This window comes from Phragmites australis, chromosome 8, assembly GCF_958298935.1.
Source record: "Phragmites australis chromosome 8, lpPhrAust1.1, whole genome shotgun sequence".
Classification (NCBI taxonomy): Eukaryota; Viridiplantae; Streptophyta; class Magnoliopsida; order Poales; family Poaceae; genus Phragmites; species Phragmites australis.
This window is the reverse complement of record NC_084928.1, coordinates 29,910,339-29,980,815: the sequence shown is the minus strand read 5'-3', so window position 1 is coordinate 29,980,815 and position 70,477 is coordinate 29,910,339. Positions and strand designations below refer to the sequence as shown.

Sequence of the window (70,477 nt, the reverse complement as noted above, 5' to 3'; positions counted from 1 at the left end):
CTCTAAAAATTCTAGACTTTTTTAGGTGTTTTATAATCTATGTGCAACCCATTTTAATTAGATTCATATAAAAAGCCTATGTAGAATTTAAACTAAAATTCTCAAAAAAGTTTGCTTTTTTAACTTCTAATAATTATTAGGGTCTCAAATAAATTCCCAAAAATAAGTGAAAATCACATATATTCTTCTTATGTGATGAACTAATTTCTAAAATTATTTCAAGCCCTATGTTATATGGTAGAAAAGTGAGTTCCTTTGTAATGCTCTATTTATATGCATTTTTATAATTTCATGTGATATTTTTCTTTTAATTCAATTTGAATTCAAATAAAATTCAAATATATATAAAATTTAGCCATTGGAAATATTTTTTATTTATAGGATACTAAATATAGGTGAGTAAAATTTAGAGAACAAGATTTAGAGGAACAAATCCAAAATTAGATAATATACGCGACCGTATTTATCAAAATAGACAACATGTCGTCGTATTTATAATTGTAGCATTCATATTCAACACCTTATTCACCAATAACTGACTTTTGGTGTATTCGGCATATGAGGTGCCGAATATGAGCGGGACCGGCTGCGAGCACTTTGATGCTGTCATTTTATATCGGGAAAGGCTGTGTCACGTAAAGTGGCGACGTAAACTAGAGAAAGAATATCAGTTGTGTCAGTCCATGCTATCAAGATAAGATGACTGTTGTCTCCAATATGGTGATTGAAAGTTTTGAGGATGAGTAGAAGCAAATCCACCATAATTTTCAGGATCCTCAACGTCCTCCGGAGATGGAGGTCTCGAAGGGAGGAGTTGTTGTGGCATGAAATCATTGTCCTCGTCATCATCTTAAGCTATCATAGTAGGAGCATATCCTATTTCTTTGTTGGTCGTACACCATGTTAATATGGTGCGTGAACGTCCTCTTGCGGTGTTTCTTAAACCTTCTCCTGTATTGCTGCTGGAACAAATATAATTTAACAACTTAATATAATTTGGCAATGCAATTTATTAACTTAATATAATTTAACAGGTTAAACAATCTACTTAGTCTGATTACTATTACTAATCTAAGTATTAATTACATACATAATCTAAGTACTCTAATTTATTAACTTAATATAATTTATCAAATCTAATTAAACATCTTAAACAATCTAATTACTCTAATTATTATTACTTATCTATATTAATTACCTATATAATCTAAGTACTTACTATAACTGATCTTCCCGCTATTGCTCCTTCTCTCCTCACGTTGTTGCTACTCCTCTCCTTGCGATGTTGCTCCTAGCCTCACGCTGTGCTATTGCTCCTCACCTCACACTTCGCTTCTCCCTCTGCTCCTCCTCCTCACTCCTCATTTTGTAGCGGGCTGTAGGTGTCACACTAAAAGCATCGACAGCTACAAAACGACGCACCGACGTGCAAAAGAAAGCAACATACACGCATACCGCCCATTCGCGCAGAAAGCAAAGCATCGAAGCGACGGTGACACAAAAGCAGGACGTGACCGCACGTCAGCCGGTAAAGGCCATATTCGGCACACGAGGTGCCGAATATGGCACTGTAGCCCATATTCGGCACCTCATATGCCGAATACACCTGATTTTCAGCATATGAGGTGCCAAATATGGCTGGACCCGTGTTTTTTGGGGTACAGTATACCAAAAGTCAGTTTTCGATAAATAAGGTGCCGAATACGAGTGCTGAAATTGTAAGTATGATGATATGTTATCTATTTCAGCAAATATGGTCACATATATTGTCTAATTTTGAATTTGTGCTAGATTTAGATAATCGGTTGAAGCGCGTAGAGAAATAAAAAGAGAATCTGTTGGAAGGGTTCTCTATATGATAATATAAAAATGAGATTTAGAAAGTCAGTTGAAGATGCTCTTACAATAGCTATCCCTGGTCTCTATCCTTAAACGCTTAACAATCGGAGACATATATATACACATGACTTTGTCCATGCTGCACACCGCAACCAGTAGAGATAAACAATATCCGTATTCAAGCTGGATAGCACATGCCACTAGGGATGTCAACAGGGCCTCGATCCCCGTCCCCGACGAGAAATTCCCCTATTAGGGTACGGGGATAGGGCCAATTTCCCCATGTGAAGAGTTTACTGGGAGAAAAGACCCCCCCATCGGGTATAGCGGGGACGGCGACGGTTCCCCCATCCCCTGTCCTCGTTTTCCCACTGGTCCCGAATATATGCGCTTTACATGTTTAGTCATCCACCCTCATTTAAAGCCTAGCCCATAGGTCTACCCCAAGTTAAACAACCTAAAAGTCCATCTGTTTGTGAGCTAAATATTTGAGCTCATCGGCCCACCACTCACTAACTCAGCGCGTTCCCAGCCAGTCCACACCGTACCCAACTGGCGTAACTCTCCATCAGCTCAATTTTTAGCGGGGACATGTTCCCCGTCAGGTCCTCATTCCCCATGTGGGGACAGGGATGGGCATAAAATAGTCCCCGCGAGCATGGACGAGGACGGGAACAGAGATTTTTCCTTCGTTCGGAGATGGAATGGAGAGCCATTCCCCGACTAGTAATTCCCCATTGACATCTCTACATGCCACACACTTCCTTTGTTTATCTAGTTCCGACATCCAAAGTTCCAACACCACTACACCTCTCTCTCTCTCTCTCTCTCTCTCTCTCTCTCTCTCTCTCTCTCTCTCTCTCTCTCGTTATTTCCAAAGAAATCCACAGCAGCTCGGGCATGAGAGAAAGGAATTTTTAAAAAATAATATTATTTTATTGGAAAATTATAAAAATAATAGCTAAATTCGAAACATTGTAAGAATAGGTACTTGTCCGCACATGGAATACCGACAAGGGACCTGTCGGTATTTCGGATGCCGACAGGCTACGTGGCACTAGGTCTGAGGGCCTGTTGGCACGCAGAATACAGACAAAAGGCATGTTGGCATTCCACGTGCCGACAGGCATCCGGGTAGACACTGATAAGGGGGACGCGGTAGCGGATAGCTGACAAGGCTATCGGCAATTGGAATGCCGACATGCCTGTCAGTATTTTTTTAATTAATTTTTATTAATAATTAGGAGAATATCATGTATTTAATGAGGCACTACCAGAACTCAATGTGGATCATATAAAAGAAGTTAAAAGAGTTGTCCAAACAACATCACAAAGTGGTTCATTTTTTGCTAATATTAATTTGATGTATTTTTTGTCGATATTTGTTTATTTGTTGATATAAAATTGTGTGAGTAATTTTTTTTAGTGACGTAGCGTTGGGAGGATACAAAATCTAAATTTTTGAAGAATAATAGTTGTGAAGCACAATTATCATAGTACCCGGCACGGAGGTTACATACGTTAGTGAACATTACATGAGACATGTGGTTTATCATCGCTGCACGAATGGATCATATCCATAAAGAAATGACCACAACAAATGTTAGCACGTACGATACGCCTAAAGACTAACCTAATAGCGTGTCGCTGGTAAACCTAGCATGCCTTAGGGAATAAAAATAGACCGGGTTACAATAGATGCTCTTTACTGAGTACACTTAGGATATATGGCCTTTTTCAGGGCATCCCCCCCCCACCGCCCCTTATCCGACTTAGCGCGACAGACCCTCTCTCGCTTTCTTTCTAAAAGTGAATATAGCCCTTATGTGTGGTTTTGGTAATTAATGATAATACCTATGGACTAACAACGTTATTGAGAATTGTTAGTAGGTTGTTTCATAGGTGATACATGTAGGAGTGATATGCATGAGCTCTAGGTGAATTGGGAGATTGAAAATGCATCAAGATGAATAAGCTCTAGGTGATGCTTTGGTAAGTGATGACAATATAAACTAACAATTGTGTTAAGAATTGTTATTAGGTTATTCCATAGGGGATAAATAGTGATGCTCATGAGGAGAAGTAGAAGCATAAGAAGATTGGCAATGAGTGTAAATGTTAAGTTACTTGTGTTGATCAAGTAACTGAATGTTTATAAACTAACCCATGTGCTTTGTACTTGAGACTGAGTTGAAGTTAGTTTCCATAAAAAGGCATAAGTTGAATTGAGATATTCTATATGCCAAGAGTGAAGAACAATAGTGGACTCCATATTTGATAAAGTGAATTCCTTGAATATGTCGAATACAAAGTGGTTTTCTATGGCAAGACAGTGAAGGGAAAGTAAGACTTGGCTACAATGGATCATCCATGGTGAAGGGCAAGCAAATGGCTTAGAGCCGAATGATCAAGGCAGTGGTGAAGAGTGAGTGAAGGTTTTGCACCAATGGACTGTGTGAGGCTATAGAAAGCTATGAATGATTCACATCAATCATTTGAAGAATCAAGAAGAGATGAAGTGAAGAATATATAAAAGTTGGCAACCCTCAAGGTTTGAATGAAAGAAGCGGTACTTGAAGGTATTCAAAGGCTCAAAGTGTTTCAAACGAGTTTTATCTTTGAATTCGAGTATAGGTATGCTGCACTATTAAGAGGGATGTAATGTAGAGCTAATTGTAGTGTCTCAGTGCTTAAAAGTTTCTAACTAAACCCAAGTGAGATTTCTTTTTAAAAATCCAGTGCGGAAAGTGTGGAAGTGTCTGAATTGGGTTTCAGAGTGTTTCTAGTTTGATCAAATATGTTTGGGATCATGAATTTGGTTGGGATATGTAGCTCTCTGAATAAGCTTTCCATAGAGTCCAAAATCGGACTTCAGGATTAAAAATTATCGCCATTTTTAGAGGACCAGCTGTACTGAACCTGGATACTCCAGGTTGACCCAGATACTCCGGGTTGTCCGGAGTCTCCGGGTGAGGTTCCGAGCCGAGTGGTCTATTAGGGCCTTTTTGGTTTACCCGGATACTCCGGATTGGCCGGAGACTCCGGGTTTAGCTCCGAGCTAGGTGGTCTGTTAGGGTCTAAATGTTTCACCCGGATACTTCGGGTTGATCTGGATACTCCAGGTTGGCCGGAGTCTCCGAGATGAGCTTCAGCCAGGGCTCTTAGTTATGCATTCTAGTGCTAACCTGGATACTCCGGGTTGACCCGGATACTCCTGTTCAGTATAAAAAGCTGTGTAAGGGCTAGTTTTTGGGGGTTGGGTATAAATACCCCCTCACCCCCATCCTTTGTTTATGCTACATGGGCAAGAAAGAGAACATATTTTAGAGCCAAAAGAACTCATTCCCACTCCATGTTAGTGTGACATTTGAGAAGAAAAGTGAGTTGGATTGAGAGATTGAAAGATTGAGTGCAAGTGAACTAAAATCCATTCTTGAGCACTCGAGTTCATCGACAAGAAGTTCATCATCGTGTTTGTTACTCTTGGAGCTTTGAGCTCCTAGGCGGCTAGGTGTCACCGACGAGCACCCAAGGTTGTGATGTGCCGTGAGAAGTTTGTGAAGGCTTTGATTTTGCATCCGCAAGGGAAGAAATCAAGAGTGGAAGCCAAGCTCAAGTGTGATCGATCTTGGAGAGAAAAAAGGTTGAGAGAGACTCGATTCATGTGTGATCAAGCCCCTCAACAGAGACATACGAACCTCTAGAAGAGGTGTCCGAACATCAAGAAACAAATCTTATGTCTCCTTTCTTATTTTCTTGTTCTTGTGTTCTTGCTCAATATTTATGCATATTGCTCGATCTACTTACTCGTGTTAAATTAATTGTAGGTTCTCCGTGGATCTACTTGAAATCATCACTTGGAACACACGACTTCACTTAGTTTGAGCTAGAACCCTTTAAGCATTGTTTAAATTCAGTTTCAAACTCTTTTTTTTATACAGAACCTGGATATTCTGGATTAATCTGTAGGTTCCGGATACTGTACAACCCAGAGTATCCGGATTGACCCAGATACTAGTATTTTTAGGATTTTCAGTTCGAGTTTTTCTTGTATATCTTTTGCTAGAATTGAATAATTCTTGCCACCCTAGGATTGTAACTTTCACACTTATTTAGGGTGATTGTGCACTAGTTGAGCCTAACATATTTAGTTTTTTCACTTGTGAAAATTCTGTTAGTTTATTTTCCGCTGCAAGTTTATATCAACGGTAAAATGGGATGATTTTTTGTAAAATCGCCTATTCACCCCCTCTAGGAGACATCATTGTTCTTTCACTTTTCCTCTCTGCTTCGCATGCTTGAGCCGCGGCACGCTCTTCCTTATGCTGCTTCATCCGTAGTTCCTCCTGATATTGCTCGTACTCGCGGCGTTCGTAAGCTTCCCTCCTCCATCACATCTCCATGTCCACCTACCACTTCTAGTGCTCATTTTGCTCCATATTGAGCTATTGCATGAAGTCACAGATAGGTGAAGGAGACTGGACAAAAGAAACAAGAGAGGAGATTAGTAAGAGAGTGCATGAAATCTTATGGAAAGGCTCACATGAGTGATCTTTGTCGCTATACCTGTGGGTACTCGTATGGTCCCTATCGAGGCTTGTCGTACTAGTAGTTGGCACACATGAAGAAGCGTAGAGCATAGGTGTGGGTGATATTCTGGAACTCACCAAACCTACAAGGGTCGTCACAGACACACATTGGCGGTTCAACACCCTGTGGGATGAAAATCCCCTAATATTTTTTGGGTGGGTTTGGTGGAACTGAGGAAGATATTGTATTTGAGAGGGCTAAGAAAGGAGTGGTCTATCTATGGATGATGGTGGGGTTATTTATAATGGCTGGGGGCTTGTGCATGGACTGAGTGCACGAGCTTGGATGGGGCTGGAGCATAGGATTCCCTATGAAAGCTGGAAAAGTTGTTGCATTGATGTTTAGCAGAGATTCCTAGTGAAAGCTATTACTTGGTGTGCTCATTTCATTCTACAACAGTTCAGAAAGGAGTTATTGTTGTCTTTGCATGGAAGGCAAGGTATCCTATGGAAGCATTGGACTTAGAAAAACGTATTGGTAGAATGATAAATCCTGGTCATTTCATTGATGAAAGTAAAGTACATCACATATAAGGGTCATCGTTAGTATTCATTGCCTGTCTGTGGCTACAGTACTTAAGGCAATATGCACTGACTCTTACCCTGGTCGTACACATTCTACGACAAGTTACAATGGCATGTAACTTGAACTCTCTCACCTCCGAGAAACACCATGTCTTCATAATTATCACTAACGACAGTGACCTATTCCCTTTCATTACCCAATTGTAAACCTTGGCGAGGTTAGTTGCTATTATTCCATAATGTGAACCATCAGTATCCGCAATGAGTGCCCATTTCTCTAATGGTTCATGTTTGATGCAGTCGAAGAAACACTTAACTCTCCTTCCACTTCCTTCTCCTGGTCACACTATGGCTCAAGTGGTAAAGGTTCTAGCCCTCGAGCTCCTCTTCCCTTGGTACAACTGGCTTCTTCAAAACTTTATCCATGTGCTTTCTAGTTGGTTTATCCAGCTCTTCCCATAATGCATCAAACTTTCTCCTTTGATTATGTTTGCATAGCTTCTTAAAAAGATCCATCGGCCTCTTGCTCCTGAATTGTTTGTAGAATTTTGCTCCGAGATGCCGCATGCACCAACGGCTATACAAATCTGGCCATGACAATACCTCGCCCGCACCATTCTGCAATGTGTTGATAGCGTTCAACAAGCATGCATGAGGATCATGGAGTACGCACATGTTAGGCTTATTACCAACAACACCTCTCTTAACCCACTACAAGAACCACAACCAACTATCCGTACATTTACGTTCGATGAATGCGAAAGCCAAAGGTACAATCTGGTTCTCACCATCTACCCTGATAGTTGTGAGTACCTGCCCCATGTATTTGCCTGTGAGGAATGTCCCGTCCACATACATTATCGGCCGGCAATGTCGGAATGCCTCAATCATACAGCCGACCGACCAGAACGCTTGATGAAGGACTCGATCTTCATCCTGATTGATAAAATCATGAATAGCAATGCAGGTGTCTAGGTTCTTGCCCTGAATAACCTCTAGTAGTGAAGGCAAGTTGTGGTATGATTGTGGTATGAGTCCTTATAAGTGCCAAACCTCTTCTCTAACACCTTCTGTTTTGCTCTCCATGCCATGTTATATGAAATCTCGTACTCAAATCTAGTGTTGATAGCATACATAACTCCAAAAGGAGACATACTAGTATTCTTCACTATCTCTGGGTACATCACATTTGCAACAAAATCAGCGCTCATGTTTCCGTGCACGCACAGAGGTCACCTCAAATTGCAAGTATGTGGCTCAACAATAGATGCTAACTATACCGTGCCACACCTTGACAATAATCCTTGAACTCTCCAAGTGCAACCTTCAGCTAAACATTTGACGTCGTAAGTTCAAGGATTAGATATTACCACATTGAACTCTCTCGCCTATGAAAAACACCATCTCTTCACTGCATGCTGCAGATGGACCTTGCCATGAAACATTTGGCCTTTGGTCACCACGATGGAATCATACTCTCATACTGACTCGTGTCCATCGTTCACCAAAAACTTCTCCATAGCAAACTCCGACCATTCTTCCGGGATTCCTGCACCAGAGTCCACAAATATGCGGAACTCGTTGTTATCTGTCTCATCTGGTCCACTAATGCCTTGTTTTGCTCTCCCTAATCAGCACGCATTGTGGCTTGATTTTCTTCCATGTCATTTCGTTCTTCTCTTTCAGTCTGTATTTCAACCAGTGCACCAGTCTATGTGGGTACCTCCGAAACTACACTCTCCTGCACCTCCTCATGGACAATATTTTCATCAACAACTTCTACAATGTTAGGTCCTGCTTCTGTGGACCTAACATCTCTCGCTTCTATAAGGATACAGTGGGAAAACCCCGTCTCAACCCCAGTGACACAAATTATTGTCATTGCTTTGAACATGTAACCTCCAAGAACTCCCACTACCAGCCGGTTTCTCGACATCTAGGAATCAGAACCTTCACCGTCAATCGCTGATGTGTCAGACTTAGTTGCAGCAGATTATACAGCCAACCTAACACTTAGGACCACCAAATCTTTCCTGGACTATGCAATTCTATATCCACATACCGAAAGTTACTCAGATCCACCCCACTGTCACAATGCATAACATATTCAGGGTTGTAAAAAATCCTAAACCCAACTACCGTCGACATTCCTGATTCCACAACCATACTATACTCCGTCAGGTTAAATAATTGTAATCAAATACAACAGTTACGGCCACAAATTCTATTCAACCTCATCACTTGTATTCTACATAATCATCAAAAATCATCACTAACATACTCTTTCCATTGACACTATATCATTCTAAATGTATTGCTGCCAAAAATAATTACTCCATTCATAACAATTCAACTTTAAACTACTAAAGTTTGAAAAATTACAAACTATGTATGTTCTATGCTAAATTATCTATTCTACAAATATCTAAACTTTTTTGTTATAAATTCTAAATGAATCGTATTTTCCTCCTTCCATTCTAAATACGAAACTACAAAAATCCACAACAATTCAAATATACAATTCCTACATCGACAAAAAATATGTACGTCGAATAATATCAAATTTTCAAATCATTTTAAGTAACATATTTTACACTATATTACCTAAATATTTGAACTTCTCCAACTACTCTACATTTCCTAACTAAATATACTATATTATCTATATATAGCTAATTTCCGAATCATATCTGGGGCTCGTTTGGTAGAGCTCTTTCTGATTCAAATTCTCTATAGGGAGTGATTCTCTAGAGGAAGTGATTCTGTGGCTGAAAGTGATTCTCTAAAATAAAATATATGGAGGAAATGATTCTTTGCTTGAAGTGAATCAGGGGAAGCTGTTTTTTTCAGCTCCCCAACTTTTAGTTTATTTCAGAGAATTACTCCTATGGATTCCACTCAGGAAGCTAAAAGCTGAAAGCTGCTATTTAGCAGAGCTTCCCCTGATTCCAGCCGGGAAGCTGCTTTGAGAGCTCTGCCAAACAGGCGACTACTCTACTCTAAATTTCATATCCTTATTCTCCTAAATTATATACTCTACTCGGCATTTCTCTAACTATTTCCCTACTACTTTTCTAAGTATTTCTAACATTAAATTATCCAAATATTCAAACTTTTCTAAATAATCTATATTACCGAACTACCTCAAACTAGTTTAACCTAAATTTTCAAACTATACTAAATTTTCTATCCAACTATTCTAATTTTTCTAACTAATGCAAATTTCTGAACTAGATATATTCTAAATTTCCTATCCTAACTTTTCTAATTTTCCTCTCTATTCTAGAATTTTCCTACTCTATTCTGACTATTGTATACTAATTTTTCCTACTCTATTGTAACTAATCCTATTTGTTTTCTAATTTTCTAAGTATCTTTAATTTTTCTAACTACATCTACTTTCTAAATACTCCTAAATTTCTAACTAATTCTAACTAATTCAAAAAAGGAAAAGAAAAAACCCTTACCGACTACCGCTGCTCCCCGCTGCTCGTTGCTTGAAGCTGCGTGGCGGCAGCCGCTGCTCTCGCCGACCGCCGTCACCCGCTGGACACCTCCGCTCGTTGCCGCCCAACCGCACGCTACCCCCACACCGCCCGCTCGTCACCATCGCCTGTTCGTTGCCACCCACAATGTGTACAGTCGCGCGTGGAAGAGGAATCGACGGCCGTGGATTATATATAGGCCTGTCGGCATGCGGAATGCCGCTAGACCTAACGTGGCACCTGTCGGCATTCCACATGCCGACAGGTCATGACGTGTTACCTGTCGGCACGCGGAATGTCAATAGACTGGTACGTTACACGAACATCCTACGTGACACACCCCTTTAGCTGGGCCACAACCTATCGGCATTCTACATATCGACAGGCCCCTGGGTCTAGTACTACGTAGGTTATCGACATACGGAATACCGATAGTTCTATTATCGGTATTCCACATACCGATATGTACATATCCTTTTAATTTTTTGAATTTAGCTATTTTTTTTAATATTCCAATAAAAGAATATTATTATAAAATTATGAGAGAAAGCATGTCTCAGGGAGGAGAGAAAGCATGTCGCCGCGAACAAGTTGCAACGGCCGACGACGAGGTTGACGTTGCTCAGGGAGGCGAGCAGGCACCAAGACATCCATGGAGACAAGCATGTGCACGGCGATGACGAGGCCGACCCGGCTCAGGAGGTGAGCGGGCACCAGACCATCTATGGAGACAAGCACGGCACCACGAGTCAGGCACGACGGCTGGTGCCGAGTTCAACACAGCGAGTCAGACGCGGCAGCTTTTCTGGCACTAGCTTCCGGTGCTGTATCGGTTGGCCTCCACGGCAATCGATTTCTCTGTCCAGTGGCCACTGCTTGGCTGCTGGCGATGTACGTGCTTTAATGCGCCAATAGGAGAGAGAGAACTTTTCTAAAAAGAAAGATGCAGATGTGAGACTTGTGAAAAGAATCAAGAAAAAAGTGGCAAGAAATTAAGGCTGGGATATTTGGAGATGAAGCAAAATACAAAATTTGGGAAGAAACTAAGAAAATATATTAACCTGAAACAAAACAAGAAAATGTTAGAAGAGATTGATGGGAGGAATATATTTTTTTTGGGAAAAAATTGAGGCATTAATTGGGTGCTGAGTAGATGAACAAGAAATAGGAATGAAAAGGGTCCCGTCTTTCTCGATCTGTTTTCTACATTCTTTCTAATCATTTTCGGATTTTCGGGATTGATGCGGAAACAAATGCAAACAGTTTTGCTGTTTTTCCAACCATATTGTCGATATCTCGTTTTTAGTTGGGAATTTTCTATCGGGATACTCTCTTTTTTCAACTAAGACCAAATTTCATAAATCACAATGTAGCTCACTAACTGGCCAGCCCAAACATAACCTCTATCCCAAACTTCACCTAAACCCAGTGGTCCAGTCTCAATCGGATATCGACATACCGATGTCGTCCAAGCTCATGCGCCTGCGTCGCCTTCAACCATAGTTTTTGTGCGACTGTGTGCTATATGGAGTACTTGAGTTATGATATTGTCGATGTAAAGAATAAGCGGGTCACCTGTCAGGAGGGCCCACACTGGTAGATGTCACCTGCAAGTTGATATTTTCAAAACCATGCCCCTGCTTGACCAGGCGGGACTCACGCGGCCAATCCCTTGGTAGCAGATGGAAACCCCATGATTAGCCCTTGCTGGTCGCAGGCAGGTATTCACCTAATCAGTCTAATCGCATTTAATATCATTCACTGATGTGTTTTCCTTCCCTAGGCACCCTTTCAGCAGGCGAAATCATGAGCCGGCGTAGAGATGGTGTGACCTATCCCGTAGCATTTAATTCTATGGGATGGCCTAGCAGGCGAGCGTGATGGCCTGGCAGGCGAGCATGATGAGCTTGTAGCGCGTGTGACAACATTTGATGGATTGGACAAGGCGTGCAGGACGATGAGGGAGGGGCGGGCATGCCCACCCCTGTAATGATGACCTAGGAGCAGCTATTTTCGTCAGGCATATGGCAGCCACCATATTTGGTACAGTCTGCTTGTATGTACATCGCACACCTCGCCTCCTGCTATATAAACGGGAGGATCGGGCTTGTAAAGGAGGACACTTTGTATAAGTTCATCCAACTCATAAGAAAATACACAGAACGCGGAGTTATTATTCTAAGGGAGGCCTGAACCTGGATAAAACTTGGTGTTCTTGAGTTCCTTCGATATACACACCCACCCACCAACAGCCACCGGAAACGTTGATCACGCACCCATCGTCCAGCATACCTCGGATATATTATCAGGGATTACCCCTCGACAGTTAGCGCGCTTGGTAGAGGGGTGCATTTTCACATTTTGATAAGTGTTGACAACTCGATTGGGCTACCCATGTCTGGATCCACGGTAACTGCTGAGTCTCGTTCCGAGGACCCTAGTTGCCATGAGGTATTTCGTAATGGGATACGACCCAGATGAGCCCGGTGTGCTCCAAGTTTGGGACACCAAATCGGAGTTCGAAGGCTCCGAGACTCAACATGAAGTTTTCATGGCAAACCATGCAGCAGGGGCAGTGGAGGCCCTCATGTCCTGAGCACCATTAATGAGCCCCAAGCCTTGTGCCTATAGGGAAACTGGCCTGGCACCAAACAAGGTGGCACTCCGATATAGCCCCCGTATAGGGCACGGTCCTTGGTGGCGTCGTCATCTAAGCTGTCACATCACACAATTGCTGGGGACTCCCCTCTTCACGATATGTCACCGCTCCGCGCTCAACAGCTCGACTATGATGTCATGATGTCCACGCAGAATCTGCAGACCGTGTGAATGCTTCTCAGCCACCCGCCAGTGGTCGTGTCGGAGGGTTTGCCAGTAGCACCATGGCTACGTGACCTCACCCTCTTGGTAGAGACCACCCGATGCCAAACTGTGGTGGAAAACACAACATTTGTTGCAAGGACTGGTGAAGCTCGTGATCTCCAACAATCGCAGCAGGCCAAGTGACAGGAAAGATCATGTGCTCCCTCCATGACACGAAGTACTCGAAGACCCCCACCGCGTGACGAAAGCTGACCCAATGACATGTGCAACTCTCTTCGCCAACGTGATATCCGCTGCTTGATCCAAGGCCAGAGGACTGGCCGGGAGCAGGAAAAGGGCAAGTAGCCCTACAACTCACCTCCCGATCTCAGGGAGGCATCGAACTCCTCCACCCAATCACCAGGGCTGTGAGACCATCATCTCTCTCCCCGAGCACACGCCGCCTCCCATCAGCAAGTGACTCCCTGTTACGAGACGAGGTGCAACACCTTGTCTGCGTAGCTGTGAGAGGTGCACTGGTCGGACAAGTTCCGACCGGTCCTAATAGAAAAATATGATAATCAACCAATACCGAGGAGTTCCTGCAGATTTAGACTACCATGGTATAGACCATGGCAGGCCACAGGAAAGTCATGTTCAACTATTTCCCAACCACCTTGGCCGGTTCATCATGGTCCTGGCTTATGAAGCTCCCCTGCGGGTCGGTTCACTCCTGGGAGGACTTGTGCGACCAGTTTATCGCCAACATCCAGGGGACCTATGCCCTACCATGGGTCGAGGATGACCTGTATCAGGTCAGGCAGTGGTAGGGTGAGTCGTTATGATACTACATTCGATGTTTCACCAAATGTCAGAATACCATTCCAAGGATCACGTGCAAATTCGTAGTCATAGCATTTTGGAGGGGGGGGGGGGTCAGAGACCAGAAAATGGTTGAAAAGCTATCCACTAAGGATGCCGGGAGTACCACTGAGCTCTTTGAGCTCACAAACAATTGTACTCAGGCTGTTGAGGCTCGAGAGCACCAGAGGCTATTGCCTGATCCACTGCACAGACGCCCACGACTCGACCGAATGCAAGGTCACGCAGGGCATCATCGACAAGGAGCTTGGGAAGCATAAATCTAGGCGTAACGATAATGGTGAGGATGAGGCCGACCCCGACCAGTCGGCGCTGGATTTCTAGCAGGCCGATCACATGGTCCACCATATCTTTGGGGGATGCAACATATTGCTCAAACAGGGAATACAAGTTGGTGGCCTGTGAGGTGTGAGTGACCACGCCGGGCCCGAGTCCACATTTGATGTGGTCGGAGGTACCCCTCACATTCAGCTAGGCAAACCACCCCACGTGTGTACGATGCCCTAGTTGCTATCCCATCATGATTGAACCCATGATACAGAACATCTGACTAGTTCACATATTGGTCGATGGAGGGAGTTCCACCAACCTCCTCTACGCCGACTCACTGGACGCCCTGCAGATTATGAGGAGCCCGTTGAAACCATCTCCTCCCATCTTTGGAATTACCCTAAGCTTCTCAGCTAAGCCATCGGGGCAAAATGAGCTGCCCATCACCTTCAGATCACCGAGTAACTTCAGGACTGAAAAGATCCTGGTCGATGTGGCGGACTTCAGGACCATTTACAATGGAATCCTAAGGCGACCAGCGATGGCCAAATTCATGGCCATCGCCCACTACGATGACCAAGCAATCGAGATCCCTAGCCCGGTGGGGGCCATCACCATTTTTGGCAATGCAAAGATGGCCCTGCACTGCGACAAGATGAGCCACGACATGGTTGAGTTGACTTCTGGGTCATAGCCCGAAACGTCAGGTCCAGTGGTCGCCCGGCGAAGGTTCATGTTGTCGCTAGTCCAGACCTTGGGAAGACTTTGCAGCGACGCGAACCATGACACCCTCACCCAGGAGGAGGCTTGGAGGTGAAAATTCTGAGAAAATGCTAAACATACCAGTCTGATCCAAGTCCTCTCCGACGAAGGGAGATCACACAATGGAGGGGCACCGCGCGGAGGGCCATCTTTCCAAGGGTTGCCGCCATTAGGAATTTGACCCGCGAGTCAATGGTCTTGGCAGGAAGATTTGAACAGTAAGGATACTTTAGGTGTCACGTGATCAACAACGAGAGCCAAGGAAACGGCGGTAGGGTTACCTATGAAATCATCTCAGCAAGGGGCACAACCGGTGCTTGATGAAATCACCGACAATGTCTGATCCTACCAGCCCAACCTCTCCAAGCTGCTTGACCCGTTTGGTGAGGGTCATCTGTTCTAGAGTTGTTGTGGGGCATTCCCCTAGTTCTCGGTGACCTGTGCCGATTTGCTTGGCATGCAGATGTTTTCCAAGGAGTCTTCTATCGTGAAGTAGAACCAATCCTCCCTCCAATCCGACCACAATGACTTGAGGCCCATCTCAAGGTAGGAGCCCGCGACGCCATTGCGGAGACAAACCCATAACTTTCGGTGGCCGGCTCGATCTGTAACCTGGCCGTAGAAAAACCTGAAGAGATCAAGGCACGAATTGACCCCGATGAAATTCTTGCACATGTGGTCAAAGATGCTCAGCACGTTAATGGAATTGAGGTTGTGGTGGAGGTGACAGATCTCGTAGTAGGAAATGACGTTGATGAAGAATTCAGAGAAGGGCAGCACGAGGTCGGCCAAGAAAAAGGAAACAAACATCACAATCTCGAGGGGCCGACACGATACCACGAGGACAGGCAGTGAGGGAGCTGGTGGTTATCGCGTATTTGCATCATCCTCACTGTGTTGCACCTGGATTTGGGAAAGTCTAGCTCGTTGCCGGCGCGCGGCACTATTGTAGGTGCAAGAACGGGGATGGAGAAGAAGATCTCTGAGCACAAAGGCTTAGAGGCTATGGGCGATTGTGAAAGGATTCATGGGGAACCTTTGGCTTTCCAATTGATAGGGCTGGCATGATATACCAACTGTCGCAGAGTCTAGCCGGTTCGAATTTTGAAAGGGTGCGAGTGGCGAACCAAACTTCCCTCGGGTCTAGTGATAATTAATGTTTCTCCCTCCCATGATTCTCTCCCACACATATTTTTCTCTCCCCCATGATTCATCTCTCTACAGACGTTTAAACCTCCACTCGGGATGAGATTTTCTGAGTCGACCACAAAAGCAGGACGCATCGACGACCACTCCCTAGCGAACTTATGTTCACACAGGGCCCAAGTGATATAACCAAACCCGACCACAGCCAAATGGTGTCCAGTGCCCTCAAAACCATACGGTGAACCACTCAGTCCACCCCATCCGTAATGAAACTTGGGGGTTTGATGTGTGTTTGTCCGATCTTTCGAAGGTAATATAATAAGTCAATTTGTGAAGTTTCAACGTTGATGATCCAAAGGCTCTGACCGAGACAGATCAAGAACCCTCGCAACAACTATACCACTATTCTGTAGTTATCAACCATGCCAATACGTGGTTGACCTCATCAAGAAGGTTTTTCCTGCAAGCAAATCGATAACACAAGCAAGAACATGTATATGCAATCTAAATATTGCTAATTATCAATGAAGTGCTCGAGTTGGGTTCCACAAACTAAACAAGCGGCAAAACTGTATAAAACAGAATAATCTAAGCAAAACCCAAGCCTAAACTATGACAACTACTATGTATATATAGAGGACGTGAGGAGGTTGAGCTAGGGTTGTGCAGCCATGGAAAGAGGCGCACACAACCTGGACTCCGATCCCGACACGATTACAAGACCCAATAGGGTTCAAAACTGTGACGCAACACCTTATTTCTTTGACTCTAACTAAACTATAAGGAATATTTGGTCAAACTCATATCCATTTGAAAGGGATCATCGTAAGCTTTCCAGAATGTCCAAGATTGCCTAAAACGGATTTCGTATGAGAGAGTTATGCCCATTTTACTGACGTGCTGTCCTGCGACTCGATCACGATCATGACTTGAGCTTAGCCTCGAGTTCGAGTAGACTTGGCATTCGAGGGATGACGTCTGGGTAAGGTTGTGGTGCTTCTTCATGTTTTTAGGCAACAAAACAACACAAAACTTAGTATTATTTTATTCTCCATAAAGAAAATATAAATAATAAGGATCGAGTTCACCATCTGTGTATCTCAAGGAGCCATGAGCGCAATAGGGTTACTGTCGATGTAAAGAGTAAGAAGGTTCTCTGTCCGAAGGGCCCACACTGGCAAATACTAGGTGGCAGTTGATATTTTCAAAACCACGCCCCACCGCGTGATCATGCAGGATTCGCGCGACCAATCCTGTAGTCGCAGATGGAAACCTCGTGACCAACCCTTGTTGATCACAAGACAAGTACTCACCTTACCTGTCTAATCGTATTTAATGTCATTCACTCATGTGTTTTGTTTTCCCAGGCACTTTTTTGACGAGTGAAGTCGTGAGCCGGTGCAGAGACGGTGTGACCCGTCCCATAACATTTAAAGCTATGAGATGGCCTGGTAGGCGAGCGTGATAGGCTTGTAGTGGGCATGACGACGCTTGGTGGATGGGACAAGGCGTGCAGGACAACCAAGGCGGGCCGGGCATGTCCACCCTCTGTAATGATGACATAGGAGTAGTTGTTTTCGTCAGACATAGGGTAGCCACCGTATTTAGCATGGTCTGCTTGTATGTACACGATACATCACGCCTCCTGCTATATGAAGGGGTAGGACCGAGCTTGTAAAGGTAACACTCTGGATAAGTTCATCAAACTCTAGAAGAAAATACACAGGACGTAAGACTATTATTTTAAAAGAGACTTGAACCTAGATAAACCGTGGTGTTCTTGAGTTTCTTCGATACACACACCCACCAGTAGTCATCGGAAATATTGATCATACACCCATCATCCGGTATACCCTGGATACATTATCAGAAATTACCCCTCAACAAGTATGATAACTGTTTTTCAGTTGAGACTTATGTCATTACGTGATCTATCTATGTGTGGTATGAATTATTTTTGTTAGAGTGAATTAATTATATGTTACATTGATACTTAAAGTCATGGTTCTACATGTTAGTATTTTCGGTTTGAATTATCAGTTTTCGACCGATAATGGTAAGTTTCGATTCGGATTGGTTTGTTTTCGATATCCCGATATTTTTGAGTTCATACTATTTTTGACTTTCTCATTTTTAATTTCATTTTCAGAAGAAAATATAAAAATAAAACAATTTAAGGGATCACATTCGTTTTCATCTCTAACGAACAAACAGAGTAGAATCACTCTGAAAAATATGTGTACCGATGTGAGATTTGCGCACTACCTGTTCCACTATATGGTGGAAGACAAAAAGAGGTGGAGGGGTCCAGAGTTGCCACTACTATAATCAATCACATGGCAGCAGTGCTGATCGCAGTGTTCGTGTACGAGATTTCAGAGAGATGCTTCAAATCAGAGCAAAGAACAGACAAAAGATCACATGCCATCAATGCAGAACTCGTGGGGCAAAGGAGAGATCACGGTCCACATGAAAATGATCGCTCGCGTATATACAAACGGCACTGGTCGGCTCAGACGATTTCTAATTAGTACTTTAAAATTTTGTTTTCTACCATATTATTATAATATCTTATAATATTATTATAATACTATTTATTTTTTATCTTCAACAACAACTCTATTTCTTACATTCCATTATTTTTCTCCTACTTTCAAATCTACAATCAACCCCTATAAATATTATTGTAGATGCGGCAACACTATATCACTAAATACAGACTTTATTGGAGATAGATACGGTGACTCTCAAACCTCAAATCTAGCAGCACAATAATGAAGGATGAATTTGTTGATTTTGTTGAAGATGATCTTAATAAGCATGTTAGCTAGATAAGTTTATTTATTTCAGTTTTTTTCTATATAAAGAGGAGTAGCGAGGAGAAATAAAAGTTATATTATAGTAATATAGATAGTCTAATTATTTAATCTATCGACCTTGCCATTTATTACATATGGGCCTAATTAATTTTATAAACAGTGCTACCTTTTAGTTATTAGAAGGCTATCTATAATATTACCCATTTATAACGTATATAACATTTATAGATAACAACTATCTAACAGATATATTTGGGTCTTAACTCTACTGCATACGCACCTCCTTTGTCGTAGTTACGCTGGCTCAGCTATTGATGAAAATTGCCAATTCGTCACAGCCATTATGCTCACCGAGAAATTTAGGCCTCTTGGAGGAAAAAAAGGAAGCAATTTCAAGATACTTCAATCAAACAGGAAATGTTTTGCCTCAATCTCTCCAAATTCCTGGGTGCTCTTCCGGGTGCTTTGCAGTTCTCTATTTTGCATGTTTTTTGTTCAATTCCCGGTTCCAAAAGGCCTTTATCTTGGCTATCGTTCTCAAGAGCTTATCAGGTTCACATCGGGCGGAATACTACAAGAATGAACTTCTCAATTGTCAGCTATCAAACTGTTTTCTAATTCACCTGATGACGGAGCAGTTGCAACTCGCGGTTGCCGCCGAGCAACCGCGAGTTGTGGGTGAAAAAGTCCAATGAAAGCTCGTTCTACTCGAGGAACTACACATACTATAAGATATAATTTATTCGTTAATTTTGAGGGAATAGATTATTTAAACTATCTGAAAAATGCAAGACTGGATCGACACTCTAGCTTGTCCTGACAGTTAGGCGTAAAACATGATTTGATAAGCGCATTAGGACAGCTTATGACTAAGCGTAGGAAAAGAGAGTGTTAAATATTTATATAAAAATTACAATTTTTAATATAAATAAAGACTATAGATATTTAAATATAGTTAACTATCTTGTTAACACTAATATAAATAGCAATGTTTAAACTAACATCTTGTCCTCAGCCTAAATATCTGCGCTACCACAGTTGAGAATTTTTTTCCTGTAAACATCTTCTCTAAATAGCCTACTAACGTGCTTAGGATTTGAGCAGATAATAACCACACACCTGACATGTAGCTTCAAGTTTAAACAACTCGCAAGGTGTGCAAATGGAATTATATAGAACTATAATAGACTAGAGTATTATTAACGAAAAGTTTATGTCAAAATTTTATCTTGTCACTAATTTTCATATTAATTGTGACTAAACTAGTTTTCATTACAATTATATATTTCATTAGTAATAGAATTTTATATTGCCACAGGATATACCATTAGTGATGAAATGTAGTAGCAAATTTTTGCTGTCACTTATTCCAATGATAATTGTGACCAGATTATTTTTTCTCACAATTACGTGATTTATCAGTGACAAAATTTTATTTTATCACATGATATCAAATTAGTGACAAAAAAAGTAGTGGCAAATTATTATTTCACCACAACTTATTTGATTAATAGTATAGAAATATTTTTTTCTCACCATGCCTCTCTAGTAACAAATGATTTGATAAATAGTATTGAAATATTTATTTGTCACAAGTGATATCTTTAATCAAATAATCAAATATAAAAAAAAACTCCCCCAAACACCTTCCAGGCTTCTAAGCCGGAGTGTGAGCCACACCCGCACAACCGCAGCCATAGAATGTCCGCCAGCTACCTGCACCTGCGCCACGCCGCGCTGCCATCGACCCGCCATAGCCGTGTGCCGTCCGGCTCTGGTTGTCCCATACCGGAGCTCCCCCGCCGGCCATCACCATCTCCTGGTTCCACGTCACGGTCCTCCGCCGATCCCATCGCGAGCGCTAGGCAGCTGATTGTTTAGCGAAAGGTTATATCGATCTCGTTATCTTATCTCTCATACTTAAAACTTTTGCTAATTTTTTATCATGTGTGGTCTGCCGTTCACCTGTCCCACACGATCGCGTCTCCCATGTGGGCCCGTGTCCCGTACCTCCACACGTGCTCCCATGCCCTCTCGCGCGCATCCGTACCCTGCAACATCCCGTGTGCCGCCGCGTGCAAAGCACGGGCAATAAACAAGGTCATAAATAACAACGACAAAATTTTGTACCATCACAATATATATTAGGAATACGTCATATTTAACCCTCGATTACGAGGAAACTCAATCAGATCCAACTTTTTCCGCGATGCAACTCTTCAACCACCTCGCACCACCTAATGCAGAAGGCAACGCAAGATCAGCCCATTAAGCCTCCCTTCTGTCTCCCCCTCCCCCAACGGCCCAGCCCAACACCCGCCCCGCCGCGCGGCTCTCTCTCCCCCGTTCGCTAGCCGCCGCTTGCCACTCCTGTTGTGCCGCGCAGCAGACCTAGCAAATAGGCACCAGAGATGGTGATGGCTCTGCGGCGCCTCGCGAGCGCGCCCGGCTGGCCGTCCCCCGCCGCGCTGCTCCTCCGGCCGGTGTTGGACCCGCCCGATCTCCACCGGCTTCCGCGAGCAGCGCGACCCTTCAGCCCCATCCGCGTCCCCAAAGACGAGTGTGCGGTTCCTCCCTCCTCACAAATTCTTAGAGGCTCTGTTAGATCGATCTGTTCGTCGCGCGTGCCACCTCACATTATTCTGAAATGCTCGTGTTGCGGCCCCTTGGATGCTGCAGTTGATCTTACGATGTTGGCTGTTATGTTTTGCTTTTGGTAGGCTTTGGAGCGCGCAGACGCAGAGATCGCTGCAGAATTTCAGCATTGGCGGGGAGCGCGAGCTGATGCCGTGCCCATCATCCGTGCCTTTGGTGTGCTAAAAAAGTGCGCCGCTAAGGTATAAAGCCAATGACGGTAAAATAGCTTGCAATTTAAACATTAATCTGAGAAAGAACATCTAACTATCAATGAATAAGGTGGAACTGTTAATTTAATGGAAATCACTGCATGTTTACAAGGCAAAGCTACCAATGCTATCTCCCATATGGTCCTAAAATTGTTTGCCATGTTGTATAGAATTGAAATACTTGTTTCCCACCAAATCTTAAATACGACAATAGCTGGTTTCGGCGCAGCTGACTGTGTAGTTATAGTTCTACATGTTCAAATGCTTTCTCTAAGGAGCTAAAACCAGTGAATTTAACAGTTTATAAAGTAAATTCGATTGAGAGGCTTGATACTCTGCTACCTCAAGACTTTCGGTTTCAGAATTTCTTATTCACTTTTTTGTTTTGCAGTCGACGTATAAAGTAGTTGCGTCTGTTGCAGTGACCTTGCATTCTATTCTATCAGTATTACATGAAGAGTTTTTTCGCTCAGGTTTCCTGGTTGTCACACATTCAAGGTGGTGATGTAGTATTTTCATGGCTACCATATAACCAGAGACCAGTTTAGTAATATTTTAGATTTGTGAAAGCAGGCACTTGTTGAATCAGCAATGGTGTGTTTCAGGTCGGATGTTAAACTGATTGTGATGTGCTAACAAGTGGTAATATACTTCCCTGTTAATTGGTACTGTTGGCCAAGTATATAACTAGTGTTGGTTGATCAGTTAGATCCGTGTTTCATTCACCCAGATATGTTCTACAACGTATTTCAAGATTTTTTTTTTCTTTTTTTGCCAGGTGACAAGTTTTCTTGTCGCTGTACATGTTACTTTTTATCCTCTTAATTTTTTATTTACTGGTGCACCCTATATTTCAATGCAGGATAAACTGATATGGTCTGCAAGTTATAATTGATCAAAGAATGAAGTTCAAAGATCTCGCTGCAAGAAAAGTTTCCCTCTGGTTGATGAATGTTTGTGGCAAGTGTTGCATTGCGAGAAAAAAAAATGTATTTGTGATGACAAAGATGCCACTTTTTAAAAATACAAGTGTGACAGTTCAATTGTCACGGTTATAATAAAAATAGTGAGAAGAATATATTGACACAATAAGCTCATATAGTGAGGAAACTTTGATCACTAATAATTACTCTCAAGTGACTATTTTTTGTCACTATTACAAATAAAAGTGTGGTGATTAAGTTGCCATAAATAATTTCAAGCTATGTGAAAATTTATCGTCACTGTGAGCAATATAAGTGATGATGTTTTTGTCACTAATTTACATGTTGTTGCAACCATAAAAATAATCATAAATAGGTAGGCCAATAGTGATAATTAATTTCATCACTAATGAACATAATCATTTGCGGGGAAAAAAATTATCACTATATTATTTCTGACTTGAGTATTTATGGTGACTAGTGATGACAAAAGATCGTCACAAACACTGATTTGTAATGAAACATTACATTTTGGTGATGAATTTTTTCACCACAAAAACAATTTTCCCTTGTAGCAAAATGGCTATGTAACCCCAGGGTTCAAAAAACTGACGGTAATAGAGCAAAAATCGCGATAACTGACTATCTCGGTTCGGTTCGGTTTCAGAAATCGAACGGTAATTGAATTTGAATTCAAAAAATTCAAAAAAAATTCAAAAAAAACTTTTAAAAAAACTAGACACAATTCTAAGACCTTCTGTGAATTTTTTTTTTTCAAAAATAATGTCGTTTGCATCCTATTCTATAGGGAGTAAGTTTGAAAAAAATTGAAACGTGCGGCTCAGTTATTAACTCATGTTAAGGAAAAGTTTAACATGCAAACACATATTTTTTTGTGTAAAATGTATCTTAAGAGGATTTTTAAAATTAATTTCACTTTATTTAGAGTTTTATTAATTTCCCTATGATTTTTACAAAGTTCACAAGCATAAAGTGAATATGTTAAGAAACAATATTGTAATTAACTTTTTCATGTTTACTATTATTTTTCCTACGTAAATCATAATATAAATAAACTAATAAAAGTGGTTTCACTAATTTTTGAGGTGTGATGAGTCAGTTATGAATTAATCTAGTCGCAACACATTTACATAATCCTGCATGTTACAATAACTAATTCATGAGTTTATGTATTTTTAAAAGACATAGGATCATTTAAGAAGACTAACAAAATTAGTTTCCTGATTTTTGGATTAGCAAAGAGTAAACTATGCATTTAACTTGGTTTAACAAATACAATTTCTCACAGAAATTTTGAAATTTTTTATGAGTATAAATACTTTTATCATGTATATCATGTTACAAGGAAACCAACAAAATTTGTTTCACTTGATTTGAAGCTCAGATGAATTAATTATTGATTTTACAAGATTAAGATAATTTTTAGGTTTTTTTGTTGAACTTCACTGAAAATCGAGAAAACCGCTCGATAAATCGAGAAACCGAGTGGTTATCGAGAAAACCGATCGACAATGCGGAAAATTAGAGAAAACCATTCGATAAATCGCTCAATAACCGATCCAAACCGACCTATTACCGTGCGGTTAAAATTACGATTTTTTCTTCAAATTTCAAATTTTGCCAAATAAATTTTATCCGAATTTTTTTAATTTTCGACCAGTTACCGCAGTAATCGTGACTTTTCGGTTACCGCTAAACCTCGGTAACCGAGCTCCGGTCGATAAGCCAAACCCTGTGTAACGCTGGCAATTGAGTGACACTGAAGAGATGAAAAGGCGAGCACCTGTCGGAAATAAAATAAAGTGAGAGTGAGGCAGGCCAGGCCAGTGTGAAATTCATCACATTCTTTGTGAGCTGCAAGTCAATGTGCTATTCGATTTAGCGGTGGTTGTGGCCAGGGACAGGTGATGCACTTGAGCGAAGATTCTCGTGAATTTGAGCGAAAAAATGCGGTCGCTCAATTCAGGGCCCCGTTTGCGCTCCAAGAGTTTCACAAGAATTTTGAAGAAATTAATTCCATGGGAAAAGTTCAATTCCCATTCAACTAGGACAAAATCCTTACGTTTAATGGGCTTAGACATAACAAGGTTTAAGTTTTCTCACACAAAAAATCCAAAAATAGGCAATAAACATCACCATATTTGCTAAAAATAGATAATATATCGACATATTTATAAATCTAGTATTTGTATTCAGCACCTCAAAGACCAAAAAATCGATTCCAATACCTGAGGCTTTGAAAACTCCTGTATTCGACACCTGAGGTGCCGATTACGACACTGTTCACCATATTCGACATCTCATGTGTCGAAAACTCCATATATTCGGCACTTGAGGTATTGAATACGGTGAACAGTGTCGTATTCAGTATCTCAAGTGCCGAATATAGGTAGGCCCTGGTCACGTCGTTTCGATTTTGTCAGCTTTTGAACCCACACGATGTTGTCCCTAAACCCACGTGCTGCTGTCCTCGCGTTAATTAGTTAGCCCTGCATTATCGTGTTTCGATATAAGATGAGAGCGGGCTGGTAAGGAGCCGCATCGCGAGCAAGGTAGGAGAGGAGAAGCAGCATCACAGCGTGTGGAGAGGAGAAGCAGCGCAAGGTTGAGGAGTAGCAGCAGCGCGAGTAGAGGCGAATCAGCCCCCCTGCTGTGTCAGATCCGCTCTGACCGAGAGGGCATGCGGGGCATTTTGACGGTTGCCCGGTGAGCCCCCCTGCATATGCTAAAGTTGGACATAATGGGTGACAGGACTGGCCGAAGGCGCATTTTCAACCCTATAACATCAACCTGCAGCCCCATGACGGTTGCTTTCCACTCGTGTTCCTGTTTCTGGGCACGCCATGCCTCCCCCAGTAGGATAAAAGGGGGGAGGGGTGCACTTCGCAAAGGGTGGGACTTTTGAAGAGCAAGACGACTGATAGAGCTTTCGGAGAAGTTCAAGCTTGAAGACCGAAGCTCAAGACTTAGACAAAAAACCTTGTAACATAGAGATCCTGAGAAAAGCATTTCAAGAGCATTAATAGCATATCATACACACAGGAGTAGGGTATTACGCTTCGTATGACCTGAACCTGTCTAAAATTCCCTGAGCATTTACTCTCACTAGCCGTCGATCATTCGTCCCGCCTAGATCTCACATACTCGCATTAAATCCATGTATGAGGTAGATCCAGAATCAGCCCCCCGGCCGAATCTCAAAAAGGGTCCCTCAGGATCCCTGCTTGCGGTGTTCACCCACCGACAGGTGGCCTAAGGACCGAGGGATGTATAAGAAGAGAAAGGGTGAGCGCATGGATGTTGACCAGCTGGCACAGAGAAGTCAGATGTAGGTCACTTATGATGTCATCACATCATTGCCTAGCATCCTAGAGTCACAGGAACTCCAGATTGTATCAGTCACTTAGAGCTAGGTTGCATTAGGAAAGAGTAGCAATGCATCCAAGAATATGTTGGATCCGAGCCAGCCAGATCTCCTAGATGGTCTAGAGGAGCCCATGCAATGCGCGCTGCTTATTAGGCCAGATGGCTTAACCATTGAGGTCACTCGGGGTGTCGTGCACCCATAGCAGAGGACATTGCATTCTATTGAGCTAACCCCATGCTACGCAGTGGTACACATATGTGTATCCGAACTTTTTGGCCCACAAGTTGGCGATCCCACCCAATGATGAGATCACATTGCTAGGGGATACAGTGGTGCAGAAGATCTAGTGGAGGAGGAGGGACATCCAGCTCAACCCTCCACCACTCTGCTTGTCGGGTTCTAGGTAGTCCATTGTACCCCATCCGCCGTTATCGGAATCAGGGCAAGAAGTCAAAGGCAAAATCATCCTCCAAGGAGGAGTTTCCCATTTTGGATGAAGAGGTCACCCAAGAGCAACCTAAGGAAGAGGCTAAGAAAAAGTGTACAAGGAAGTTCAAAACCATAAATACAAGTATGATCGTTCGTTGCTATCATCTAATGACATAACCAAAGCAGGACATGCATGTGTTACTCTGCATAACTTCTAGACACAAGCATACAAAGCCAAGCAGACAAGCATCTTTGTCAAATTTGCGATGAAGCATTTCCAAACTAACGTCAGCTACTTCTTTGTGGGGTTCAATAATTTGTACAACATCTTCAAGCTCAATAGTTTGGACATGTCACTCCTAAGATGCTTCATGCTGTAAATTTTAATAAAACCTGATAGTTATACTGTCATAGGACAATGTATATTTCACCTAACTATTTTTTCTTATATGTAGACATATGATACAAGACAATCGGGCTGCGAAGAAGCATATTGCATATGTGGAGCCTAGGCCTTTATCTCTACAACGCATTAATTCTGACGAGCAATTTGGGGTGGACTATATTGCAAGGGCCATTGGTTACAAAAGCTATATTATGTTTGCCTACAACCTAGGTTATCATTAGATTCTAGTGGTCCTTGTTTCAAAAGTCAAGCAGGTGTGGTACTTGGATTCTATAAATAGTACCACATGAGACTATTCTAGGTTATAGTTAATTATCGATAGTTGAGTGTCCTTTTAAACTATACTTACTTCATTTTTTTATCGGTTCCTAAGTTCCATACTTTTAATTGATATTATTGGTGCATCATGCATGTAGAGCTTTTGACATCCACATTATGAAACATGGTGCTGGCAATCAGTAAATGTCCACCCTGACCCATTGTTTCAAATTTTCGGTATGCATATTTAGATACACTCTCCATTACACATTATTTGAAATCAACTCATATAACTTAATTTGTATTACTACATGCCTCAGTGCCACCAGCAGCCCCCCCCCCCCAGGCAACTCTCATGGTTGAACTCATCGGAGCATAGTATCCAGAGGCATTTGACCTTACCGGATGATTTGGTGCTCAAAGAAGGATACACACCGGAGCATTTCTACCAGAGAAGGTTGTAGATATTGAAGATCAAAGGTCAACACACTGGAAGGTCCAGAGATGAAGAGAAGTGCACAGGATAATACACCGAATAATGAACAGTGCAAAGACGAAGAAGAAGAAGACCCTATCGGATAGTCCGGTGATTAATTTGAACACACCGGAGGAATGCACCGGAGCATTGTTGACAAAGGGGAGAAAGCAATGACCTCACCGGAAGGTCCAGTGCTATGAAGATTTGTATACCAGTTTCCAGAGAGGGTTGCATTGGCTTGGCTGGCGGAGGATAACGCACTGGATAGTTCGATGATAAAGTTCAGTCATTTGAGCGTGCTGGAGTCCAGAGAAGGTCATGTACATTTGAGAAGACATTCAAGCCACCAAAATATTTAAAGTGATCATCCAAAGTGATTAAGTATAAGATTAGTGAGTGATTAGTGTTTATAGGCCTAGAGAGTGAGTTGCTAGGTGATTGCTGCCTAGAGAGTGGATCAAGAAGTGATCCAACAGTGTACCTCTTGGTACACCGACAAGCTTGTTGACCCTCCGACTTGGTATGGAGTGGCGGCAAGACGATTGTGCGGGGACTTAGAAACCCTTGCTTTTGTGGCTCAAGCTCCGAATTGATCACAACGGCGAGAAACCGGAAGAGACACTAGTGGTGAGACCTTATCTTGGTGGCTTGGTGGCTTATCCGGGTGGAGGTCTTGTCTTTGTGACTCGGTGGATCAAAGGCCATGACTGGGTGCCGACCGGGAATATATCCTTTGTGGAGCTCTAACGTGGATTAGGAGTGGTATTCATGTCATCGATACCACGGGAAAAAATCCTTGTGCCGAGTTTGCTCTATCTACCTCATTTACGTTTTCACATTTACTTACTTCCAATTTACCTTCTTAGATAGGGTGCAAACAGTTTAATCAGTAGAGTAGATACACTAGGTAAATATAGAGTATATTTAGATAGAAATTGATATAGGTTTATCTTGTGTTATTTTTTAACTAAAATAGCTTTAAATATCCTAATTTACCCTTCTTAGAACGTCACCGATCTCTCACAATATCAGTATATGATTTTTGTTTGTTCTTGTCCTGTTATGTTACATACGGATTTTTTCCGTTTGAGGTATGTTGATACATATATATATACTTTTTTGATGTCTAAAAAATTGTTTGTAATAGGAGTTTAAAATTATTTGTAAAAGATATTTCAATAGTAGTGACAACGAGATAGTGAGGACATCACCGGCCGCGGGTGGTGATGCCAGCAGCTAGGGAGGCAATCGGGTTAGCGTTCTTGTGTCGCATCTATCGCACAAGCGCGCATGCAGCAGCAACGCCGGCCCCCGTGGAAGCATGCCGCTAGCTAGCTGTGTTAGGCTCGTCGGCCCCGACGACGCGACCAGAATAGCCAAGCATACACGCCATGTGATCCGGTCCGGTCATCGGCTCGGTTCTTCTTACGAAAGGAAAATGCCAAGCGATAAATAATGTGTCGAGTGAGGCCAAGAGAGAGAATATGACTGACTAGATGGAGAGAGAGCGCTAGGGCCATCTGATTCTGATCGTGCCTGGCTACTTGGTCAATTTGTTCAGAGGGCCCAGCAACAGGCTCCAGCCCGAACATACAAATGCAACTACAGTCTACAGGACTACAGAAAACCTACAGCTACATCTGTTAACCACCGTGCGACAGCCTCATTATTGTGCTCAGCCAAGCCTCGCAACGTGGTGTCTTTTTTATCCCATGCTTTTTTTTGGAATAAGAGAGCTTTATTACTTAGGACTAAAGTTATAATGTACAGTAATTGCTATTATAATATAGTTCAGAGAGCGAAGTAACAGAACATCTATATCATGGCTCGTTCTTGTAAAATTTGCTAATAAATCTGCAACCATATTCTGATTACGGTTATTTTCTTAGTACAAACTCTCCACCTCTATCGATCTTTCTCCCTCGACTTTCCCGGCCCCTCCCTGCTCAGTGAGTTTTTAGAGTCAGTCACATATAATTAGACGTCATTGAACGTCTGATCATGAAATGGACAAGGCTAACTGGATCACTTGCCCATCCCAGAAAAGGATTACTAGTTGCTAGACACCAAATCTGGGTTAACCCTAACCCAACTATATTAAGATCACTAGATCAGGTAATAATGCGGTTATCTCACATTCCTTTCCAGTGGCGAAGCTAGAGCAAATAATATCCCGGTGTGTCACCTCATCATACTTATATCAACATATAAATTTTCAAACAATATTTCACTAAATAGCATTGTACTGTATTCTTTACCCTAGTGCATGTGCACCATGAAGAGTCAACATGCTTTGCCACTGTTCCTCAGCGATAGCTTTACCGGTTGCTGGCACAACACTGCTCAATATCGACTTGGCAAACGTAGCTAAGCGGCAGCTCCAGTTGATGATCCGATCTCGACCTGAAATTAATGTTCAAAAGCATAAAAAATTGCAACGTTTAATACATAACTGACAGACAGTATTGCTCCAGAATTGAACTGTTAGTGACAATGTTGATCGAAGAACAGCAGAAAATATGACACCCAAGACCCCCCCCCCCCCGGTTTTCCGTGTTGCCAACCCAAGACAGAGGCAGTAGCTGTACTGTTAGTGAGTGAGTGATGGTGTTTGGTGCTGACCCATGCACGAGAAAGCCCACACTGGAGTTAATACCACGGGCTGCTCAAAAGTCAGTAAAAACACCAATACCACTAGCTTTATTGCGCTGTCCATCTCTAGGACGGACGGACGCTTTTAGAGAGAGAAAGAGAGAGTCGATCATGGGGGGAGAGCTCAGAGCGCGTACCAGTATGGAAAAACTACTTTGGTGTTGAGTGCTTAGCACGGCGCGTACCAGTATAAGCCAGTGATTGACTCCTGTACGTAAGTTTGGGGAAGTCGCCAACCACTCGCGGGCTTTCATGAAAGCTGGAACAGCGATCCTAGTAAGACTTCACTTTAAAAAAAAAAAAATCGACAGGAGAACTACCTGTATATTATATTAATAAAAAGAAAAAATGATGAATTGACTTGTGTTAATTAAGAAAAAATCGAATAAAAATTGTAAATACAGTGGGCAAACTTCCTAACTAGACTAGGCTAGAGCACCGTTGAAACGACCTTCGCCCCCCTGCTCGGCCCTCGACCTGGCCCCAGGGCCCCTGCCTCCCCCGTGGCCCTCCACGGCTATCCATCGCATAATTGCAGTGCCACTCCCCTCCCTCCGTCGGCCAACTACCCCACGTCCCAGGGCCCTCGATGGCTTTTAAATCCAAAGCCATGAACGTCCAGGCTCTAGATTGGTTGTTGCTCGGCCTCTAGATCCTACTCGACCTCTGACCTCCGCTCCAGATCCTGCCCTGCTTAGGTTGTCGAGCGCTCGGCCTCACCTTGCAGGGCACATCCGCGCAGAACTACGGCTAAGGCATGTGGTGTGCCGCCTGCGACTGCCGGTGCCCGGTCCTGGCTCAATGGCTCCCCTCCTCCTTGGTCAGCCGACGTTGAGCTGAGCTGCTGAAGACTGAAGAAAAGGACGGAGCCATCGAGGACCATATTGGTGAGCACTTAGCAGCCCTCGTTTCCCTCCCATTGATTCAATTTCAGTCCATAGAAATTACCCCCCTCCCCTCCTTGATTCAAACCTAGGTCTGCCACTGACATCACAGTCAAGAGAAATCACGATGAGCATACACTGCTAGGACCTCCAACCATTGACAACAGAATGATGTGGATGAGAAGAGACAGACAGACAGCCCCTCCCCTCACCTTGGCAACAAGGACTAAGTCACGGGGTTATTGACCTTGACCCATGCATGAACAATCACCACACCACCACCGCCGACCGCACACGCCGGACCTCGACAAAACCATGCCATGGCCACACACTGGCTCCTGGGCATGGTCGCCGGGCACGCAGCCTTGCGACGCGACACTGAGCATGATGAGGACTTTTAATACTTTTTGTAAGACTGCAGTTCAATGTCGTAGATAGATTTGATCCTTGCTCAGTACGAGATGAATTGAAGGGGAAATTTTCAAAACACGGTGCGCACACACCCCGTATATATCTCAGTCGTGTATTTACATTAAGATTTGTGCTAGAAGGTCGGTGGAAAAAACATGAAATATATAATAGAATCAACATATGGATGAAATGGATGAACGGTTGAGATAGACGATATGTGCGTGTCACATTGCAGAGTTACAGAAGACAAGACCATCAACAATATCATTTCCATTCAGATAATGAGATAGAAGGAAAACTATATGAAGCAATCGATGGCCAAATACTGCTTGCTTGCTGCTACTCTGCTAGCTAGATTGACAAGGAAGAGTGGACGAGTGGTACCAGCTTGCTCGATGAGCCGTGAGCGTGTAGTTACTCTGTTACTGCATGCTCACCTTGTAACCACTTTTACACGACAGGTCCTGACAGTCCAGGACAGCCAACCGAACCTGCCTCTGCCCTCTGCCCGCCTGCACTTTCCATGGAAAAGCAGCTCGTGCGTGTACGGCGGCAGATGGAGTGAGCGGCAGAAGGTTCCATCGATCCCGCGGAGAACTCACTGACACCCGTATCTGAGTGGAGCCACCAACTGTAAAAGGAGTACTCATAGTTACCTTTTTACGATGCTTCTGTTGCTATGGATGGATGGATGATTGGCTCCCTCCCTGTCCCCGATTGATTGATGGATGGATTGGTTGCCCTCGTGGGTTATGGATGCATGGATTGGATGGACAGGCCGGCCGGGCTCAGTTATTGCCGGCCAACTGCTCGGCTAGCTGCTCTGCTAGTGCAGTGTCGTCCCATGGACATGGGTGAAGAACGCCTACAGCGCGTGGACTGGTGGAGTTGTAGATCCTAGCTAGTCTTTTGCTCAACTGCTTCCTTCACCATAACATCAGTCTGGTGGAGTTGTGCATGGTACATTCCTTTTCACGTCTGCAGCAAGATAATCTACAGCCGAAATGCAAGCAGCAGCTAGCGTGGATTCAGTTAGCTTGATTAGCATTTTGCACTCACCGCGCAGCAGGAGATAACTGGCAACCAGGCAGCCACTGGTAAGGAGCACAACAAGAGCTGGGATAGATTGATGCACCATGCATGCATGGATAACCTCAGCTCAGCGCTTTGATCACCGGGGGCTGGGCTCCAGCAGCGCCATCATAAATGAGGTCGCCAAGGGCCGGCGTAGGTGGGGGAGTTTATTACCGGCGTACTGGCAGCAGCGAGGGTGGTTATGCCTGTGCCACCCGCTACAGTCCACCGACAGCACACTGCACACCCCCATCAGGGACCCCTCTTCTTCTTCTCTCCCTCGTACTCTCTTCTTTTTTGTCTAGCTTACCCTTCTTCAGTTTCAATTATCCGTTGCTACACGCTTGCTGTTACTGCTACTGACCCCACAGCTGCCCCAACCTCCATGGGTTGATTTCAAAAGTTCTTGCTGGATGGTCACAGAAATTTAACACAAATATTCCCGTAATGTACTCTCGAGTCCTACTAGTGTACAGCAACTAGCATGCAGGATTGCAGGTCCGGGCATGCCACTGTGCCAAGAAGCTAGCTAGGCCACTGGCAGATACGTGGAACGCAAGACAAAAGTACTCCCAGTTACTGATCCCAAATCTCTCTCTCACACACACGCACACGCACACGCACACATGCTCGCGCGCGCGCACAACTGGGGCCATGCATGTGCATCTACTCTATCTATCTAACCACATTTAACGCTGCACTGCAGGCGCAAGTACAGGGGTGGGTAGTTTATATTCACAGGAAGGGAACAGGGACGCACACTGGAGTAGTTTACTCCTCCCCACACACCCTCACCCACTCCTGGACACACACTGCCTGCTTGGTGCTCATTCCCTCCGCTCTGCAGCCTGCCAGCCTCCTCGATCGGTCCTTCCTTCCCTGGCAGAGAACCTGCCCTGCTGAGGATTACCATGGTGCAATCAAAGAAGAAGTTCCGCGGCGTCAGGCAGCGCCACTGGGGCTCGTGGGTCTCCGAGATCAGGCACCCTCTACTGTAAGACCCCAAAGCTCCCCTAGCTACTACTGCACTATGCCGCTGTCCTGTCTTGAAGGATACATTTTGCTCGATCGTGTGCTTTGCAAGCTTGCTGCGTTCTTTCGTTTTCATGAAGTGTTGAGGCCAAATGCATGCATGCATGAACGGTTTCCAACGTGCGTGGTTGAATGCAGTAAGAGGAGAGTGTGGCTGGGCACCTTCGAGACGGCCGAGGAGGCCGCGCGGGCGTACGACGAGGCCGCCGTCCTGATGAGCGGCCGCAACGCCAAGACCAACTTCCCCGTCCCGAGAAGCGCCACCGGGGAGCTCGCCCCGGTGTCGGTGGCGTGGGACGTCCGTGGCGGCGGCGGCTCGTCCTCCGCCGCGGGCGGCAGTAACCTGTCGCAGATCCTCAGCGCCAAGCTCCGCAAGTGCTGCAAGACGCCGTCCCCGTCGCTGACCTGCCTCCGCCTCGACCCGGAGAAGTCCCACATTGGCGTCTGGCAGAAGCGCGCGGGCGCCCGCGCCGACTCCAGCTGGGTCATGACCGTGGAGCTCAACAAGGACGCGGCCACGGCAGCGTCGTCCAGCGAGGAGCCCACGCCCAGCGATGGTGCGGCGACAACGCCCACGTCCACGATGACGGACTCGCCACCGACCATGGACGACGAGGAGAGGATTGCACTGCAGATGATCGAGGAGCTGCTGGGCAGGAGCAACCCGGCCGACCATTCACATGGGATGCTCCATGGTGTAGAAGGCAGCCTCGTCATCTGAAGTAAAAAGAACAACAATTTGCTTATGGTTAAACAAGTATGGTCGACAAGTCACTGTCCTAGATCAAGTATTTGGTAGAGTGGTTGGTGCAAAATGCAAGCAGCTAAGATTGCATCGTATCATAGGTATCTCTATTACTACATCCAGCTTAGGAAACCATATAGTAACGTTAATCACTACTGTGTCAAGCTCTGTGTATTTATTAAAGGCTTACTTGTATGTATACGCAGTCCCCGTCATGATAGTCACACTGGTGAAACCTTTGCTATGTATCAGTATCATATCAAGCTATATATCAATATCAGTGGTGTCGCCTTCTAATAAAAGGAAATAAATATCTTGTAATTGTGGATTTTCTTCCATTTTCGGACTGATGTTGGTTTCCATCAAAAGAACATCTGGAATATGATGAAGTTGATATTTGTGAAAATAAGACCTATTTTATTGGATAACAACACAGTCATTTCAAAGCACAGAGCATAAGTCTAGTAGTGCCACAATTTTCGGCTGGACAAAGACATAATGAAAGAGAAACAAGCAAATAGCACAATTATTTCCTGTATCATCTCAATTCCTTTAGTCAATTCAAAGCAAAATGTTGACTAAGTGCATGCATCAGTGACGACAAATTTGGCATTTCTGTTGCTCCAGTGAAGAAACAAAGGTTATATACCTAGATATATGTTGTCTATTGTGAATCCCATTTTCATGTAAGGCCCTATCTAACCTAACTTCAGATCTAAGATTTTTTAAACCGGTCAAATCTCACTTTAAAAAATCTTAGATCTAAAGCTGTGAATGGATTGAAGGTATTTAGCTGAACCATCTAAATTCTAATTTAGACTAAAAATAAAAATTTAAACTATTTTATTTTATCATATAAACTTTAGACCCAACATGATCACGAAGCTGTACCAAACAAACCCTAAATATGTAATAAATGAGACTATGAGAGCGTCATTCGGGAACTACCGGATGCTGTCAAACTGGTGTAGAAACATTTTGACAGAGGTGAACTCCATACTTGGATCATTTATTTACAATAAAGTTATTAAACGATATCGTCTATTTCTCATCATTCAATAAGAAATCTAAAACAAAAATAATTAATTATAAGCAACCAAGTTAGCAAACGACTGACACAAGCCATAATGACCAGCGGAACTGTTGCCTCCAGGCAAAAAAATCACGGATTCCGGGTTTGGGGGCTTAATTGATAATTGAATGCAATGTCTACGCAAAAAAAAAACAGATAGCAACCAACTAAATTGAGACAGCACACCAGACTGCATAAGATTGTTCATACACAAATTAAGAGTCAGTATTGAGTACACAGTGAAGCAAAATATCAGTTCATGTAATAAGCTTCAGCTGTGGCGTCTTTTAACTGTGACATATTATTAATCCAGCATTAGCAACCAAATTAAAAGACTTCAACACTTCCCTTCAAAAAGAAAACTGAACGCTACATCATACTCCGTACGTAAAACATCGGATGGAAGAAAGCAAGATGACTGAATTGGGTGACAAAGACCATGGCCCCATATTTCATCTTCCCTAATTTCACAACACACACAAATAGGAGCAATGAAGTGCGGATCAGCTCCACAGTTGGTTCTATAGGTTGGTAAAGCATGCAGTCAATGCGGAAGGGCCCAGTCAGTTAGTTGGTCAGTCATGGAGTACGATCGTGACAGCACCCCCCCCCCCCCCCCAAAAAAGAATAATAACAACAGGAGGATATTAGCTGCCATTGACACGTACAGAAGACTGACGTCTAGGATGTTGATGAAAACAACAATGGATCACCATTTATAGTACATAAAAATGATCAAATAGCAGCCGATTAAGACCTTAGTGAACTTCAATGATGGCTAGATCAACCAAAAGCGCGCGATGGCTATGTGGCGACTGGCGAACACCCTATTAGGTTTGGATGCTTAAAATAAACAAATCAGTTAGCCTTTTTCATCATCTACAAAAATAGGAGAGGAGTGTTAGCTCACTATAGTTTGTGTCGCCATCTGTCAAACCTATTAATTAAATAGGTTCCACAGTCCACGCACTTGAGAAAAGCTGATATATGAAAATAAAGACAATATATGCCCTACAGAACAAATTAGATATACAATGTTTGCCTCATATATAATTCAGGGAAGTGAGACTACTGCTCTTAAATTTTGGAAAAAGCATACCAGTATTTGCCTTGATACCTTGTGGTGCCAAGGTAGCTGGTTAAGGACCTCCCATGTTGCAAAAGCATGCATTTAATATGTCTAGTAGGATAGCTGTACTGGTCCCTCGATGCTAACTTTGTGATTTGCTTTGCTTTAATCCCGTTCAAATCATGATTATGTCATTTTCATTAAGATTGTAAGGCATAATGCACTAAGTTATTCTGCGATATTGACACTATTTTCTTTTTATGGAAGAACTGGGGGGGAGATCCCCACAGCATAATAATATTAGCGATATTGACACTATCACCCACCAGATCTACCTAAAACCTCCCAGATGAGAGTATATGTGCATGTCAATAAATTGACTAAGGACATTGCCAAATATGGAAGGTAAACAGAGAATTACACTGGTATCTTCGGTGGGGACTCAGTTTTCTCTCTGATAATGAGTGAAACGATGAAATTAGTTCTAGCAACATGCTTAACTTGTAAATGCAAAGAATATTGTACACTCTTAGCTTGTAAAAGTGAAGAAGCCATTGAAGTAAACAATATTCCAGGTAGCCATTTATAATGAATTGGCAAACTAAATTCAAACTATTTTCTTACGAAATGCATTAAGTATTACAATTTGTTTTTACTTAGTTTATTGAAACTAGGGATAATGGTAGAGGCTGGCAATAACCATATAACATACGGACCAGCTCAGTGAAGGTCAGAATACCCTGTGTGCCTCTCGATGCGTATTATAGTGTCTTGATGACTACATTTATCAGCGTCAATACTCCCATTAAAGATAAATTGTCGCTGACACAACGTTTCTGCAAGCAACTAGTTGTAGACCAGCCACCACCCATTGCACAGCGTTGGAAAGTATAATTGCTAGTGTATCGTCAAGCACTGCCCCTACACGTAGGGATTAGCAGTACTATTACCTGGTGATCCTAACTAGTTGTTGCATTTTGAAACTGTTACAGTGAATAAAAATGATTAGATGCTTGCTATGTCAAGTTAATTTCAACAGGCCCTTCCATGGAATATAAATCCAAAGATATAAATAATCTTAGTTTGAAGATAGGGCGCGGGCGAAAACTATATCCGAGTTAACCCCACCGTTAGGAACGTATGCCCCAGTATGCATGCAGTCAAACTTCCTCAATTTGGACCACCATACAAATAAGTCTGCTTAGCTTGTCCGAATGGAAACTATACCGTTACAATAAAAAAAAACTTCCATAACATTATAATTTGATAAGCTAGCAATGTAGAGTTATCCAAGTTAACTGGTGGAATTGGTACACGCTGGAGACTCAATTTTCAAAATGCCATACAGTTGTAGATAAAGGGAGTAAATTTAACAATAACAGGACCTTTGGGGCTTCCATGGAATACAAGGTCAAGATATATAGCCAAAAATTCAAATTTTTGGCAGCATTTTCTCTGTAATTGAGGCATAACTGACAATACAATCAACAATCACAGGTAAGACAATATAAGATATAAACCATATATATAAAGCTCCTCACGGCGCAACCATATCATACGTCTCTCTACAGCATATACATAGGAGCTTTATATATATCGTTTATATCTTATATTGTCTTGCCTGTGATTGTTGATTGTATTACCAATTATGCCTCAATTACAGAGAAGATGCTGTCAAAATTTTGATTTTTTGGCTAATTTATGTTTAGTTGTAAAATAGGGCATTACATCAACGGCGGTCACAAAGGCAGCTGGCAGCAAGCAATGGTGGTGGCGATGCTATGGCTATGCTGAAAACAGGGAAAACTAAGTGTGTGTGTGTTTGTGTGGTGCAAGGTATGATGCAAGCCTAGAGAGAACGAGCCAAGGCTTGGTGTAGCGAAAATGGTCCTATTAGATCATGATTATAATTTTGATAATTAATGATAATATAGTCAATAGGATTAACATGTTTGTCAAGTATGTATGTTAGTAGGTCTCATGGATGCAATACATGAAGAAGCCATCGCAGCCGGGACAAAGTTGAACTAAATTGGAGAAGTCCCAGGAAGATTTGCCTCACCAGATGGTATGGTGCTCTGGATATTGAACTCACCGAAATATATTTGGCAAATGGGAGAGAGGCCTGATGACCTCAATTGAAGGTCCGGTGATTAGAGAAGATACACACCGGAGCATTTTGTCCAAAAAAGGTTACATCCATTGAAGTTGGGTTAACGACTAGTGCACAGGTTTGAGGCTATAAATACCCCTCCACTCAGTCATTTGAGGTTGCTGGAGTCCAGAGAAGTTTATGTACACCTGAGAAGATATCCAAATCATCAAAATGCATAAAGTGATTATCTAAGGTGATTAAGCACAAGACTAGTGCGAGATTAGCGCTTATAAGACTAGAGAGAGTATTGCTAGGTGATTGCTGCCTATAGAGTGGATCAAGGAATGATCCAACCTCGTACCAAGTGGTACACCGGTATCTTGGAGTCTTGTTGACTCGTCGGCAACCTTGTTGACCCTTCGACTTTGTGTGGAGTGGTGGCAAGGCAATTATGCGGGGACGTGGAGACCCTTACCTTAGTGGCTCAAGCTCCGAACTGATCACAACGGCAAGAAACTGGAAAAGAGGCTAGTGGTGAGACCTTGCCTTAGTGGTTTGATGTGGAGTCCTTATCTTTGTGACTTGGTGACTCAAGAGCTGTGACCGGGTGCCGATCAGGAGCATATTCTTTGTGAAGCTCCAACGTGGAATAGGGGTGGCATTCATGCCATCGAAATCTCTTAAGCCAAGTTTGCTATCTCTATCTGTTGGGAACATTTCCAGCTACAGTACCGAAGAGGTACTGTAGCGTGAACAGTACCGAAGGGGTTCCTATCCAGGAGAGAGAGAGGAGTGGTACACGTGGGGGGAGAGAGATCCCCCTCCTCTCGACCTCTTGGGTCCCTTATATAGGTGAGGGGAGAGGTGAGACTTGTACAAATATTACAAGGAGGTTTTTGGGCTTTTACATGGGCTGCTTAGTTACATGGATTGCTATGTGGGCTCCTTTGTAGGCCTGGACCTTTCCCCCAACACTATCTTATTTGCATTTTCATATTTATATTCTTGCAATTTACCTTCTTATATAAGTTGCAAGTGTTTTGATCGGTACAGTGGACACACTAGATAAACTTAGAGTACATTTAGATAAAATTTGATATAAGTTTATCTTGTTTTATTTTTGAAGCCAAGTGTCCTAATTCACCCTCCTTCTTAGGACGTCACTGATCCCTTCACTCAGGAAGGGTAGAGGGGAGCTTGGAGGTGCTCACAAGCGGAGAGGGAGGAAGGAGCTTGGCTGGAGGTGGTCGGTGAAGAGGAAGAAGATGCTCGCATCGACGGTGGCTCAGCTCCAGGACGAAGTCATGCCTCCAGGATCTAGCTTGCGGTATAAGGTAGGAGACAGTGTTCCTTGTCGAAGAAGATGTGGTAGAAGAAGCCCTTCCGGCAACGCTCATTGGAGCTACCGAAGATGCTCGTCGGTGCTTGGTCGAGCTCGACTTCCTACTCCCCTGCTTCCTGTAAGCCTAAGGTGAGCTCACTATTAGGTTTTGCTTGCGGAGGCGCACACGAGGAGAGGAGAACCAGGACGAGGATCTCACCATTGACGAGAGCCACTAGCAGTGGCACTTGCCAAGGAAGAAGAAGGGAGAAAAGGGGTTTTTTGATGGAAGATGGATGGTGTGAGAGAGTGGGGAGGAAGAGGAGATCAAGGCACTCTTTTTACGAGAAAATTCCTTATTTGCCATTAGAAGATAAGGTAATTCCCTATTCGCCATCCCATGAAATGAACTTCCTTATTTGCCACTGCTTATAATTTTCATTCCTTCCTTGCTATTGTTGTCCATTTGACCCATAGAAAAGACATATTTGCCTTTAGGGAGGAGAAAACCGTACTTATATACAGAAATTGTACTTAATATACCATATTTTCTAATTAGAAAGTATTATGAATATTAAATTAAATCGTATTAAAAAATAGCCACGGCACTAATATATCCACTGCATTCTGGTCACCTTGTTATTTTCATATCTATTTTTCTACAGTAGAAAATACAACAAATAAGCACATGAAAATTATCTACACAAAATTTTCTACAACTTTGGTATTGAAAGTACTTGATGTCGACTAGAGGAGGGTGAATAGTCATTTCTGAAAATTAAAACTCTGCAGTGGATCAGACAGTGTTCGGAGATTCCGGCTCAATCCAGATACTCTGGGTTCCAGAGTATCCGAGTTCACCCATATTATTCGGACTATACAGGAACTCGAAATCAAAGTAAATCTAAGTAAGTCTAATATTGTCTACGAGTTACCACAGTCTCTATAAGATGTATATGCTCCTTTTCAACAATAACCCGCACTCAAATACTCACAAGTAACAATATTGAGGCAAATCCCCAAATAACAATTCAAACGAGTAAAGTGCAATAAAGTAAATGGAGACAAGATTTGTTCCCGAAGTTCGGTCACCTCACAAAGAAGTGCCTACGTCTCCGTTGAGGAGCTCACAAAGAGCCGGGTCTTTTTCAATCCTATCCTCACCCAAGCGAGCACAAAGATCGAGCTAGGGCTCTTCCTCAAATCACGGGTAATACAAACTTCTCGTGGCACTTCACAAAGATTGGGTGCTCTACGGGTGACCTCTTGCCGTCTAGAAGCATGAAGCTTCAAGAGTAAAGAATGCAAATTGCAGCTTGGCAAGAACTCAAATGCTCAAAGGTTTGCTTGTTGCTCTCTTGCTCTAAATTTCACTCGCCAAACCCTAACTCTCAAATCTTGCAAAGATCAAGAACTAGAGGGGTTTGGGAGGGCTATTGAATGTTTTTGAGAGGGTTGGTTCACAGGTGGCTCAGCAGCATTGAATGGAGGGGGTGAAGGGGTATTTATACCTTTCCCCTAAAAACTAGCAGTTATTGTGCTTTTCAGATAGACCCGGAGTATTCGGGTTCACCCGGAGACTCTGGGAAGCACAGAAACACACGCACCTAACCTGTCAGAACTAGCCGTTACACTGACACGGAGTATCCGGGTTCACCCAGAGACTTCGGGTAACACTTGAGAAAAACGGCCAAGACACTAGTTCGGAGGATGCCCGGAATGTCCGGAAGCATCAGGACCCGGAGACTCCAACTTTAGCACCCTCGGTAGACAGAGGCTCTTTCTCGGAGTCTCACTCGGAGACTCGGGGACACTAACAGCATCCAGAGTATCCGGGCTAACCTGGAGACTCCGGGCTTAGGCTTTAAAGTGAGACAAAGACTCTCTCTCTCTCCGAGTCTCACTCGGAGACTCCGGAACACTTACACAGTCCGGAGTATCCGGGCTAACTCGGAGACTCCGGGCTCAGACTTAATGCCAGACGGAGACCTTCTCTCGGAGTCTCACTCGGAGACTCCAGAACACTTAATAGAATCCGGAGTTTCCAGGCTCACCCGAAGACTCCGGGCTCAGACAACTCTGTCCTTTTCTTGGTGTCCGTGAGTGATTGTGTCTCTCAAAATTTGGTTTTAACAAGATACTTTGAGCACTGAGACACTAGCAAGACTACCAAAATGCATCCCTCTTAATAGTACGACATTCCTAAACTCAAATTCAAAAGTAAAATAAATTGAACCCTATGAGTTTCTTCATACCGCTTCTCTTTTCTTTTTGAGGGACGTCGACTTCTTTTTAACCTTTTCAATGGGACTAAAACATGTTCATAAACTCGATAAACTCATTAGTCCCTTAATCGTTTGTCATCAATTAGCCAAAACCCATAAAGGAGCCTAGATGCACTTTCAGGTATTCACCACAAAAATTAATTCTAGTTTTTCTATGCCTAATCATAGTCACAATTTAACCATTCAGCTCCCCTAATGGTATGCAAATAACACGACTTCAAAAATTCATATCGCCTGATCCATTGACCCAAATTCAGCATTCAAAAACCTTATAGAAGCATAAAGAAATTGTCTACAACTCTCTAGTATATCACATTCTAAGATTCGACCTCTAAAGAGCCCTAAAATTTGATTACTATCGGCGACCATGCCCGAGACCGTCATCCTCCTCCTAAAGGGTAAATGTATTTTTTCTATGGGTCAAATGAACGGCAATGAAGAGGAATGAATGAAGGAGAAAGTCTAAATTACTCCCCTGAACTATGCTTGGTGTCTGAATAACCCCCTAAACTATTAAACTGTTTATTTTACTCTCCTGAACTTTAAATACCAAATCACAAAACCCTCTAGAATGGTTTACAATAGCGGTTTTGATGATATGGCTGCCACGTCACTCGGTTTTTTACCACGTGCCTACCGTGTCATCTCTCTCTCTCTCTCTCTCTCTCCACCTGCCAGCCTCCACCTCACCACTCCTCGGCGTGAAGGGACCGCGTGCAGCATGACGACAGGGCTACGTGCACGGAGTCAATGGCAGTATAAGGGAGAGCATAGATGGGAAGCGACGCCGGAGAGGAAGGAGACTAGCCGGGTCGGGCCTATGGCAGCGTACTGGCAGGCACACGCGAGCGTCACCTGCTAGCTGGGCGTTGTGAAGGAGCAACGTAGTGCGTGGTCGAGCCGAGGACCACGAACCCTTCAAAATCTTTGCATACGGCAGGCCTCTTGCCATTGTGCACACTGCCACGACGGTGCTCTTGGTCATCGGCGAACAGCGATGCCAACCAGTTGTGGGAGGGTGGCACCAGCATCAACACCTCACGGGGAACTTAGCTGAGTTGGAAATGACGATCTATTTTTGCCACAAGATGGCCCGTAATGGCGGCCATGGCACAGTGGTGCTTAGCGCCCGCGGAGATTCGTGCCGATGTTGGGCCGAAGCAACTTTCCTTTCCATCCCGGAAGCCAATCCCTGAGTTTGTCCATAAGAGTTGCACATGTACCCTTTTTAGTCTCCTTGTATGGAGAGGAAGACCAAGATACTGGCAGGGAAAAATCTTGGCTGCTCCAAAAAAACCTCTTGGATGTTGGCAAGCTAGGCATCATCGCATCTAATCGGGAAAAATTCAGTCTTCATAAAATTTGTCATCAGATTTGAGGTGTTCCCAAAGGCATGTAAGATTTAATTTATAAAGCTTAGCTGATCTCTGTCAGATTTGCAGAACAAAGCCACATCATCAGCATATAGAGAGCAACAAAGATTTGCCTTCCTGATGAGGACTGTCATGAGGAGCTTCTTGTTATCAAATCAAGTTTATCCTGGTTTGATGATAACTCTTTGTGATAGCATCAATCACGGACTGAACAAGAATAAAAACGAAGTGTTCCAGGGTTTGCTGATCACACATGATCCTTTCATGTTAGAAAAAAAGAAATATGCGCAATCCACGGAATGGTTGAAAACTTCAAGGGCAATTGTTCCATTGATCATCACAACAGATTTGAGGTTCAACTAATTCTTTATGTGAAGAATAGTATAATCCGGCGGTCTAACTTTGATCTGGTCGATGCATGACATTCATTTTCTGATAGTAGGTCACATGTGATTTGAACATCGTTGTTCTGATTTGTTTTTTACCAGAGGATCATTTGTAAGTGGGGCTCTAGTAGGATGCACAACAACAATAGGGTCATACCCACCTGATCTTCTGAGAACTATTCTTGCATCGCAGGGTGAAAAGTAAATCTGATCTTATCTGTGTCTTTCAATGCTGCTTTTAGTTTGAACACTTATGGCTTGTTTGGTTGGGCACAATTGATTGTAGGAAATTGGGAGTTTATGGTTAAAAAGGGATCAGAAAAAAGATAGCTAGATCACCCCCATCTCTCAATGGAACATCCTGATTGCTCGATTGTGCTTAACTTAATTGTAGCATGGGAAGTTCAGATTGAACGGAAACATACGATGCAAAATGCATTATAGCATGAAATAACTCCATTGTAGCGTAAAATAAATAATCACCTGTCCAGCTTTCATGAGTGCTAGCATTGCCCATGCAGTGTTCACTATATGTGACTTCCCCCATCCAGGTTTGTGTATGCCTCTTTAGGATTTGAACATGAGCTTGCAAATTAAAGATGCAGCAAGGCAAGACAACATCTATGAAACAAATCTTCATCATAAATTGTGGCATGATGTAATTTGACTGAAAACCGAAGATGCATAATGTCTCTAACCAGCTAATGTTCATCTAATGGTTTACTCCGGATTGGGATCCCAGATATTTTTTTTGTTAGAAAACAGTAGTATACCCAGCTTTTGTTGACCTCAGTGGTTTCTCAACATACCCGGAAAAAAAGTGGTTCCTAACCAGCTTGGAAGAAGTTAGTTGGAAGAAGTTTGGGGCCCTAAAAGCGAAATCATTCTGCATGCAGAATGGCCCGTAGAAGCAGTCAAGCAGGTCATCCTTGGCATGATGCTTCGGGCAGCTGGCCCGGTAACCCACGTACGGATTAACGGGCAGTAGCCTACACGCATCGGTGCCAGATCGTCGTCAGGCCTCTCTCAGTCTCTCTACGTAAACAAATCCACAAATGTGGCACCATGCAACGCCAACAGCTTGCTGTAGGCAGTTGGAAATAAACACGAGTAGTAGAACCAGACAAGAGCTGCAGCGGCGATTAGTTTCGTAGCACTAGGACATGACTCCGTGCTATTGCCATCAGTGGCGAAGCTAGGTTAGGAGGTGATATGCACCCCGTTCTATTAAAAAATACTAAATTACTGTAGCTTCGATAAACAGTAAAGAGCTACGCACCCCCTCTTTCCGACGCTAGCTTCGCCGCTGATTGCCATATGTCTTTAGATCATCTCTAATGAATTCTTATCAGAGACCAAATTCACTTTACGAAGGGATTTTCGTTTTTTTACGTTCCAACGATTTTTCTTCACGATTATTCCGTTACAAAGCATTTTCAAGATTATTCTTTTCAAAACAAAATTATCTCTCATTTTCTTTCATAAATACACTCGAAGAGAAATTATTGGAGATGAGATAAAATAAAAAAAATAAAAAAAAATAATAATAAATGAAATAAAAAATATATAGTTAGAGATAGTCTTACGGCCTCTGGCCTCGTATTAGACTACATCAGTCAGGTTATACAGTGTGGATCCTACGTGATCATGGCACGACGCTAGAGGGAGTAACACCATGAAATGGATTAATGGGGTCGTGAGAAAGATTCGTTTCTGTATATTTTTTTAAGGTCTATTTGCAAAAAGAAAAAATGTTTCTAGAAAGCTGAAAAGTAAAAACTCCACCTTTGCCTCCTCCCGCCGCGCACCCAGCCCAGCGCAGGCAACTCAAGGCCCCGCTACGGCGCGCGGCGGGCGGCGGCGTGCTCCTCGCTCGTTGCTCGCCTCCCCCACCCCCCCCCCCCACCCTCCCCGGCTCCCGCGAGGTACGCGCCGAAACGCCCCCCGCCCCTCTCTCGGAGCCCCGAAAGCCAGCGCTTGCCTGAGGTATGGTTCAGGGATGTCCGTGCAAGTAGTAACCCGCGGTTTTTGTGATGCGCGGCTTGGTTTGAGTTCGAGGAGTTCCTCTCGGAACTGGCGGTGGAATTCTGTATTTGTGGGTGTACCTACGCGCTTGCGTTGGTCTGGAATGGGTTGCCTCGAGGTGGTTCTGACTTCTGAGGAAGCCTGGCTTGAGGAAATGCGATCCCTGTGAGCGTTACATGCAAAATTGGGGCCGGTTCGGCTTGATCTTTTTTACACGATTGGTGAAAGTTGTTTAGAACATGTTGTTCCGAATAACTAGGTATGACTAGTTTGTACGCAATTGCATTGGCTCCGAACTGAGATGGATGTGAGATGGGTGTAGGGGGTGCTTGTTAATATACGCCTTGTTGGTTTGGCTTGATTTTTTTGGTTGACATTATTGTCCAAACTTGTATAGTACCTGTTGTTTCGACCTACTAGATATGGCCATTTAGTTACATAAGTACGGTGGCTCTGAATTGAGATGGATGTGAGATAGGTGTACGGAATGCCGGGATGCTTGTTAATATACGCCATCCGAAGGAGTAACATTTGTAGGTCTTCAGGCCGTGAAAAGCTTTATGTGTTATTATTATACATGTTGACCATGAGAATGTGAGTATAAACATTTATTCAGTTCTATGCCACAACAAATAAGTGGAGTTGTTGTTTACCCCGGCGTAATTTTTTATTGGGAAGGGGTCTTTGGAAATCCCAAAATTTTACCCTTGCCTGGACTTTTTGTCCCAGATTTCCTCTATTGCTTGGGTCCTGGCATTGCCCGTTTCGATTAATATTGCAAACCATTTGCACGTTGCAGGTTTTTTTCATCTGGATCCGGGGCATCTGGCTAATTCATTGCTACTTCCAGCACATAGTCTCATGAAAAAGAGATTTTGAGCAGAGAGTGAGGGTGAGGGAACCCCATTGTGCTGTATGTGGGATAGAATGACAATGGAATTCAAGACAATTCCTCTCCATGGCCTTGCCGCTTCAAACAAAGCCAGCAGCAAAGTTTGCTAATCATCCAGTTGGTGACGACTGATGACTGACGAGACCTTCTGTATACCAGGCTACAGCTTCGCTAGCTTACTCATTTCACATGCTGGCTAGATCACTTAATTAGTAAGCACAATCACATGTTTTGTCTTGCGGTTTCTCAAGGATGATTTTGTGCAAGCCTGAACCTCTAGGATATGCTTTGCCTACTGGGTGGAGATGCAAGCAAGCCATGCGCATCAATAAATATTGGAAGCTTGCTTGCTGCAATTAGTGCTTGATATCAGCTGAGGAAACAAAATCTTCAGAAATCAGGAATATGACAAACTCTGGGAATATGATATGTAATTGTGGGAAATCAAGTAGACTGAACAAACCAGTTAAACTAGCGGTCACCAGTGCGGAGTCTAAGCAGAAGAAACGGAGGATTTGACAGATTGGCAAGCGAGCGGCACCGTAAGCTTGAGAACCATCACTGTCTTTGTGAATGAGGAAGACTGGATGCTTTTTCTGGAGAAATTGTTCAGTTTCTGAAGCTGTCCGGAGCCACTCTTCCATGGAGGCTTCTATAGCATAAATTCGTATGAGAAATGTTAATGATCTGCCACGTGTATCAATGTCAACAATATATAAGTCAAATACAAGTGGTATGATTTACATCTGCTTGATCCTATATTTTTATTTTTCATGTTTATAAAATCTGTTATTCAGTACTTTTAGTTGCGCATTTGTATGCTAGCTGCACCACCGGCAACTTTGAAAGATGTCTCTTACCATAGATAGGATTGGCTTATTGCTAATGGTTTGGTGCAAATTAGCACCTTAAAACATTTGATATAGGATGTTTGCACTTTATTTCAAGAATCATTTAATTACTTTCCCTGTTTACGTTCTACTATATTTTTTCTCTGCATATGTGCTTAATTTACTTTATCATAGTTCCATTTGCTTTTATCGATCCTAAAAGTTTTGGGGGATTATGTTTTTGATCAAATTCTTAACAAATATAATTGTTCGCATGGGAACAACAATAGTTAGCTTGTCTACCTTTACTAAAGTTTGATAATATACTTCTGTCTCCATATTCAATTAGGCGGTCAAACTTGTGGTTCGGAACTTCGGATGCTCCTGGATATTTCTAGAGCAAAACAACCATGATATTTCTAGAGCAAAATATAGGCCTATTATATTTGCTAATGTGGGTTCTTCTGAACCAATTTTTTTGGATGAAAAACATATATTTGTACATCATAAGTTCATAACTTGAAGTTGGTTGGGAATTAAGATGTCCTGGGGATTTCTCGTGCTAAGGTGAAGATAGATAATATGTGAACAGATCATTTTGCCTTTTTGTTCATTGCTGAAAGCAAATGCATAATCTTGGTTCTGTTGTTGCTTCGAGGCTAATTTATTCACAGCACATGCGTGACACATTTTTTTACGTGTTGTTTTTTTCTCAACTACTCGGAGAGACTCATCAAAACATTTTTTAAATTTAAGATAGGAGAGTATCAAACCTTAACTAGTAATAGAACTCGATGAAACTAGTTTCACATAAAATACCCACGAACCGATGCGCATGTCAACCTCCACGTCCGGTCTCGTCGTTGAGCGCCCAAGAAGCCTTCTGCTGCGCCCTAACCCACTTTCCACCGCTCTTTGTCGCGGCCGTGCAAGTGTACGATGCCGGCTCACTGAGGCATCGGCTCGACCGAGCCAGCACGCTGCGTGTGAGCACTTGAGCACCAGGCCATCCATTGTGCCATGGTCAGAGCTTACAGTACGTGTGCGTTCGGCTGCCTCCTCGCTCTGTCCCATCTCTACTCCCTTCCTGCCACCGCTCTGACCACGCCACATCAGCTCTTGCGCACTTGGACAGCCTCGTGTGCAGAAATTCTGATTCGCGACGCGGGCCACAAAGCGAGCTGTTCGAGTGGCCCACGGACTTGGCCGGGGGGCCTCGCGGCTGATGGGGCTAGGCCGCGCGTGTTGAGGCCGGTGGGGGTTTTTGTCCGGGCCGGTGCGACGTGATGGCCCACACAAGAAAGGTTTGTTTTCAACGCGATATAGTTACCGTTGAAAAACATTGTGCTGAAAATTTTTCTCACTAATTTTTCCTTAAAAACTTTATCTCGCTAATTTTTTTCAAAACCTTTTTCTCGCTAATTTTATCTCAAAAAAATTTCTCGATAATTTTTCTCGGTGCTTTTTTCATAACTTTTCTTAATAATTTATTTGGAAAAGTTTTTTTTGAAAACTTTCGAGGGGGTTAAAAAAGGAAAATTGCTACTTGCTATCCTGGCGGGCGCGCACGAATTAGACTGACCCTCTCGTGTGCTTGCTTAAGACCTCTATCGTGCACGCCATCACCCACGCCACGCACACTTGCATTCTGGTCAAACTAGTGGCGAACCAAGTCCCATCTTGGCCTCGGAAAATTCCTTATTTATTATCAAAAAATAAAGTAATTTTCTATTTATCATCCCATGAAATGAATTTTTTTTATTTGTCACTACTTCTAATTTTTATTCCTAAAAAAAATTCAAATTACTCATTGAACTATGCATAGTGTTTGTGTCCTCCCTTCCCACCTACCATTTGACGGTCTTCCCTCTAAAAAATGGCTTCTGAGCCAAATTGACCACATTAGGAGAGTCTTTTCATGGAAAAGTAAGGAACCTGAGCACGTAAATGGCTCACACTCTCTAGTAAATTGGAAAGTGATAGCTAGACCTAAAGAACTGGGGGGATTGGGAATCTTGGATTTAGAGCACTTTGTTAGAGCTCTGAGAGTCCGATGGTTTTGGTTTGATTGGATGGATACAGAAAGACCTTGGACTAGGTTACGTATTCCGTGTGACATAATGGATTGAGAACTTTTCATGGTCTCCATCAAGGTTTCTTGTGGCAATAGAAGAAAGACTACTTTCTCGCAGGACAGTTGGCTCAACAGGGTGGCACCAAGGGTGATCACCCCGGACCTCTATAAATTGGCAAAACGAAAGCTTCGAATGGTGCACAATGAGTTACTAAATGATAGTTGGATCACCAATCTACGCCCTCTTATAACGAGGGATGAGACATTGAATTATGGAACGTGTTGTAACAAGTGCATCTTCAGGAGGATTTAATGTACTAAATCCGTTGGCGATGGACTAAAGTGGGAGTATACGATTCGCAGAGTGCTTACAACATACAATTTGCTGGAGTTTCCAAGCGTTACAATATGAAGCCTGTGTGGACGACACATGCCGAGCCAAAATGCAAAGTGTTTGCTTGCCTTCTCGTGCAGAGGAAGATTATAACGGCTGAAAATTTGGAGCAGAATGGATGCCCACATACATAGCTTTGTTCTCTATGTCACTCCGCAAATAAGGACGTCACCCACCTTACAAAAAATGTTCCTATACGAATCAAGTGTGGTGTTTCTATCTCTTTGGTTTGGTTGGAGCGACCTCCTTGCTCTAGCTGACCATATGAGTGTCCGCTCATGGTGGCGACACTCACGTATCAAGATTACAAGGGAAGGTAGACGGGAGTTTAATGGAGCTGTTTTGTACTTTTGGTAGAACGTTTGAAAAGAAGAAATCGATGCATTTTCAAGGGGCAATCGTCGGACCCAGAAGCGGTGACAAGTTTGGCAAAAATGAACATTGATCAAAGGAAGAGGGCGTGGTTGGAGTAGTCTTTGTCATTTATTTTTGGCGCTGCTGTTGTGGTCTTTAGTACATCCGTGTGACATGTCCTTAAGGTAGTGCTGCCCTTATGAGTGTGCCGCTGCCCCTGCTTAGTTGAGGGTTCTTCTATGTTGTGCGATTTTCGGGTGCTTGTTGTATCCCCGATTATTTTGGTTGGAGTTTGATGGTACTGGACCTCTCTTTTTCTTTAAATAAAACACGGCAATCCTCTTACCTCGTCCTTTAAAAAAGTATAGATTGGCACATACACAAAATTTGACTATAAGCATGGATCACTCATGATTCTCAATCTTGCTGCTTACAAAACATCGTAGGTAGGACTTAGGCAATGCGGAGAACATGGCATCAGTAGCAGCATCCATAACAGACGGAGAAGTAGATGCAGGCTTCACGATTCACCTAGGCAATGCTTGAGGCAGAGTTGCAAAGAGTAAGCTGCAGGCAGTTCGGTAGCAGGACTAACAGAGATGGATGGATTAATTTCATCAATCAGTAAGCAGGGCATGCATGTATGTATCTGAGGACGGTGCCCTTGAGGAGGCGCCTCTTGTAGTAGCACGAATGCACAAACTGGAGCCTTGGATAGGAGCGCAGATGCAAGTGTTGCAGATTGTCGAGTACAATAGGCTCAAAGATACGTTTGTCCAAAATGCAACGGGTCATCAGCGACTCGGGCGGAGGTGGCGAGGGCTCGGGCAGCGGTGACGGCTGACTCGAGCTGCGGCGGCGCGACGGGTGGATGGGGAACGTGAGAGTAAGAGGTTATCAAAAGTAGCGGAGCTACTTTTTAAAGTATGTTTGGTTTAGAGGATGAGAAATGATGGGAGGAGTCGATCTTTGTTTTTACGATGTTTGGTCTAATCATGTTCATAAATAAAATAATTAGTGATATTAGTATGTTTGTATTACTTATTATTATATATTACTATGAGATTAAAATTTGTAAGTGTTAATACGCGTTAGTGCATATTAATTAATGTATTATTAATGATTATTATTTAAAATTAAAAATATAATTAGTTAATGATATTTATTTCCATTCATCCTCGTCAAAAAAAATCATCATATTCTAAAAACAGAGCCACCTTATACCATTCCGTTTTGTCCCCAAACCAAATACATCCTTAAGACGTTTTGACTGGCATCCTGTTATGACATGTCAGTCAAGAGAACGACGCTAGCCTCCGTGGCGTCGGAAGATATTGTGCTGTGAAAAGATTCCATTTTTTAATAAAGTTCTAGTAAAATTTCCACGGAGGCGAAGCGGAGCGAGCGGCGAGGACTCGAATTGCCTCGCGGGTTTCGTGCTTGCTTGCTTACGACTTGGGAGTTGGGACTTGAGGATGCGGACGAGCAACCGGGTTGGGCTTTGTTATTGCGTGGGCTGATGGATATGTTTGGGCCTTTCGTGAGCCTTTATTCAAGGTGGTCCACTCCTCGACGGACGCGCGCATTTAGGGGGAAAAAAGGCTGGCATTAGTAAGAAGTAGACACAAATCCACATACCACAAACAAGCGGCTGACAAGAACAACAAATCTGCATTCCTCTAAAAAAATTCTACGTGCACCGTTCCAGACCCTGGTGAGAGAGAAAGGATCGTGCTATTTTCAGACGTTTAAAAATGGCATTTACTTCGTACTACAGATTTTAGCGATTCTATTGAAATCCGAAGATTCAGGACTGCTCTCTGCTCGTCCCCATCTACTACCCACCTCCACCGTCTTCAACGGTGGGGATGCCACTGGATTAGTGTTCTTCGTCGTTTTAGAGCTCTCCCTCTCTATCACCAGCCCACTAATGGTCTATCACCTCACCCATGGCCGATGACGTCCTTGCCTCCTCGTTGCTCCGTCTCACACCTGCCTCCTTTGCCTAGTCTACCTGTCTCTCTCAAAACCTCTTCTAAGTCCAGCAACCATAGATGACTCCCCAAATCTTGAAACTCCTAACCCTAACCCTATCAGTGGCCACCGTTCTTCATCATCTGAAATCGAGCTTGTTTTGAAACGTCCGAAAAATAGGAGGATTGGAAAGAAAATCATGTCTTCATTTCTTTTCTTTTCCTCCACAGGTTGCGCCTCTCTTCAAAGTTCAAACTTCAACAAGCAGGCTGCAAGTTAAAAGTGACCTAAGTCTGCATATGCACACTCTTTCTGCATGGATATTTATACGTGCATTTGCACCAAAAATCTACTGGAAACGGGCAAAAGTGACTGTACAAACTCGATAACAGTGGCGAAGGCATCTGCGAGAGAATATGCAAAGAGGTGCCTCCTAGATTCCGGTCATTGTCCCAATGTTCCGTACGAGTGGCCAAGATATTCAAATCTAGTCTATGCTGTGCTAGGCTGGTTGATGTTGTTTCCATGGTTCAGATCAGGACAGAGTCTGCTGCCTTGCAAAGCGATCTTTTGTGCATTATCTCATGAAGAGTTTCCTCTCAGGATAAAACCGCCTCAAGAGATGGCTTGGATGAAGTACATGATGTTGTAGCCTTATTTCCATAGTAGCATCAAATGCAAATGCAAAGAATATTTTTGATAAAAAATTATTAGTGTCTTATTTGATGATATTCTTTTAGTTACGTAATACATAGTCATATAGCTTGATTTTGAACCATGCTTAAGAGGAAAAGCATGCAATTAGTTCACATCTTGTCTAATGAGTGTAATGGAAGTGCCTTGCAAGAATAAACCATAAATAGCAAAAAAAAAATACAAACATTCAAAACACTAAAATAGAGATGGACAAACAATCCGCAATTTAAAATGCGACTACGTGCATATTATCAGTTTCCTCTAGTGTAAACTCTAGTATTTATCGTCTCAAAGATCTCATGAGAGATTTATCATTCGGGGAGACGTTGAAAAAGGCACAACAACTTACAAAATTTGTTGTTGATTATGTAAAAAGAGAGCAAAATTGTGTAGCGCAAGAGCTCACACAACTCACAAAGTGATCCTAGGTAGCACGCTGCCGTGTGGAGATTGCATGCTCCTGTGTGTTGAGCAACATATTGCTCATAATTGTATTCCTTATTCTGAATAATGAAATAGATCTCTCTTTTTTCTCGCAAAAGGAAGATGGACGAACAGATGAAGCGTTGGGTACCTGTTTATGTTTTCTTAAATCACTTTTGCGCTAGAAATGAAAATATCAAATATGCATAATAGCAACACTAATGGGGATGCAAATGAATTTCCGTACCAATTTACTGGCCCTTTGACCTTCTTCCCAATTAGGATAAAAAGAAATGTTAACGGGCCTCTAATAGTATTTGTTCTCCATTATCTAAAATTCTGGATATGCTCGAATTACAAAGAGACAAAAGTGTAGTGTGATATTCTTTGCTGCAGAAAAAGGCTGTAATATTGTTAGCATTTATCGTCTGTTATGCTATGTTTTGAGCATTACGATTACACATAGGTTTATAATTGTATTAATAAAAAGTATGGTGGTTAATACACACATATCAAGAGCAAAAGTCTAACTATGGTGCGTGGAGCAAACCTACAATATGCAAATATCAATTGAGCAAAACACTAACACAAGAAATTTGGTCATTTCTGGAAGGCAAAAAAAAAATCACATGGATGCATATTAGTTATGATTTTAAGACCATTTCAACATATTTTAACCACACATCATGTTCCAAAGTATAAAACAAAAATTTACATTTAAATAACATATCTTTATGACCCACCTTTATTTAATTTGACAATTGAAAAGTGAAAGAAACAGCCAAGTGTAATGGTCACCTATCTGGACCCAAAAGTTGACGAATGTTCATGTGTACTTTTTCACCGACCCAACGAAGAAAGACACATTTCTAGTCATTTCATGTGGTCCTCATTTGTGTTACTTGATCAACCAATATTAGTGACCACTTGATCTCTTTCTTAAACACCTACTCTACCATTTAGCTTTAAAATATTCAAACAACCACTCAATACCATGTGAAGTGTACTACACATGTGAACTTGTAACAACCTATCATCACATCAAATAAGAGGATCACATAAAGATCTAATATCTCATCAACTACATCACTGTCTTAACAAGTAAGGATATTCTATCCTATAAGTACACATTGAGTAGATATAAAGCAAAGTCAAAAATCTCAGCACAGCATCTGCCACTTCGAAATGGCAGCGGTTAACTCTGATCGAGTAATTAAGCACTTGCTCCACGGATAGCGACACACGATAATCTCTTTCCCTCTCTAGATTTCCTGCTGAAGCTGCCGGTTTTTTCTTCGGTTGATAGAGAGAGAAGGGACAGAGAGGGACCGAGGCTTTTAAGGCTGGGACAGCGGCGCGCAGAGGATCTGGGACATATCCGGTTGGATATTCCTCCCCACACGCAGGAATTATGCTCCGAATCTTCCATCGCACCAGCATGCGAGTCATGCCGTGTCCGTGTGCTTAAAGAGGAGGAGCATCTTTGGAGTTTTGCTTGGATCTTCTGCACTTAAAAAACTGTGTTCCTCGTTGCTGTGGGTAAGTGGTTTTTTGACAGGCATGTGTTTTTGTTCACATTGTCGACTCGGCGCTTTCATACACTTGGTGATATTTAATTAGATAAAAAAATATATTATAAATATAATAATTTGAAATAACACATGTGACGATGTTGTATGGATAATAGGTATGTTATTGCTCACTCACTCATATACTTCTTAAAATAGTAGTAGTAGGAGTAGTGGTGGAGTTTAAATAGAAAGTGATAAATTGGTGATTTTATCGAATGTATGAAATTTGTGGCATGAAAGATTTTAGTGGATAGTTTAACAAAAGAATAACATACTTTCTATTTTAATGGCTTATTAAAGTCATATGAAAATCTCTTGTCGATATTTATTATTGCACATGGCATGTGTTGGTTCTGAAATACCCTAACCGATATAAAATGCAAGCGCTAGGCACAAAATTCTTGGTAGAAAGGAAAATATGTTAGTGGTTGTTGGGATCACCTAAATAAAAACAAGTTTTGATAAAACAAGTTTTTTCTATTAATTTTAAGAAAACCAGCTTTAGGTTTGTTAATATGTTACAATGTGTTTAAAGAAAGACATTTTTAAATTTAAAGGAGGATTAGACTCCACAGCCCATCAATAGCGGCCGACGATCTCCACTGTCAATGATTAGTTAGGCAGTAGACCTTGGTGCTGCTCCTACTTGTACAGGAGGCATTACGCGTGAGAGAAGCCGAGATAAAAAGATGAGTGCGCAGCAGCTACAAAATAGTGTGTCTGTTGGACATCCTAGGTGATGATTATGAAAACCGATTCTGTTAAAACCTACTTTTTTCATGTCTTAGCTGCAAAAGAGATGACTATTAGAGTATAATCAACTGTTATGGTAGAGTATGATATAATTAAAATTGTTTGTAATATGTTTGATATGATCCGATCTTAACACGCACAAGAGGCTTAATAATGCAATTCACAATTATAGTAGTATATTCATCTTTTTACATGGTACGAGCCAATATTGTTCATGAGCTGTCTCCTCCACAGCTTCCATCACCCCGCCCTTGGGAGATGATCTAATCTCTATTATCTCTCTCAGGGGCTATGTAACTTGTAGTTTAGTCGTATCATTGATCATCCGATTGGCTACTGATTAAAGTTTTTCCCCTGATCATTTTTAGATCAAATTTTCTCTATTTTTCTGATCATAGATTGGTTTGCGTCGCCCTGCCGACTCGTTGATGCTCTTCGGCTCCAAACTTCACCAACTCGACTTCGACCTTTCTGGCGTCTCCTCTCCTCTGATGACACTGCGGCGTGACATGGTGTGCTCGTTGACATGACCCCTTCTCTATGGCCTTTCGAGCGCCCCATCTCCACGTTGTCATCACGCCAAATCGTCGTCGTTGGCCTGTGCACATACACCTCCGCAAATAAGGTTGTCACTATCGTGCTTCTCTAAGTTACCAATGACATCACTTCAGGACGTTGGTTCCACCACACCTTAAGTCTTGGTCCACAATAACCTATTCATCGGAGTCACAGCCTCTTCCCCAACTATACTTCGTCTACTCTGACAACCGTATGTTGCACCAGCACATCCCTCTTCACCCCTCTGTGCGCCACAACTGTCCCAGTGATCTTCTCTGCTAGTCCCTTCGACACTTACGCACGGTTTATGGTGGTTCCTTTTTCACACGTCTGATACTGACGATACCGATATGTGCGTTTATTCCTAACACATTCCCAGATCTAACAAACTAGGTGGGGAGTGTCTCGTCTTCGACAGCTTCGACACCATCACCTTTAGCATGGACCTCCTTCACGACCATGAATCCAAACCAAGGCCGGCATACCACCACCGTGAGCGGGAGTCTACTATTGATTACATAAACGCGGGCAGATAGAAACTTTACAACTAGTAAACTAAGTGTTAAAGCCTCTGATCTCCCTAAAAAGTGCACCAATGTCGCAACGATCAAGTTCTACACCATGGATGGCACCAGCAAGATTAGTGGCATCTGTTCGTCGGCTCCGACTCGTCGGCTCGACGCAAGCCCTGGTAGCACGCCATTGCCTCAGCATGAAGAGCACTCGATGGACGTTAGCATCTCCCAACACCAGCGGCAATCACCTCGATCGCCCTTGCTATTTCTGATTACACAGCCCCATCCGCCTGCAGGTGTTCCCGGATGAAAATCTCCATCCACGTTCACATTATAGAATTACAAATAATTTATTTGAACGATAGTTAAACCTTTTTTTAATAACATTTACTAATTCAAGAGTTAATGTGAGCTATAAGTGAAAAGACAAGACGAATAAGTTCATCCCAAACTCAAGCTAGGGTTGTCAAGTATGACGAGCTGACAACACTTGACAAACAGATGCAGCCGTCCAGCACCCCCACTCCCCCTTCCTCTCCCGTCCACCTCACCTCGCTCCTCATCTCAAAAATAATCATAAGAGATCTAGTCTCGTTTATTTAACGGTTAGATTTATATGATATAATTTGCTATAAAACTTATGATAAGTCAAAGAAAATTATGGATGAAAAAACAAAAAAGAAATAAAATACCACGTGTCACACCATAAATTTATGATCTAGCCTTTAAATATATGAGATCAGATTTCGTATGATTATTTTCCCTCATGATCTCATGCTGGCGCGAGCAAGCGAAGGAATAAATTCATGTCGTGCACACTGCAACAATAAGAGCATGTTTGGCATAGCTTAGCCCTAAGAATTATTAGAGTTAGGCATTTTAAGCTTTAAAAATTTATAAAGCTGGAGTTATTGATATATTAAGAATATGATTGGTTGTCCGCATATATTGTATATATAGGCTAAAAGAAAGCAGATTGAGTGGAGTCATATTTGTTGAAAAAAAATATTTAGTTAGTTGTATCCATCAGGATAAACTATACCGAGTTTCTGTTTGGTTAATAGAATCTGAAACCGTATAAGCGGATGTAAAAATTTAGATTGTGATTGATTGTTCGTATGAAGATAATTTTGTAACACCGATAAGTGGATCCGTCTGTATGAGTGAATATAGTAGCCTGTATCTATTGAGCTAGGCTGCGAAGGGAATCTACCTCCCGAGTCAGACTGCGAGCGAATATTTGCATTCGCTAAATTAAACTGAAACAATACGTATAAACAATTAAACATGTTTTTTCGTAAGATTATAAGTATCCATCGAATAATCTCGCTGCTATTTAAGTAACTAATCACACACTCTAAGGTTATTTAGACGATATATCTTATTTCTATTTTTAGACTATAACATATAATCTGGAATTAAAAGCTGAGGCTATGTCAAACCGGGTCTAATATCCTCCTCGCGAATATTCGCCGCGTCCCCACTCCGCTCCCCGCAGATCCTCCCTTTCCCTTCCCCTCTATTTCATCACCCCGTCCACCGCGGCGATCACCGGCGCAATCCATCCACCCGCCCACCGAAAATTTCCTTTCTTTCGCGAATATTGGCCATGAAGTTCGGCAAGAGCCTGAGCGGGCAGATCGTGGAGACGCTGCCGGAGTGGCGCGACAAGTTCCTGTCCTACAAGGACCTCAAGAAACTCCTCAAGCTCATCGGCGCCGGCGGCAGGGCCGAGCGGCAGCCGAAGCGGCCCCGCCGCGAGGACGCCGGGGAGGATGCGTCTGCGGCGGCGATGACGCCGGAGGAGGCGGATTTCATGCGGCTGCTGGAGGCCGAACTCGACAAGTTCAACTCTTTCTTCGTCGAGAAGGAGGAGGAGTACATCATCCGCCAGAAGGTGCCTGCTCAATCCGTCCTCCTTCCTCCCCCAATGGTTTTGGTGCTCCTTGATCTGATCGGGGGGTTGGGGTTTGCGGTTCTGGTTGGGTGGAGCAGGAACTGCAGGACCGGGTGGCGAGGGCGGCCGGGCGGGAGTCCAAGGAGGAGCTCATGCGGGTGCGCAAGGAGATCGTGGACTTCCACGGCGAGATGGTGCTGCTCGAGAACTACAGCGCCCTCAATTACACCGGTGAGTCCTCGGCCGCACGCCCGCGCCCCGCCGCGTCGCATTAGGTGTTGCTTTCATGTCGGTCTGATGATTAATTATTCTTGAATTTGTTAGCTTCCGTTGTTGCTTATCTCTTCTTGGAAAGAATTGTGCCTGTGTGTTTTGGATAGTATGTAGGCTAATCCGAGTAAGCTAGCCTGGATTTTGAATCGTGGAGGGAGGATGCATCTAGATTGGTGGAGCTAAGCACGATTTCTTGCTAACAATGGTCAAGAAAGAGAGGACTTGCCGTGTCTCATGGTCATGGCCACTATGTCTTGCTTGTCAGTGAGGGGGTTCACTTGTCGCTGTCAAGGAATCTAGACACTAGTAGTGCAGTTGAAATGGCACATGCATTTTTCCTCACTATTGACGAAATAGTACTAGTAAAGGCCGAGAAATCGGTATGCTGCGAGATGTAGATTTTTGATTTCTCGCGAGAAATTAGCGATGTCTGGTTATGAGTGCAAATACATCATTTATTTTCCAAATAGATGGTTTATACGATACAAAAACACATGTTTCGGAACACATCCTGTTTTACTCCACTATTTGGAAAAGTCATATGTCCTTCCCCTGTAAACTGAATTTTATATGATGTGGCGAGCCATAACAGTCAATAAAATATACAGTTAGTTGATGCTAAATAAGTGTAACAATAGAAAAGAAATGGAAGAAAACAATATTTTCTTTTCAATAGTCACCATACGTCGCATGTCCAATAGGTTGCAAATTCATATGGCTTGCTGAGCTCTTTCAGATCGTGGAGTAAGGAGTGGTTGTTATCCTGACTGCGGTGTCTTATATTTTTTTCGACTTATTAGCCACATATCTGAAAAATGCTTAAGCAGTGTTATGTTGGCAATTTGCATCTTCATGGACATTTGTTCAGTTTAGAGGTACTCCAGCTTTCAAAAGAAAACCTGAACATGTGGTTCTGTTCTAGATTTGTGTTGCCACTGTCATAAGCTTCATTAACCGAACTGAATCCTTTCGGCTTGACTGAGATGCATTTGACGACCTGTAATGCAAGATTAATTTGCCAGAACTACACTCGTAGGCTACTCACATAAAGTTAGATCTTGCTAGCTGTAATGGACTTGGCGGCAATGAATAGTTGCTTTGTGTCATCATGTGCTCAAGCATAGTGGCTTTAGTGGATGTGCTGTGACCATTCACCTTAATATCAAGCCTTTGAGCTTTGGCTGCTCCTGTTGCCTTTACAGCGATGCAAGTTGTAAGGCATCAAAATAATGGATCATCAGACAAACATTTCAACGTTCAAAAAGTGTACCACTAATAACACTCCGCCCCAGACCCCCGCCCCCTGCCTCCCCTCTCCCACTTGCGTGTATAACTTTCTCCTGTCGCGTTTGTTTTACCAAAGTTTACTTGGATGGAGCGTGCATGCCGTTTCAATGTAGCAGGGAACCATTTTCCCTAAAAGTTGACCCACAAACATTTGTTTGAGTTCTGTGTTCTTTGATCGGATGACTTAAAAAATGATTAAATTGTATGTGAAGTCTAGAATAGTTCAGTTGACTTTCTGATTGACACTGCAACATTAAAAGACTAACAATTTTGAAGCTTTACTGTTGTGGATTATGATAAGCCGATTTTATTCTATAAATTGTTTAATTTAAACGTTCTAGTTACGAGTTCCATTCTTGTTGTATATCTGAACTGGAATGCTTTACCATTTGTGCTATGTTACTGTGTGATACCTTTTCTGTTGCCTGTTCTTTAGTTGTTTGGTTCTGGTTCATTTCAGATGCTTTTGCTAATAGGAATTACATGTGTTTGAAACTTTTGATCATCATCTTTCCCAATGTAGTGTTGGTTTGTTGCATTTTAGTTGACCAATGGTGCCTTTACTGGCATCCTTTACAAAATGCTATCATGTTTATCTTTCACGAGTGGAAATCCCCGGGCTATGCCCCATGCCCTGAGAATTAAGGTTCACTAGTGGGCACATCACTAGGTATCATATGGCTGTGCTGTTTCAGAAGTCACAGCCTGTTAGCCATACAAAGACGATATGATATTTAATAAGCATATTTTATGTGTCTATTTCCGCTGATGTTTTCTTATTGAATTTGCGTTTAGGTGAAATTGTTGTCCATTTGTTTTATAGTCCATAATTATTCGTGGCTCTAGGAAAGCAGAAATCATTGTCCTATTTGAAATTTCAAAAATAGTTGCGTGAGAATTCTTCCTAGCATATGGTGTTTTCGGAGACTAATCAGTTCACTGAAGTTAACATGCTTGCTGAATTGTTTGTATATGATAATTTTTGGTTGGATTTTTGCTGTCTCAAAGCACAGTGGTGTTGTCAACCTTATACCTTGTCTTAACCACTGCTCATGGACAACTATTCTTCATATCTTAGCTATTTAGATTTTTCATCACCATATATTCTTATGTCTCATGTTGCCCTTTACAGGATTGGTTAAGATTCTAAAGAAATATGACAAGAGAACTGGAGCCCTGATCCGGCTGCCCTTCATCCAGAAAGTCCTGCAGCAGCCTTTCTTCACCACTGAGCTCCTGTTCAAGCTAGTGAAGCAGTCTGAAGCCATGCTGGAGCAGCTCCTACCGACAAACGAACCATCTGTATCAAGTGAAGATGGAAAAGGAGACAGCAACTACGAAGAGAAGCCTGCAAAGCCCAGTTCTTCCTTGGTAAACAGTGGTGGTGTCCCGGAGTTAGATGAGATTGAGTACATGGAGAGCATGTACATGAAGAGTACGGTTGCGGCGCTTAGGTCACTGAAGGAGATCCGGAGCAAGAGTTCGACTGTCAGCATGTTCTCGTTGCCACCTCTTCAGGGCAACAATGCACCGGAAGATCAGGAGAGGTGGAACAAAATACCTATAATAGAGCAGGCCGCCAAATGACATGACCAATTTGCAACATCTGGTGCCTCCTCTACGCTTGGCAACTGTAATCTTGACATTTGCTAGAGATGGGACCAGGATCTTATATTCAGTAATTTGTATGGATTCAGGATTCCTAACAGCTGTAAAACGGTGGAAATGTTCAGTATACATTGCTAAATCATAGAATTCCAACATAACCATCAGAAAGAACTGAGGTGATTTTGTTCTCTGTTGTGAATTAAACCTTTTTTTTTTTTTTTTTTTTTGCTGATCTACAACCGGGGTTTATGGATTGCAGAGTTGATTTTGTTCTGGTCGACTCGGAATTGCCCTTTAGCTGAATTTTGGCATAAATTACGGGCTCTTACTATGTGTGTTTTTCTTTTTCTTTGAGAAGTTATTATGTGCTCGACCTGAGTTGCTTGTTGCGGAAAACTGAAGGAGAGATGTCGTAAGTGAAATGCATTGGTACAAAAATAAAATTCGAACCTCCATTGACATACCCGACTTCCAACTCGAGCGACAATTAAGTCATGGCCTGTGCAGCTTTTCGGCTCAAAAATTTTAAAGAGTAAATTCCACAAAACTATAGATAGATTGGTCAAACTATCACAAAATTGGAAGACTTTATCAATTAACTTCATATTAATCGGGAAAGTTTCCCAAAAATACAGATTTAGGAGTTCTATGAGAGATGGGACTTACTTGTCGTTAGGGATGCAAGTTTTGCTTTCTCTAAGTCACTGAGTGGACCCAAACTCATTTAATTGAACTCAACCGGATTTTAAAGCAAAGAAAATGGGATAGAAATGAATTAATAAAAACCTACTTACATCCTTACTTGCTGTGGAAGAGAGTTAGGCAGGGAGGACCATTTATGTAGTTTTTGCAACAAATTTCTAGCTAAATCGGTATTATTTCTATAAACTCTTTAATATGTAGTATTGGGATTGTTTAGTCAATCAATAATGTTGCAAAATCTTTAAGATCCCAAATTCGAAATTTAAACCTACTAATATTATTGGGAAAGGAAAATGCTTGCCAACAAATGCTTTTGATTTTGTCCCTTGTTTAAAGAGGAGATACAACTAGAATCAATCCTCACACCAAGCCCAAGGCCCAAAACCAAAACCCTCCTCTCGTGCTCCCCTGCCCCGCCGCCCACCCCTCATCCGCTGCGCCATGCCGCCGCGCAAGCGGCCGCCGCCGCCGCCGCCGCGGGCAGAGCCCTCCCCTGCCTCGGCGCCTCCACCCGACGTCAATTCCCCGAAACCCTCCGACTCCACCAATTCTTCGCCGCCGACCATCTCGGCCTCGATCCTCGCCAACCTCCCGCCCGCGGAGCGCGAGGTCTACAGGATCATCTTCAGTGCGGGCAGCAAGGGCATGTGGATGCAGGAAGTCCGGAAGATGACGGGGCTGGGGCCTAACGTCGCCACCAAGCACGCGCGCACCCTCATGGCGCAGGGCCTCCTCAAGGAGGTCAGCGACGTGCGCCACCGCAGCAAGAAGATCTTCATGGCCACCGATTTCCAGCCCTCCTCCGAGATCACCGGCGGCGCCTGGTACCACGACGGCCGCCTCGACACCGACGCCGTAGCCGCCGCGCGCCGCAGGTGCCTCGCGCAGGTCGAGAAGCTCGGCGCCGCAACCGCGCAAATGATCCACCATGGCATCGAGAGGGACGAGCCCAGTGCCGGGTACGCCATGGACAAGATCAAGGATATCCTGCGGACCATGGCGCTCGACAAGGTGCTCGAGGAGGTCAAGAGCACCGGCGAGGGGGAGTTCGCCGCCGTCAGGAGCGGCACGATGTGCTACCGGGTGGCTGGGATTGCGCAGGGAGGGATGATGGAGGGGATCCCGTGCGGGGTTTGCCCCAGGATCGATGAGTGCTCGCCGGAGGGGGTCATCTCGCCCAACACCTGCGTCTACTACAAGAAGTGGCTGCAGATGGACTTCTAGGAGGCGAGCCGGCCTCCGTTGTGCATTGCGATGGCGTGGATTGGAAATCAGTTCCTCATTGCTCTATTGGTGCTGCTGTTTCACACTTTGGGATTGGATTGCCAAAGGTTCAATTCCTTCAGTGATCTCTGTTAGGGTAGGCATATTAGGTGGTTATGGTATGTAACCAATCTCGGTATTCATATTAAGAATCAATCCAATAGTTATTGCTACTTAGGTTTTTAGATGCTAGTCTTTCCTATGTATGTATTTGCATCAAGTTTGGATGTCTGCTCCATATCAACATCCTAAATTCTGGATACTTGGCAAGCATTTCAGCTATCATACTCAAGTTATACTACATTGGACACAACAAAAGCGTTCCTGTTCTACAATCGTAGTCTTAACAAAGATACGCTTTCTATTCAACTTTTCAGGTGCAATTAAACTGGGACCGGCATAGAACGGTGTCATTGCCTCTTTTGTAGTTGGTTGTACTTAATTTTCCTGGCCTTTTTGTGTGCTTATGGAGGTTCAGCTGTTTTGGAGCCCTTTGATCACCTCAATATTGTACTTGAACCTTTAGTTTTGCCCCCCACCTCATGTGTTATGTAATTCTGTATAATCTTCATGTTATATTTTATGTTCAGCCTACAACTCTGAGTTGATACCTTGATCATCTTGTTCTTGTGGGCATGACCAAGATGCGAACTTCTGCAATTTGGGCTGTACCTAGGTTCTGAGTTCTGACTATTTCAATTAGTTCCAGCTACCCAGCAATGACAGCAGTCGGTTTCACATCACAAAATCACTAAAAATTATTTTTTTAACATGTATCATGCAAATTGCATAGTTCATGTTCATGTGACTGGTGTCGGAGCTTCACATTGAAGTTATTTTGTCTACAATCTCAAATGACAAGGAACTAAAAGTTACTTAGTACGAGATGGTGATCTTTTAGTGTGCATCTGTCACCAGACATAGTACTCATTGTCTTTGCACATGATCAGCGTAATATCCTGCATGTCTGTTCAATTCTGCTGGCAACCTCAGTTTAGCTCCTTTGCATTCGTTGGTCTTAAATAGATAGCTTTTATTTGCTTTCAAGGGCCTGAATCTGGTGCGTGCTTATAGTATCTGTTCAGAATGTTGGCTATGTCAATGACAATTTGGAATATAGGAATTAGCCAATGAGTTTCTTGCCCAAAACAGAGCGTTACCTGCATTGCGATTCACAACAAAGCTAAGGAGCATTGCGATTCATGTTTCCTATGTCAACCTGATGGATACCAGAGGCATGCTTGTGCCTAGCGATAATGTATGAGAGCTATTACAAGTTGTTGATTGTAAAATATTTTCTCCAATTGCTGTGTTTTGGGTAACTCTTAAGAAAACGACTAATGGTTTTCAAAAAGCAGGATCTTTAGGCAACGTTAGGACGAAGGTCGACAAATTATAATGTTACATTAACGATGCATACAGGGACATGAGTTATTTCTTATGAAAAGAAAGGTGTGGTTGTTATGTCTGTTCCCTTCATCTTACCTAGGTAGGCTTTTCTAATATTCGGTTTTGTGCAGTTAAATATTGTGTGGCAGGTATTTGCTAACATGGACTTATGAGTGAGATGAGCTGCTTTAAAACTAATTGTTTTTTTAAAGGATGGCAAGAGCATTGTAGAGAAGAAAAGAATTGATCTAGTTTATAAGGAAAATTAGATCTAAAAATCTTACAACTACGCGGCTTTAAAGAAAACTAACAGACACTCCGAGACGATAATACGACATCAACTCTATAGACGACGCTCACTACAAAAACACAAACCCGACAACAGCCAAGACCAACTCAATTCACCTCACGTGCTAACCAAACAAACAACTGACACCCTCACAACTTGGTCAGCGGAGCTCTGCTCCCACGCCGCACCACTCTATCACACAAGTCAGCAACACGTCGTTTTGGAGGAGCGCGCATTGGATCAGAACTCTACCGTGAAGCGCCAACTGAAGAAGAGCTACCGCGAAGCAAGGATGTAGGGGTGAACCTATAAAAGAGGTTGGTGAAAACGACCCTGAACAACTCAACGACACCCACGACATACGACGCCAACAACAAACAACTGCACCCAACCTAACTCAGTTTACGCATCAACAACAAACATACGATGCCAAGGCAGAACGCGTGGCACGTGTCACAGAGCACGACAGAAGGCCAACAGGGGAACCCAACCATAGCTACCAGCGTGTCGAGGGTAAATCCCTGACAATGATTCAGGAGTGTATCGGACGATGGGTGCGTGATCTTTGTTCAAGAAGCGTATGTTGGATCTAGCTGTGTGTGTGACTCAAGAACACCGAGGCTTATCCAGGTTCAGGCCCCCCTCAGGGTAATAGTCTCACATCCTGTGTATTCTTCTTCCTGTGGTCTAAGCCAGTTACCTATGATTTTCTTGCCCTGCCTTCTACTTCTTGGGCCCCAAAAATCCCTTTCTCTACAAGTCTGGTACTCCTCCCTTTATATATCAGAGGGAGAGAGTACTTACACGTGAGTCGAGACACAGACTCAGGCCTAGCCCGAGCTTCTCACCTAGGCCTATCATTACTAAGAGCGGACGTATCCCATTTTCTCTACGGCGTCACTAAGCCCGTCCCATTGTTCCACCGTCTGCGTCATGCCGGTCGCCCGAACTGTCCTGTCCCGTTCCCATACGCCGCCTGCATACCTGCAAAAGAACTTCTGCCACGCCTGTCAGGGCATCCCGTAGTGATTAATGCTATGGGATGGGTCACAGCCGCTCTGCGCCGACCACGCCGTAGACGACTGGAAAAGGGGACCTGGGGAAGGGAACTACTTAAGTGAAAAAATATTTATTGTGATTAGACTTCTTGGACACATACCTGCCCCACGACCAGAGGAGACTGGTTGCGGGGTTTGCTCCTGTGACCTGGGGACTGGTCACGCAGCCCGGTCGGAGAGTCAGATTGCGTGGTCGCTGGCTGGCCGCGCGGTTGCCGACTGGTCGTGCGGGAGGACCGCGGTTCTGGACAAAACGTGGCATACGGTATCTGCTAATATCTTACCGGCGTGGGTTCGCCCGCAAGGGACCCCACTATTCTTTACACCGACACAACGCATCCAGCAAAAGGCCCCATATCGCCGATGAGCCAGCCCAACCAACCACGAGGGGGCAGGCCTGCCACCAGCATCGATCTAGTCGGGCACCACACAGGCACCCCACCGAAGCAGGGAGGCCAATCGGCGGGGATGCAGCTGGGCAAGCCCGATGACGTAGCACCAGGGGGGCGACCCACCGGCCAACACCAACTGCTGGGGAGCTGTCAAACCAGACCACCATGATAAGATCCAGCAGGATGGCACCCAGATCTAAGTGACAAGGCAGCAAATCAAGATAGAACAACCCAGGAGCCGTCGTCGAGACTGGTGGGTGGCCCGACGAGAAGCATCCGCCAAAACGGTGGCCAGCAGCACCACCTGCACCGAACCACGGCTAGCACCAACACGCCCCAAGGGCAGGACATCGAATTTGGCTAGGCCTGCTGCAGATCTGCAGCAGGATGACGCTGGTGGCCCCCAGACGACAGGGAAGGAGACCGACAGAGTAGGAAGAAAACACAGAGGAAAAAAAAGGAAAAAAGGGAGAGCGAACTACACTGCTTGGCGCAGCCACCGGTCGCCGCCACCTCTACCAACTGGCGGCGGCGGCAGCCACACAAGGCCGTCGGGAGGGGTCTAGGTGTCGAAGAAGGAGTCACTCCCAAGTCGTCATAGGGACGACGTAGGGTCAATCACCACAAGGACCCAGTTAAGCTAAAACTAATTGTTAGGAACTCCTCAATCTGCAACTCTTCATCTGCGGAAGAATTATTTTGTCCACGGGCACAAGAGTTTATCTGCGTCTACCTTTTGTGATTAGTGCTATCCCTTTTATTTAGGTGTTTAGTTGTATTATATTTTTGTTGATAGACGGAAAAGCTAGCGTCCGGACGTCCGATATATCAGACGTTGCAACTATTCATCGCAACATTTGAAATCAACGTTCGCAACATCAAAAAAAAAATGCACCAAAAAAGCACACAAATCCAGACAAAAAAATTATCCATTTGAGTTAATTCCTATATTCCAAGAAGCAATATACGAAAATAACTTCTGCAACAAAATTCATAACGTCTGAAACATTGAAGATACGAAAATATAGGAATAAACTCGAATGGATAATTTTTTGGGTCCGAATCTGTACACAAGAGATTTCGGGATGCAACATTCCCGAAGAACTTCTATAATAAATTTTCATAATGTCTGAAATATTAAATGTGAACGTCTGAAACATTGGAGATATATAGGAATTAACTCGAATGGATAATTTTTTTATCTGGATCTATACGCAAGAGATTCACAAGATGCAACATACGAAAATAATTACGACAATAAATTTTTATAACGTCTGAAACATTAAATTTCAACGTTTGAAACATTAAAGATACGAAAATATTTTTGAGCCAGCCAAATGATACTATAGGCTGAGCGGACCGTCAGTCCGATGCATGAGACGTGTGAAGATGAGCATTTCCGTATGACAATAGTATCGTAGCACAGAAAGATGTATACCACGCTTCTGGACTTCTGGAGTCTGAAGACTCTGAATATACAAAGAAAGCAATTTCTTTCTACTACAGTTATGCGAAGGTAATAAGTTTCGTTTTCAGTTATGAGGCTAACAATTTTCGTTTTGGCTATATTTTGTCTCTCGTTGCAATTGGCTTCTGTATTTCATGGGTTTTTGAAATAACTATCCACAGTTCCACATTATCCATTTGCTGGTAATGTAGCTGAGTTCCGTGGTCGCTTTCACCTGTAGCCGATGACTGAAACTTGTTTCAAAACTCAAAATTATGAAGTGATTTTCAATACTTTCTAATCTAACTTATGTCGTCATAACGCGCAGGAGTCGCAGCCTTTTCTGAAGAAGACGGATCCTTGAGGTCACGCGCCTCTTGGAAAATTCTGAACTCCTTCAGAGCGTGCCGGTACCTATCTTCTTGGAATCCTTCAAAAGGTAGATTAAATCAAATGAAACCATGATCTTGCTAGCACCAGCGACTCAGTCCTGCTCGACTCCTTTTGCGTGCCTCTTTCTTGCACGCTTTCTACGGCCGGTGTGCTGTGCCAAGGACGAGGAAGTACTCTGAATCAGGTCGTCGCTCATCAGATCACGGCGGCTCATGGGCTGCTGCCTGCGGCTGGTGTGTGCTTTGTCAAAGCGGAGGAAAGCGATGGCGTCTCGGAACGAGTTGATTACCTGCTGCTGTTGAATAATTAGAGGCATATATGATAATGAGATTGAAGACGTGTTGGTTTACCTGCTAATCTTTTGCAATGAGTCTATAGTCCATCCCGGTGGTTACTGCATTGCATACATACTGAAGCAGCACCGAAGCTACCCATGCCAAAGTGGCTTTGCTTCTGCAGTGAAATCTTCGCTCACCAATGACGCATCGCTTCTCATTTTTTATCTATGTTCCAGCCCGTGTGTTACATGTCAGTGCTGGGTATGTTATACAAATAGTTGCGCATGTATGAACTATCAAGACCGTTCATTAGTGTTAAGATTCACGATGAACAGGTAGGTAAAAAAATCATAAAATAGATAAGTGAATTAATGGATGAATAGTTAACATTGACAGAAATACACAAACAAGATTAATCATGAGTGTGCAAAGACATGCGAGAATGCATTTCCCAGTTATACAAGAGTGGGCTGCCTTTGAGCAAGATAATGGATGAGAACAAATGCTGTGCTGTGTTTTTTCAACTCTACTACTTTCTTTCCTCTTTTCCACTGCCTAGTGCCACGTGGAATCAAAACCAGGATGTTGTAAGGTAACATATATGTGATTGAATTTGTGTGGTTTTAACACCGGGATGGTTTAAGGTAAATGACAGTACCGAAAGTCCATGGAGAAAATCGAACTTTAGCGAGAGCTACCAAAAGCAGACCTTTTCCTTATCCAAATTGACGCTTGTTGGGATACAAGAGGGCACGAGTCGGTACGCGGTCGGTGAATGCGGCTGCCGACGCGCATAAACGTGCCGAAATCACTTGAGAATCGCCACCACCTCGTGCGCGCCTGCTCTGACATCCTGCTCGGCGCGTACGATCGCCGTACGTACGCCGCCCCCGTTT

The 70,477-nt window shown here is 43.2% G+C and overlaps 3 protein-coding genes and 2 long non-coding RNA genes across 7 annotated transcripts; all 5 read left to right on the top strand.

Moving 5' to 3' along the window:
• Positions 1-21,338: 21,338 nt before the first annotated feature.
• On the top strand, positions 21,339-23,074 carry LOC133925949 (uncharacterized). Of its 2 annotated transcripts, none has more exons than XR_009911039.1 (3): positions 21,339-21,681; positions 21,840-21,956; positions 22,828-23,074. It is a non-coding gene; the product is annotated as an uncharacterized LOC133925949 (long non-coding RNA). The 2 variants fall into 2 exon arrangements; XR_009911040.1 differs by lacking the exon at positions 22,828-23,074 and adding an exon at positions 22,357-22,821.
• A 10,494-nt stretch (positions 23,075-33,568) lies between these two features.
• On the top strand, positions 33,569-34,930 carry LOC133925948 (ethylene-responsive transcription factor WIN1-like). The gene is made up of 2 exons (XM_062371686.1): positions 33,569-33,862; positions 34,039-34,930. The coding sequence occupies exons 1-2, from the start codon at positions 33,780-33,782 to the stop codon at positions 34,619-34,621; spliced, it is 666 nt and encodes a 221-aa protein (XP_062227670.1). The 5' UTR covers positions 33,569-33,779; the 3' UTR covers positions 34,622-34,930.
• Positions 34,931-46,024: 11,094 nt separating this feature from the next.
• Positions 46,025-47,910, top strand: LOC133925947 (uncharacterized). The gene is made up of 2 exons (XR_009911038.1): positions 46,025-46,171; positions 47,071-47,910. It is a non-coding gene; the product is annotated as an uncharacterized LOC133925947 (long non-coding RNA).
• Positions 47,911-58,752: 10,842 nt separating this feature from the next.
• LOC133926985 (SPX domain-containing protein 1-like) lies at positions 58,753-62,560 on the top strand. 2 transcript variants are annotated; one of them, XM_062373187.1, is made up of 3 exons: positions 58,753-59,206; positions 59,305-59,433; positions 61,895-62,560. In XM_062373187.1, the coding sequence occupies exons 1-3, from the start codon at positions 58,915-58,917 to the stop codon at positions 62,347-62,349; spliced, it is 876 nt and encodes a 291-aa protein (XP_062229171.1). In that variant the 5' UTR covers positions 58,753-58,914; the 3' UTR covers positions 62,350-62,560. The 2 variants fall into 2 exon arrangements, with proteins under 2 accessions (XP_062229171.1, XP_062229170.1); XM_062373186.1 differs by having other exon boundaries at positions 58,754-59,202; positions 59,301-59,433.
• Positions 62,561-63,431: 871 nt separating this feature from the next.
• Positions 63,432-64,688, top strand: LOC133926984 (uncharacterized). Its single transcript, XM_062373185.1, has one exon. The coding sequence runs from the start codon at positions 63,514-63,516 to the stop codon at positions 64,294-64,296; it is 783 nt and encodes a 260-aa protein (XP_062229169.1). The 5' UTR covers positions 63,432-63,513; the 3' UTR covers positions 64,297-64,688.
• The last annotated feature ends 5,789 nt before the right edge of the window (positions 64,689-70,477 follow it).

What these genes read in the sequence shown, in the direction of transcription:
- LOC133926984 (XM_062373185.1), top strand. Translation starts at nt 63,514, where the DNA reads ATGCCGCCGCGCAAGCGGCCGCCGCCGCCGCCGCCGCGGGCAGAGCCC.
- LOC133926985 (XM_062373187.1), top strand. Translation starts at nt 58,915, where the DNA reads ATGAAGTTCGGCAAGAGCCTGAGCGGGCAGATCGTGGAGACGCTGCCG. An exon ending in CATCATCCGCCAGAAGGTGC is followed by an intron (nt 59,207 to 59,304) that starts CTGCTCAATCCG and finishes TGGAGCAGGAAC; the next exon opens with TGCAGGACCGGGTGGCGAGG. An exon ending in CAGCGCCCTCAATTACACCG is followed by an intron (nt 59,434 to 61,894) that starts GTGAGTCCTCGG and finishes TGCCCTTTACAG; the next exon opens with GATTGGTTAAGATTCTAAAG.
- LOC133925948 (XM_062371686.1), top strand. Translation starts at nt 33,780, where the DNA reads ATGGTGCAATCAAAGAAGAAGTTCCGCGGCGTCAGGCAGCGCCACTGG. An exon ending in GAGATCAGGCACCCTCTACT is followed by an intron (nt 33,863 to 34,038) that starts GTAAGACCCCAA and finishes GGTTGAATGCAG; the next exon opens with TAAGAGGAGAGTGTGGCTGG.